Raw genomic sequence first — 72,089 nt, forward strand, 5'->3', positions numbered from 1 at the left:
AGTGAGTACACCCTTAAGTGAAAATGTCCAAATTGGACCCAATTAGCCATTTTCCCTCCCCGGTGTCATGTGACTCGTTAGGCTTTCAGTCAGCTTGAGAACGTGCATACAAGTGAGCTATACAAGGTGGGAAAATTAAATGTTTTGGTGTAATTGGAGGTAAAGAAGCACAATTCAAGTAAATAGGAGCAGCACTGTCATGCCACTTGTTTACGTAGCTGCCCGGGAGCGTTCCAAAGATGGCCGCCGAGTGACCTGACTTTGCTCAAAAAGACATTGATATACGACTGTGCTTTTTTTAAATTATTATTATTATTAGAACTTCTGCTGTATGAACACTTTAATTTTGATCAGTTTGAAAAGTGAAAACAGTCTGAAGGTCTGTGACAACTTAAGTTGATGTTTAGGGATTTTTGGAAAAACCTGAACCCAAGTCTGTAGAATGAAAGTATTTTGGCTTTGTCTAGCCAGCATAATTATGGAATGTGAAGTCGCAATTACAAGATAAAAATAAAAATTGATATGTTATCTCAACATTTCAGGCATCCCTGCGGAGGTTGGGGACATTGAACCGGAGTGGGCAATGTTCAAAGCTTCCATTGCCGAAGCCGCGGTGGAGAGCTGCGGCCTCAAGGTTTTAGGTGCCGCAAGGGGTGGTAACCCTCGAACACCGTGGTGGACACTGGTGGTCAGGGAAGCCGTCCGACTGAAGAAAGAGGCCTTCCGGGATTTGTTGTCCCGGAGGTCTCCGGAGGCAGTTGCAAGGTACCGACAGGCCCGAAGGGCTGCGGCCTCGGCCGTGAGGGAGGCAAAGCAGTGGGTGTGGGAAAAGTTCGGAGAAGCCATGGAGAAGGACTTTCGGTCCGCACCAAAGTGCTTCTGGAAAACCGTCCGCCACCTTAGGAGGGGGAAACGGGGAACCATTCAAGCTGTATACAGCAAAGATGGGACGCTGTTGACCTCAACCGAGGAGGTTATTGGGCGGTGGAAAGGAACACTTTGAAGAACTCCTAAATCCCAACACGCCCTCTATGGTAGAGGCAGAGCCAGAGGATGATGGGGGATCAGATTCTATTTCCCTGGGGGAGGTCACTGAGGTAGTCAAACAACTCCGCAGTGGCAAAGCCCCGGGGATTGATGAGATCCGACCAGAAATGCTGAAAGCTTTGGATGTGGAGGGGGTGTCATGGATGACATGCCTCTTCAACATTGCGTGGAAATCTGTGACAGTGCCTAAGGAGTGGCAGAACGGGGTGGTGGTTCCCCTCTTCAAAAAGGGGGATCAGAGAGTGTGTGCCAACTACAGGGGTATCATACTTCTCAGCCTCCCTGGTAAAGTTTACTCCAAGGTGCTGGAGAGGAGGGTTCGGCCGATTGTCGAACCTCGGATTGAAGAGGAACAATGCGGTTTTCGTCCTGGCCGTGGAATGACGGACCAGATCTTTACTCTCGCAAGGATCCTGGAGGGGGCCTGGGAGTATGCCCATCCGGTCTACATGTGTTTTGTGGATCTGGAGAAGGCGTATGACCGGGTCCCCCGGGAGAGACTGTGGGCAGTGCTGCGGGAGTACGGGGTGGGGGGGTCCCTTCTTAGGGCGATCCAATCCCTGTACGTCCAAAGCGAGAGCTGTGTCCGGGTCCTCGGCATGAAGTCGAGTTCATTCCATGTGGGGGTTGGTCTCCGCCAAGGCTGCGCTTTGTCACCAATCCTGTTTGTGATATTCATGGACAGGATATCGAGGCGTAGTCGGGGTGGGGAAGGTGTGCGGTTCGGTGGGCTGGGGATCTCATCGATGCTTTTTGCAGATGATGTTGTCTTCATGTCATCATCGGTCCGTGACCTTCAGCTCTCACTGGATCGCTTGGCAGTCGAGTGTGAAGCAGCTGGGATGAGGAATAGCACCTCTAAATCTGAGGCCATGGTTCTCAGCAGGAAATCGATGGAGTGCGTACTCCAGGTAGGGAATGAGGTTTTGCCCCAAGTGAAGGAGTTCAAGTACCTCTGGGTCTTGTTCACGAGTGAGGGGACAATGGAGCAGGAGGTGGCCGGAGAATCGGGGCAGTAGGGGCGGTATTGCACTCGCTCTATCGCACCGTTGTCACGAAAAGAGAGCTGAGCCGAAAGGCAAAGCTCTCGATCTACCGGTCAATTTTTGTTCCTACCCTCACCTATGGTCATGAAGGTTGGGTCATGACCGAAAGAACTAGGTCGCGAGTACAAGCGGCCGAAATGGGCTTCCTCAGAAGGGTGGCGGGCTTCTCCCTTAGAGATAGGGTGAGGAGCTCAGTCATCCGTGAGGAGCTCGGAGTAGAGCCGCTGCTCCTTTGCATTGAAAGGAGTCAGTTGAGGTGGTTTGGGCATCTGGTAAGGATGCCCCCGGCCACCTCCCTAGGGAGGTGTTTCAGGCACGTCCAGCTGGGAGGAGGCCTCGGGGAAGACCCAGGACTAGGTGGAGAGATTACATCTCCACACTGGCCTGGGAACGCCTCGGGGTCCCCCAGTCAGAGTTGGTTAATGTGGCTCGGGATAGGGAAGTTTGGGGCCCCCTGCTGGAGCAGCTGCCCCCGCGACCCGACTTCGGATAAGCGGTTGAAGATGGATGGATGGATGGATGGATATTATCTCCCTATGAAAACATTGTATGAGATGACAAGTGGAGACTTTAATAATCTGCCTTTGGTTCTGGCTTTAAAAGTTGCAATTGTAAGTGTACTTTCATCAACTGTTAACTAAGACCAAAGTCAAGTGAGTTAGTCAAAGGCATGCTTTAGAATGGTAAGACTCAAGCACATGTAAAAAGCGCATGGGAGTCTGGTTTCAGTCTTGCCAGAAGGGCTTATAGCAAGAATATACATTTATTAATAGCATGATAATAATGCAGCAAAGGAACCATAAATAAACATTTCTGAGGACCTAAAGAGAAGACATGGTTGTTCAAGATATTTTTTTTAATTAATCTGTTCATTGAATCAGTGCCTCATTGTTAATAAATGCCTCATAAACATTGCTGTATTTCTCTGTGTCTGGCAATTTTCTGAGGCTGTAAAACACCTGTATGAAGATGTACATTACAGTCTTGTGAGGCTTAATATAAAGGGTATAACCTGTGATTGCTCAGTGACAGCATTTGCTACAAGTGGGTTCCAGATCTTTCAAACAGAAGAGAGTTAATTTCTCAACATGCTTCTGGCATGCAAGTGGGTTATTTTTGTTATGCTCCATCAGAAAAACCTTGCAGGTCTTCTCCAGCATGGTGTTGACTATGAGCTCCCCCATAGATGACGGCTGACAGCACAGAGGGCATTCACATGTTCCACCACCATTCCAGAGGCTCTCCAGACAACGTTTACAGAAGCAATTTCTGCAGAACAGCACTACAGTTTTTTGTAGGATACTTCCACAGATAGGGCAGGAGAGGTCATCCTCAAGATGTGATTGCTTGGAAGCCATTGCTTCTTTGAGCCCCTCAATGCCCGGTGGGGGAGAACCTTGGGAGATCCGACTGGCCCCAGCATGTACAGTACATCAGCAAGCCTCCCATGAATCAAGACCGACAAATGATATCTTCTGATCTGATTCTGAAGTGTTGTGCATAAACATCACATTATGCAACATCAAGGTCTTGGTGAGTGATTTGACCTTAGCACTGATGTAAGAGATGGGAAAAAGTGTCAAGATATAATGTCATTCCAAAAACACACAACATTGATTTTGATGCATTTTTATTTTTTGTGCAGTCAGATAAAAAAAAAAAAAAAAAAAAACTCTGGGTCAAAAAACTGCCATAAAAATATTATATATTAATATTATCTTTCACTGACACTGACTTTTTTTAACCAACATCACATCCACACAATTTTAGCTGTATCGTTTATTCAATTGGCCTGCAGTGCTCTATAATACAGCAAACAGAAAATGGGAAAAAAGCATGCATTTGCTCCACAGGCTAAACTTGAGAGAAATGGCGCCTTCTGGTGGAAGATATAATTTTGTTTTTACTCAGATGAGTATGACTTTCTTTCTTCTGCAGAACACAAATTCCGATTTTTAAAAGATTATTTTAGCTCTGTAGGCCAAAATGTTTATGCTCCAAAAAGCACATAAAGTCACTATAAAAGTAATCCATAAGACTCCAGTGGTTTAATCCATGTCTTCAGAGGTAATATGATATGTGAGGGTGAGAAACAGATCAATATTTGTCATTTTTTGCTAGACAGTAGGGGACGATATGCAGAGAAGGATGTGAATCACCAAAAACACAAGAATGTGAAAGTGATCTGTTGCTCTGTTTCTCAACCACACCTGTCACATCGCTTCTGAATATACTGATTTAACCACTAGAGTCTTATGGATTACTTTTATGCTGACTTGTGTTTGTTTGTTTGTTTGTTTGTTTAACTTTAAAATGTTGCCACCCATTCAGTTGCATTGTATGGACCAACAGAGCTGAGAAATTCTTCTAAAAATCTTCATTTAAGTTCAGCACAAGAAAGAAAGTCATACACATCTGGGGTTGTATGAGGGTGAGTAAATAATGAGAATTGTAATTATTGGGTGAACTATCCCTTTAAGGGCTCTTGTCAGATCTGGATGAATTTGTCAATAAGAAGAGAGGTTTGGAATAATTTCTAGTAATTATTACAGTGAAAATGTCCCACAAGGACATTATATATAATGCTGAAATATAATACCATCTTTCGCTACTTCATAGCTTTTAAAGTCCTGTGTGGATTCTTATTTCAGTGTAGTTTCCATTTTCAGTGTTGTAAGTATTTAGATTGTTAGTTCTGTACAGCAGTACCCCCGCGAGAGCGCGGAGTAAATGCATAAATACTGCTTATGACATGCGGGACAAAGCACACTGATATATTGCTGCACTGCAGTGGGGATTTTTTTAAGACTGCAAGGGAAGCTCAGCTTCCCCTATAATGTCAAAAAAATTATGGTCAAATATGTACTATTGTGTAAACAATTTATTGACTAAAAATGCGTTAGAACACGTTCATCTCGAAGACGAGTTCGTTCAGAATCAGCTACATTACATATAGCAGGTCGGCTGACTCGATTTACTTCTCATACATTCCCGTAGCGTCAGTGCATTTCCCTGTTGAAGCCGAGCGTCCATTGACTTCAATGGGGCTGCTCTGAACAGTTTTTTTCAGTGCTCCGAAAATAGACGGTCATTGGATAAATGCTGCGATTATGTCCCGCCCACGGACGCTCAGCGTCTCTGGGGGTGAATGAGGAGTGGGCTGGCCCGGACTCCGGGCTTCCACGTGATGATTGGAGGATCTGTCGAAAGACTGCATCTCCTTTTGATTGACAGCGAATCTGTACTATAAGAAGTCACTGAAGCTATTTCGCGCTCAGCCTCAGTCCCATCGCGGATTTCTCAAGTGTAGTCGAAAGACAAACTGCTGCAACCTATTTCTTTATATTTGTTTGGCGAAATTGCTAGTCAATTTGCATAATACATTTCACACAATTATACACCACATTCCTTGTTTCAGTTTTACCAAGTTTAATATATTTTGTTTTAGAGCGTGCGTTCGTTCGTTCGTTCATTCATTCATTCATACAGTAGGCTAGGCTAGCGTCGTACGGGTGAAACTGCGCACGATGGCAGACGGTGCTAATATTGTCGACCTGATTTTGGCGAAGCCATTTGAAAGTCTTCCTTACGAGGAAAAAATTAGAATTAAACAGCAGGGCAGATCAACACCTAAGATTGATTTAGTGCAAAAAATAGGGTAAATAAGTTTATAATGTAGGCCGAAAATGAGCTTCCCCTCTTTGAAAGACCAGCAGCCGCCACTGCTGCACTGATTTAAAAATGTACACTTAAAAACGGATGTCATATGAGCCCAGTTACACAATCACCCTGAAAATGACCATCTCATTACACAGAAAAGCCCGCGTTAGAATTAGAGCCAAAACGTACGTCAGCGTGCTGCCTGAAGTTGGAGCTGTGACTTTAATCTTGAAATATCAGCTTGTCTTGGTTTGAAATGAAGGCATTGCATGACGGAACTATTATTTTTTTCACTGTGTGGATCGAAGAAAGTGTTTCACCTTGAAGAGTTTGATGCTGCAGCATTGATGACTTGAGTGACAGTCTCATCACTCAAGTGGGAGCATCTCATCGCACGCAGATGTGAACTTCCGCTCTCGTAAAAGTCACATTCAATAATCTCTCAATAAATTACACATTAATTCAAATTAAACCCAGTAATGTAACGAAGGTAACACCACACATTGTAAAGTAAAAATTTTTAAAAAATGACCGGTATGCCAGATTACCAATCCAGCCCTTAGTTTATTATAAATGTATTATAGGAACTGAGGTTGAAATATAAATAATCCCCCAAAAATACACACCGTTGTCATTAACACAGCCAAAATGATAAAAAAAAAATGTTCTGAAGGTCACACAATGTTTAAATGCTGTGCCCAAAACATGTTTTACAGCAAGTTTATAATGTCACAGAACTGTTATTGACATTTATTTTTGGCCTAGAACCCACCAGTCAATGGAAACAATTGTTACAGTGGTGAACTTCATGACCAAATTGTTTTAAATTCAGGAAGGCAATATTGCTCATATCAAACAAATTAAAGATTGTCACATATTGACCCGAGCATGTTTAAGTCCATTACATCATACAATAAACCATAGTGCCAGAAGTGCTTGTTTAGACATAAAACAAAAAGATTACCAGTTACTAGCTGGATGTGTTTCAACATCATAGGCCTCACACTCTTCCCACTGTTCAGAAACACTGGAATGAACTGCATCAATTAACTAATCTGTCCACCAAAGACAACAATCTTGACCTGAATGAACAAGGCAAATGTAATGTAGACACGGCAGTCCACATTCCTTAATAAAAAATGTTAACACTAACCTAACGTTTGAACTATAAACAGATATAACACAAGGAGGACATGATTGCCAGATCACCACTTCATAGCCTCAGACTGACCAGAAACAATGACCTAGTATCAGTAACACAGATATTTATACTTGAACACAAAATCCACGCATCTCTCCTTGCAAATTAACAACATCGTCACTTTGTAGTAAAAGTCGTCTGCTTGTTAGAGTTTCGATAGCCTCTATATCTTAATTCCATTGAAATCAAGTTTGTGAAATCCCTGTAAGTCGCTGATGCTTACACTTATATCAATTTTAGCACTTAATTACGCATTAGTTACGAGAACTTGAACGCATTGATGCAAAAATAAAATCTAGCCTATCAGATTGCGTGACTAAAGGTTCTGATTGACTTACCCATTTTAGTAAGCATGTTTACCTTGGTCATTTGTAGTAGCGGGCGTGATTGATTTTGAATGAATGTACAGAGTTGAATGAAATGGCAGTAGACAATGCTTTGAATCAGAGCAAGCATAACATTAAGTGCTTATACCTAAGGGTAGCACCAAAGTGAAAAAACTAATAACTGTCTGTGCTGCTCAACTGAGATGAAAGATGACGAATTTGAATGAAAACAGAGTTAAATTAACAATTAAATTTAAAATATTCCATAGTGTCATTTTTCTTTTCACCCTTCTGTTAGATAAGCGCTGCTTACCTTGCTTATATGAATGGTACGTCCCTGTTATAGAGCTTTCAAGCTACATTCACTAAACTCAGCACAAACCTTCAGACTGTTCTGGAATAGTGTGCAATGTCTTTCCTGACTGACCAGATTTAGAGTTTTTGGACAGCAAAAGATAAAAATTGCAAAAATAAATCCCATAGACTTACATTGACAGAATTTTAAAATGAGCCACAGAATGCTCGTTAATTCAAACTCCAACTGTAAAAAATTCAAATGTAAACAAACCATCAAAAGGCCTTTAATTTGCCCTCTCTCTCTCTCTCTCTCTCTATTAATCTATCTGAACGTTTATCCAACTACTGACTATCTATGTGACAGTCTGTCTGACTATCCAGCTAGCTAGTGGGCTGTTTTTTTCTTACTGTAATAATATAATATATGTCTGTATAATCATCAAATTTTAAAAATTCAAACAAGGCTTTTTCAAACCAACTTCAAAGTTTGTATTGACAAATTTACCCTATCTAGGTAGTTGATTATTTTCTTTACTGGATTGTTGGATTTGCTGTAGTTTGCCCAAAGTGTCTGTTATTTTAATGGACAATTTGTAGTTATGTTGTAATGAGCTCATTTTCTGTAACTATGTTTTGTAGTGGTTTGAAGAAAATTAGCATTTTTAAATGAATTCTGAGAACAATGCTCAATGCAGTGAATATTTATCTTACCTTTCAGTCCTCCGGCACCTCTTTCAGGGGTACACTCTGTGATTGCTGTGGCTTCCTGATGTGATGCAATAAGCACAGATGGGACATAGATCCCCAATGCAAAAGACAGTCAGCTTCTCCCCATGCCCCTCACACATACTTTGAGGAGAAGCAGATGTTTCTATTTTGCAAAGCAGAAAGCCTTGAGAGCTTTGTGTCTCCCAGAACTGTGAAAGGCAAGATTTGAAAAAGCCACAGCCACATGAGAGGCAACAAAGCACAGTTGGGACATCAGAAATCTTTTTGCATGCAGAGCACAATGGCTCATCATCCAGGAAAGTAGTTTCAGCCTCCATTTCCTTCACAAGCTCCGAACATCTCTATGTGTGCCAGACTGGTACTCTATGTCTTGTATGCACATATGTATGCATGTCATGGCAGATAAAATTACAAGAATCCAAACCACATTGAGCCTCGAATATGACTTTTGTCATACAGTCATGGAAGTCAAGTATAAAATAGAAATGAGCTGTCACCGTATAAAGTTATATTTGCCTGTAATATTGGTCCTTGGAAAAGACTCTTGGTGATATGATGTTATTTATGATATATTTTTGATTTAGTGGCAGTTTATATAAAAGAAAAGGACCTTGTTTCAAGTGCTTAGGATTCATATTTACGTATTTGATCAGGTAGAACAAAAATTAGCAGTACAATGTTTTGAAAAATATTAGGATGATGTTTAAGGGATAGTTCACCCAAAAATAAAAATTCTCCCTCATGTTTAAGTTGATTGTTCGAGGCCAGCTGTCCGCTAGGATGCACATGTAACCATTACTCTGGGTATTTTTATCCATACTGAAGTATGAATAAAAGAATGGTTTGCATTATTTCGCTAATTTTTTGTAAAGTTTTATTCAAGAACATCATGTTTGCCCATCTGTTTAACTGAATATGCACATCTTGATGCTTCTTAATAAATTGCATTTCTGTATAAAACATTACCAGACATTCATTAAAGGAATATTCTGGGTTTAATACAATTTAAGCTCAATCGGCAGCAATTTTGACAATGTTGAATACAAAAAAAGTTAATTTAGACTTTTCTTTAAAAACAAAATTGCACATATCTGTGTTACAGTGAGGCACTTACAATGGAAGTGAATGGGGGGCAATTCGTAAACATTAAAATATCGGTTTCAAAAGTATAGACACAATATGTAAACAAAATGCATGTTAACATGATTCATGTGTGGTAAAATCACTAACTTTCTCTGTGTTGTCATATCCAATGTAACTTTTCAACTTTTTGCCATGACAATGTAACAATTGGCCACATTCAGTGGTGGCTCAGCGGTTAAGGCTCTGGGTTACTGACCAGAAGTTCAGGGGTTCGAGCCCCGACAACACTGTTGGGCCCTTGAGCAAGGCCCTTGAACCTATCTGCTCCAGGGTTGCCGTATCATGGCTGACCCTGCACTCTGACCCCAGCTTAGCTGGGATATGTGAAAAATAAATAATTTCACAATGTATATGCAGAAATGTATGTATAATGTGTGACAATTGATCAATTTATTTTTATTTATTTTTTATTTACATTCACTTCCATTGCAAAGTGCCTCGATTTTTGCTTTTTGTTTAATTATTATTATTATTATAAAAGGAGAAACAAGTCCAAATTCATTTTTGTAGTATTCAACAGTATGTCACAAATGCTGTGCATTGAGGTTAACCTGTATTGAGCCCAGAATATTCCTTTTAAGGACTGTGAACCAACATAAAGAAACTTAAACGACATTAATCCAACATCAGCAATGTTTTTTTAAGGACTCGTGAAAAAATAACTACATTTCCATCAAAGGGTTTTTGGTGAAAAAAGTTTTAGTGCATCAAAATAAATCTGATGGAAATGCAAATTATTGCTAAAATCTCACAAGAGTCGACATAATATTTTTCTGTTTAACTCTAGCCCATAAACTGTATGTCGATACTTCAGATGTCGAGAAAAACTGGTTTGGAAAATTGGCATTAACGCAAAAATTTAGTGTCATGACAGAATTTACTCCAATCGTAATTATCCATTTATTTATTGAAGTTGCTTTTCCACACTATTCAAAATAATAGACGGCAGTCACGGAATTAAACCATAATACAAAAAACATATCATTTCTGTGCATAAAGATGTTTTATATTAAAAATAAATACACAATACCATAGAAGAAAAACATCAGTGTGCTTTGTTGGAACACTAACAGCCCAATTCTATTAAATTATTGTTTATACTTTGAAAAAATGTCAGCAAAATTCCCTATATTAAATTAAATACCAAATGAATTATTAAAATTATTTAATTATTAATTACCAAAAGAAAAACATTTATTTGTAGACCTTTTCTTTACACAAACTTAAATTAGCCTTATCCAGTTCTGTAGATGAAAAAATGCTTTAGATTAGATGATTGATCAAAATATTGAATATCATGAATGTATCATATGTAATCACTGATATTACAACACATCAGTTGTTCTTTAATAGCTGTGCACACAGCATATACACATCGATGGGTGGTCCTTATTCTGAGACCAAAAGATTCCCCCACTACTTAGTGCAGGTTGCCAGCTTGAACAGGGCCATGATGATTCACTTTCGGGTCAGAACCGGTGGCAACATCAGGACCGATATTACAGTCCTATCAGAAGGGCAACTGTTCCCTTTTAATTGCAATTCTTCCTCTTCTGATTGCTTTTATTTGTTCATTAAAATGACAGTAAGCTGTCTCATTTCAATGAATTGTCTCAATAATCTCCCATTTTACCAAAATTAAGCAGGGACATCTGTGAGGCGAATTAGCGATAAACACACATTTCAGTATGGAAACGGCTTCAGGGCAGATTTATTTTGCGATAAACCAAAACTTATGCAACAAAGTGTTTTTTTAGGCATGACATCATCACGCACACCATTTTTATCTATAAAAGGCCATTTGAATGGAAACAGGCAGAAGACGTCACATTTCCCAAACTTTTTCTTTACATATTTTCACTTTGTTGATAACAAAATAGCATGAAAAGTGGATGGAAACTAGGCTACTGTAACACACTTAGAAATAGTTCACACAAATATGAAAATTCTCTCATCATTTACTCACCCTCATGCCATCCCAGATGTGTCCGATTTTCTTTCTTCAGCAGAAGACAAATTAAGATTTTTAGAAGAATATTTCAGCTCTGTTGGTCCATACAATGCAAGTGAATGGGTGCCAAAATTTTTAAACTCCAAAAACTACTCAGCATAAAAGTTCTCCAAAGCAAGAGCTGTGTCCGGGTCCTCGGCACAAAGTCGAGTTCATTCCATGTGGGGGTTGGTCTCCGCCAAGGTTGCGCTTTGTCACCAATCCTGTTTGTGATATTTATGGACAGGATATCGAGGCATAGTCGGGGTGGGGAAGGTGTGCGGTTCGGTGGGCTGGGGATCTCATCGCTGCTTTTTGCAGATGATGTTGTCTTCATGTCATCATCGGTCCGTTACCTTCAGCTCTCACTGGATCGCTTGGCAGTCGAGTGTGAAGCAGCTGGGATGAGGATTAGCACCTCTAAATCTGAGGCCATGGTTCTCAGCAGGAAACCGATTGAGTGCGTACTCCAGGTAGGGAATGAGGTTTTGCCCCAAGTGAAGGAGTTCAAGTACCTGGGGGTCTTGTTCACGAGTGAGGGACAATGGAGCGGGAGGTTGGCCGGAGAATCGGGGCAGCGGGGCGGTATTGCACTCGCTCTATCGCACCGTTGTCACGAAAAGAGAGCTGAGCCGAAGGCAAAGCTCTCGATCTACCGGTCAATTTTTGTTCCTACCCTCACCTATGGTCATGAAGGTTGAGTCATGACCGAAAGAACTAGGTCGTGAGTACAAGCGGCCGAAATGGGCTTCCTCAGAAGGGTGGCGGGCTTCTCCCTTAGAGATAGGGTGAGGAGCTCAGTCATCCGTGAGGAGCTCGGAGTAGAGCCGCTGCTCCTTTGGCGTTGAAAGGAGTCAGTTGAGGTGGTTTGGGCATCTGGTAAGGATGCCCTGGCCTCCCCTAGGGAGGTGTTTCAGGCACGTCCAGCTGGGAGGAGGCCTCGGGAAGACCCAGGACTAGGTGGAGAGATTACATCTCCACACTGGCCTGGGAACGCCTCGGGTCCCCCAGTCAGAGTTGGTTAATGTGGCTCGGGATAGGGAAGTTTGGGGCCCCTGCTGGAGCAGCTGCCCCCGCGACCCGACTTCGGATAAGCGGTTGAAGATGGATGGATGGATGGATGGATGTAAATTCTCCTCCCTACTCAGTCAATCTCCACTTTAACTTAAAAAAAAAAAAAAAAAAAAAAAGGACATGTTTCTCACCCACATCATATTACTTCAGAATATATGGATTCAAGCACTGGAGTCTTATGGATTACGTTTATGTTTCCTTTTTGTGTTTATTGGAGCGTAAATATTTTGGCACCCATCCACCTGCATTGTAACTACCGAGCTGAGATATTCTTCTAAAACTCATAATTTGTGTTCTCCAGACAAAAGTCATACACGTCTGCGATGAGTAAATTATGAGAGAATTAAAATTTTTTGGTGAACTATCCCTTTAAATGTCCAAAGTTCAGTCATGAAGCTCTATGTGGCACAAGCTGATAGGTTCTTTGAGCTTGTTATCTGTTAGTAATTTGGCATCATGTCCACATGCTTAAATCAGTATGTCTGTGTTTGTTCTAGCAGTAGCAAGGCTCGGTTCTTGCTCTGCAGCAGCAGTAGTGTAGCAGATCTAGTTTGCCAAGACCAATATCCTTTCAATATATCATACCTGAGTTAACATGCTAAAATCTTTCATAGAGTTCATGACTGAACTTTGGTTTTTGAGTTTCAGAATACAAGATAAAACCCAGTAATAATTTACTTCAGTATGAATTAGTCTAACTAAAACACTGGTGAGAATTAAAACCATATTTGTACGCATAGCTTTTACCACATTCGACACAATTATAAGGCTTTTCTCCAGTGTGGCTTCGGAGATGTACATTAAGAGAACTCTTTTGAGAGAAACTCTTGCCACACTCCATGCACGTGTATGGCCTCTCACCAGAGTGAGTGCGCTGGTGTATTCTGAGGTATGTTTTCTGGGCAAATCGTTTACCACAAACTGAACAGACATATGGTTTTTCTCCAGAATGTATCCTCATGTGCACTTTCAGATAGCTTAATTTGTTGAAGGCTTTTGCACAGAATACGCACTCAAACTTTTTCTCGTGTGAAACTGTCTGGTTATGGGTAGTGTTGAGATGTAACTCTCTTGTACTGTCTCTATATGTGGAAGGTCTTCCATCGAGAGTTACTTTTTCAACTTGTCTCAGTTGTCTGTTCAGCTGCACTTGGTCACCTGAAGGTAGCCTGTATGTGATAAAATCATCAGAAGTCTTGGCAACACATCTGTCATTGCTGGCCGCAGCAGGTCCTGTAATGCAAAAAATAACACGTGTATATCAGAATATTTTCAAGAGTTAATACCAGCTGTTTGATTGCAAGCCTTTTTGAAGTTTAGTCATCTATAGGATATGAATTAGAGATATCAAGATTAAAATGTTCACAAAAAATTCATTGCATTTAAAATGTTACATTTATATTAAATTAATTCTTAATATCAGCAATGGAATTAGTACTAGTGAAAGTGCTAATTGTTTTATTAAATTTGCACTGATAAAAACATACATTCTTGATATAAATATGACATCATTACTCATGGGAATACCCATACTTGATATATTAAATGTAAATGTAATTTTTGATATCTGTAACTGTATTTTTACTAGTAGTAAAATATCATAATGATCTGTCATTCACTCCTATTCAAAACACAATTACAGATATCTGTAATGTTTTACTAGTTGTCATTTCAAACACATTCAGCTATGTACTTCATACTAGTAAAACTTTTTTTTGTTATATTAATAATTACTTCGTTACTAGTGCAAAAGTCCATTCTTGATATGTAACAAAATTGCCAGTTTTAAATTTTACACCCACATTGTCAAATTTAACATTGGGTTTTGTCTTCGTTCAACATTTTATTAGTAAAAGTTAACCCTATTCAACACTTAACATTGTTTTTTCACATTACATGGGTGTTAGTCTTGGAGTACAGAGTTAAAGTTAGTTTTTACTCCAACACCAGTATAGTTATAGTAATAAAACAATAATAAAATGCTGAAATACTGATAAATAAGTTTGGCACTTTTGGGTGTTAAAGGGATATTTCACCAGAAGACAGTTATACACATCTGGTGTGGCATGAGGGTGAGTAAATGATGAGATAATTTTCATTTTTGGCTGTCCCTTTAAAACCAATAACGTTGGAGTTGCTCCCTACCTTACTTGTATTTTATACTACAAATGGCAGAAAATGTTTAATTATAAACAGTTTTATTCACACCACATTTAATAATAACACAACAATTAACTTGCACATTTACAACTTTTCAGATTTTCAGATATTTGCACTTTGAAACAAAACTGCAATAAGGCACAATGTAGGTTCAATGTGAAAATCGCCTTTTATTAGGTCTATAATATATCAAATCAGCCCCACAAATGACAGTAAAAAAAAACAACAATCTACCTCCACAATACAGAGTTCATTCACACGCTGATCTAAATTCATTGTAATAACCTTACAAGTCAAAAGGAATACTTGCAAATCCTTCACAATAATCTTATTGAAAACAGGCATATTTTATTCAACAGTAGAGCAGAAATACATTGCAACTTAATAATCAGTTCCATTGTTTGTTTGTTTGTTTTTACCCTGGATGAAGTGGGGACAGTTGACACATTCAAAGTTTTGGTTAAAACCTCAATGCCCTTTAGTCTGCAATTTGAGACTTCCTTAACAAGACCAAACTGAAATCTAAAGTTTCCCGATGAAAAGCCAAATTGTTCTGATATTTCTTTACCAGTGCTTGGGTTACGTTTTTTTTTTTTTTTAATTATTCTTTATACATCTTGAAGAAGACCTCTTTTCCTAATACACCTAACATAATGAATCATCACGTAATGCTTCCGAATAAATGGATTGTCTTTCTGGAAACACCTGAATCTAAAGAGCATGTTCTTCGTGTGCAAACTATGCATGATTTTTGAAGTATGAACCATCATTAATGTCTTTGTAAATGTCATCTTGATTCATCTTTTCTTGCTGGAAACAGTCGCAAGGTTCAGAGTTGGTCAACATGGACTCAAGGGTTCCTAAAATGGGCACTTACATTTGTCATTGTCAGGAATTTGGCTGATATAACGTTAGTTTTATCTTAGCAGTGCAACAATTAACCATTTTTTCTTCAGTGTTTCTGCCTCTTAGTTTCAGTAATAAGGAATGCAAATGGATTTCCTTGAGTGTCACTTACAAGTTCAACCACTGAACCAACTAAACATCGAATAGTACTTTTTTAGACTCCTGGGTCTGGATTTACGAAATGTTCTTAAGAAATTTCTTCTTAACTAACATTTTATTCTTCATGTCTAACTTTATAAATGGAAGATTGTTCTTAAGAAAATATAAAAATCGTTGTAAATAACATCTTAAAGTTAGGATAACCTAACATTTGTCTTAAATTCTAAACGTGTTTAATGAATTAAATGGGGTTTTCATGTTTAGTCTCAGGTCGCAATGGGCTGTTTACGTAGAAATGTGATTTTAGACCAAAAAACTTTTGTTGACTGTTTTGTTAAATTATGATTTTATTTTCAGCTTTCAAACAATGTTCAAACAATAAATGTTGTTTTGAAGCTTATTAAAGTGGTGACCGATCATGCTAATGGACGCGTTGTATATAGCGCTCTCTCTCCACGATCTTTAGTTCATAGAAACATAATAATTATAACATTAGAAAGCTGAGACTTAATTTTTCACACCCCATCGACATCCCTATCGGAGTTGGGCACATCGGAGACAGCCTCCGCCACCCTTTCCCATTTACCCGCCTCTTACTTTCCGACGTGATATTATCAAGCTTCCCAAGGAGAACTTTTTCCATGTTAGCAGCAAGTAAATTCTCCTATGATGGGTAGTGTCGTTAAACTAACACATCTCATGCACTTTACATTCAAAAACATTGTGAAGTGCTTGCTACTTTAAAAATGGCAAAATGGTTTAAGGACATTAAACTCAAGGCATTGGAGTGGCCATCACAAAGCATTGACCTCAATCCGATAGGAAACTTGTGGGCAGAACTTGTGGAATGATAACCAAAACGCTTGACCCAAATTAAACAATTTAAAGGCAATGCTACCAAATACTAACAGAGTGTGTGTAAATGTCTGATCATTGTGGGAATGTGATGAAAGAAATAAAAGCTGAAATGTATTCTTAAAATACAGTAGTGATCCTATCTGATCTCAGACAGAGAATGTTTTCTACGATTAAATGTCAGGAATTTAAATGTATTTTGCTAAGGTGTATGGAAGCTTCTGACTTAAACTGTATCTAGTAGATGCCTAAATTGAGAGAAGGATCCTCAGTTGAAGAGTCAGAAACAGGAACAACATAACCGCTGCCCAAATTGTCAAAGGTACCTGAGGCTGCAACAGTTCACATGCAAACCTAAATGTTCCTGGAATCCGTAAATGTGTAAAATACTGATGGACACCCAAATTCACCACATTTTAAAAAGGCAAAAAAATGCCTTTGGTACAAACCAATATGAAACTTATATAACGCACACAACTTCTGTGGTGTAACTTGAAAATGTAACATGACTACGTGTATCCGCAAGACGGCAAAAAATATTGTGTCATGTGTTATGAAATCTCACTCTGATTTCCTTGACCCTTGGACTTTCCTTGGTAGTCCCCACATCAATTCCATACACGGTTGTTTGAATGAATGTGTAGAAGTTGCATAAGGCCTCATCGTAGGATACAGCAAAAACAAAGTGCACTTTAAAGAGTTCATCAAAGGCTGCAACAGCTGTCTGCGTCATGCAGGGGATGGCCTTCTGGTCCAGGATGATGTAAAACTTCTGGATATTACTCCTCTTTTCCCCAACACAGAGAAGGAAAGGCTGTGATGATCCAATTTGGTCAAGGAATGTCCCAATGCTCATTCCTACCTAAGAGATAAAGACAGGAAATATTTAAAACATGTCCACACTAAAACGGTTTTCGTTTGATTACACATCAAGTTTTCTCTGAGATAGCGTTTTTGTCTAGCGAAAATGTAGCTTTTCCAAAACGCACTTCCAAGTGTATAAATTTGAAAACACTGTATTCTCACTATTATGTGGACTGAAAAAATGGAGACATTGGAAAACGATGACTTATTTGTTGTCATGTGATCTATTCAACCAAAACAATCAAGATGGCAGGCCATGGTGTAGCGGCATTGTTGTGCGTGCTATCCATTTTGGTAGTGTTGTTAAAGATTTTTTATTTTTTTTTAAATAAAACTTTTAATGTGTCAACTGTCCCAACTACTTCCTGGGTAAAAAATAAGCTATTTTTTTTTTCCTTATACAACCTTCACATTGCATTCCTTTAGAGGTGATGGGAAGTTTACTCGGAATTGTTTTTCACACTGTACTTGGAATGACGATTTTGTCGTATCCCGATATAACCCAAAAGATCAATATTACATTTCCCATCCCTTCACAAATATTATTCTATTCCCCAGCTTCAAGGAGAGGAGGGGGGGGCACATGTACACGGTTGACTAAAGACAGCTCTGTCTGTTACATTGTTGAAATGGCCCATCCTGTGACACCAAAAATATCAGTGAACCAAACTAAGACCACTATGAGAGGTGAACTTAAGTTTGCTTTAAGCCTAGTGCACACAACTCAAGCTCAAAGTCGCAGATCTCATGACCAATGGTCGCTATAACAGATTTCAAACCAGCTTGCTATCTAGACATCTTTTCATCAGATGTGTGCACCTTCCTGACAAGCAAGAGAGCAACCGCCAGCCAAATTGCTTGAGGGGGGGGTCAGCAGTGGGAATTGGGAGCTCAAAAATAAATGGACAAGGCAAAATCATTTATCTATTGCTATTATATACCAGGAAAAAATGTGGACCCAAGAATCGGAGGGAGCACTAGTTCTGACAGAATGTTAAGCTCAAATATTAAAAATGACCAAACATGATTAAACCGCTGATCTCATCACTGAAACTGACAAAAAAAAGTTTGAGGTGTTGTTTGATTCTGCTAACGAAGCTGGGATCCTGAGGATAATTGAACACATTTAATACAAACATATTGTACGGAAATCTACAGAGAAATAAATAACACTGCAATATATTACCAATGTACCAAGAATGTTCATGGAGAAAAAAAATAAATTGTTGAATAAAACCTTGTTTGTTCAAACGATCCTATCATAATATTTTTAGGTGACCTGCGGGAGCTGAAAGAGCTGATCACTGGTAAATAAAGTGCTTTTTTTAATAACCTTTTTCAATAATCAGCTATATCGACAAAATACATTTTACATTGCAACTTACATCTGCACAGACAATGAAGCAAATGCACTGTGATGCAGGAGCCTAAAAAACGATTACAAAATAATACATCACGCACATCTCACGAAATGCCATCTTATTAATATTATTAGTATTTAATTTATGAAAGTATCGCCTGTTTTAGCCTTCAACCCTTATATCGGTATCCCGTGGAAACGCAGGCCTCAACTTCAGTACTCCGACTTGCATATTCTTGCAAGCGCTTCTAGACTAGACTTACTGTTGTCGGACAAGACATTCAAGCTAAAATAAGGTTAGAAGATTTCTAGGACATACCTTCATGAACTTGACCACACGGTCAGCAGCTTCAGTGACACTGATTTTCCCAGGCTTCCTCCCTTTGACAGTTGGAGGCAAGAGATGAATCAGCAAAAGGATAGCTGCCACGTCACTGTCCCATCCTAGTGGAAGACAATTTCAACACGCCCCATGAGTATACAGTTAAACATAAAAAAAAAAACACACACACACAAAACCATGTACAATTACCATAATCAGAGTCCTGCTGAGCAGACAGAAGGTCATCCACATGTGCACCAGGGCGTAGGTTTTTAGAGTCTGATATTATCCTAGGCTTGTAGAATGTTGGCCATTTTGTAATGAACTTGCTTGATATGTCCTCTCCAAAGAGTATTGTGAAGTCTTGGTCAATCTATCACACAGAGAAATCATGTCAATCACAATTACACAACTAGGGATGTGAATCGTAAGGAATTTAACATTTCCGGTTCTGATTCCAATTCCTGTTAATGATAAAAGTACCTTGATGGTTCCAGTAAAAATTATTTTTATATTTTTTACTTTAAATGGAAGACTTATTTGGAAATAAGAAATACACTTATTATTTGATTTAATGCCCTCAGCAACCTGTTGCTAAATTATGGGATAATTTCAGATGTACTTAATTCAATTCTTGTAAAAGGCCTATTTGCAGAATAAATGTGATCCAATAATTTATCCTAACTATCTATTAAATACATATTCTAAACAAACAAGAAATGTGATAATATATGTAATTTTTTAAAGCATTTTATCATATAATTACATCAAAACTTGTCTATCTTTATACATTGTAAATACACTGCCTAACTGAAGTCTCACAGGTCTGAAGATAGGGCTGAACAATTTGGACAAAAAAATCTTATTGGGGTTATTTAGAAATATTTAACCTTTTGGACGGCAATATTAGCTGGGATAGGCTCCAGCCCCCCGCGACCCTGTACACAGGATAAGCGGTTGACGATGGATGGATGGATGGATGGACGGCAATATTAAATATATATATATTTTTTAAATAGCAAGGGATTACCTTTGACCAAAATTGAGTCATGGGAAAGCATGCTCTACCTCCAATAAAAATACTGTTTAAGAAATGGTGTTCACAACTAAATCCATTTATGTCCACTTTGTGAAAGGGTCTCTTGCATTAATTCGGTAAAAAATTGAAAATATTTTAAGCTGTAAAGTTGTTTAAATTGTGTAGGTCATTTTAGTGTTTTAGGTTTACAGCACTACGTTGTTTTAGCAACGAAGTTGTACAATTGGATATAACGTTACACAGAAAATATTAGTAAGAGATTTTATCACATTAAAATCATGTTAACATGCATATGGTTTATGTCTTGTGGCTATACTTTTGAAACAGTGAATATTTTATATTAGAGCGCTGACAATGGCATTTTAATGCAGTGAAATGTTCTCATCCACTCTTAAGCCCACAAAACACAGTGTTATAGGGTTACATTAGATTTGCATAGTAACTTTTAGCAGCCAAGCATATTTGGAATTAAGCAAATGTGCAAGTAGTGAATCTAGATTGTTGTATAACCCGCTCTTCAAATGCAAGCACACCATAATAAGCTTGAGAATGTCTGAAAACACTATATCTCACGTCCTTTTAGTATTTGTGTAATACACTACAGAGAACAGAGCTGCACACATACACTGCATTCATGAAGTATTAGACACCTTCATATTTTAACATGTTATGTTGCAGCCTTATGCTAAAATGCTCTAAATTATTTATTTTTTCACATCAATCTACATTCCATACCCCATAATGACAAAGCAAAAAACGGATTTTTGATAACTTTGCAAATTTATCAGTACTGAGTGGAAAGCATCTTTGGCAGTGATTACAAAGTCTTTTTGGGTATGATGCGACAAGCTTTGCACACCTGGATTTGGGGATTTTCTGCCATTCATCTCTGCAGATCCTCTCAAGCTCTGTCAGGTTGAATTGGACAGTCAGTGGACAGCCATTTTCAGGTCTCTCCAGAGATGTTCTGTTGGGTTCTGGCTGGGCCACTCAAGGACATTCACAGAGTTGTCCCTAAGCCACTCTTGTGTTGTCTTGGCTGTGTGCTTAGAGTCATTGTCCTGATATAAGGTGAACCTTCAGCCCATTCTGAGGTCTTGAGCATTCTGGACCTGTGAACCCTGACCAGTCCCCCAGTGTCTGCTGCTGAAAAACACACCCAAAGCATGATGCTACCGCCACCGTGCTTCACCGTTGGGATGGTATTGTGCAGGTGATAAGCGATGCCTGGTTTCCTCCAGACATGATGCTTGGAGTTGAGGCTAAACAGTTCAATCTTCATTTCATAAGACCAAAAAATCTTGTTTTTCACAGTCTGAGAGTCCTTTAGGTGCTTTTTTGCCAATTCCAAGTGGGCTTTCATGTGTCTTGCACTGAGGAGAGGCTTCCGTCTGGCCACTCTGCCATAAAGCCCAGATCTGTGGAGTGTTGCAGTGATGGCTGTCCGTCTGCAAGTTTCTCCCATCTCTACACATGATCTCTGAAGCTCAACCAGAATAACCATCACCCTTCTACCCCGATTTCTCAGTTTGGCCGGGTGGCCAGCTATAGGAAGAGTCCTGGTTGTTCCAAATTCTTGCATTTAAGAATTACGGAGGCCACGGTGCTCTTAGGAAACTTCAATGCAGCCAAAATATTTTTGTAGCCTTCCCCAGATCTGTGCCTCAACACAATCCTGTCTCTGAGCTCTGCAGTTCCTTTGACCTCATGGCTTGGTTTGTGCTCTGATATGCATTTTCAGCTGTGAGACCTTATATAGACAGGTGTGTGCCTTTCCAAATCATCTCCAATCAATTAAAGAACCACATGTGGACTCCAATCACAGTGTAAAAACATCTTAAATTAATGTGATATTTCAGTTTTTTCTTTTTAATAAATTTGCAGTTATCAAAAACTGGTATTTGCCTTGCCATTATGGGGAATAGAGTGTAGATTTCAGTGTCGTGCACATTTTGGCTGATGCTTCACTATAGAGCTGTTCACTCTGGACGCGGATGTGCTTTGTGATGGAGGGATTTTGCAGCATGGTGCTTGTTATCATTGTGTGTTCCTGTTCGCCATTTGGTGTCCTGGAGTTTGTACTCGTCTTGGCTCTGTTGCATGGGAGATGCGGGTCAGCGCAGGTTGCTTGGTGCCATCCACTCCACAAGGGACATCTCTGGTTATGTAACTTTTCTTTTGAACTGTTGGATTGGACTTGTGCACATCCACATTTTCACTTTGGACTATACATTTTACTCCTGGATTGTTGTGTTGTGCTTTTGAGGACTGTATTGTTTTAGAGATTTGTGTTTGTTTGGATTATTGTTTTTGTGTTTTGATGTATTTAGGTTTGTTGTAGCATGTAAAGCACTTTGAGCTAGGGAAAAGTGCTATATAAATGAAACATTATAGATTGATGTGAAAGAAATTAAGAATTTAACACATTTTAGCATAAGGCTGCAACAGACAAGGGGTCTGAATACTTTATGAATGCAGTGTATAGCAAGCACAGCAGGTAGCACATGCAGACTATTTATTAATTAAATTAAATTGCAGTGCTTGCAGTTTGATAATTGAACTAGGTCATCGCGATTTCAATTTTATTTTGATTAATCGTTTAGCCCTATCTGAAGTACAACATTACATTACAGCAAAAGTTGCAGAAACAGTTTAGACTGTTATGTAGCCTAATATCGAACTTCAGGCTTGTGAGACATCTACTGTTCTTGTTTCATTTTGAGTTGGGCATTCATAACTTGCACATCATTATAAGATTAAATCAGTAACCGTTCCAACTTATGTACAAGTCTTTTGATTCACAATTCAAGAAGAAGATCATTAGAGTCATTCGTTTATAGATGGCACTGTTGGTGCTTTATGTTTTGATTCACTAAAAAAAGAACGTCTCATAAGAGTCATTTGTTCAGGCATCAGACTATACCAGAAGCACCATACTGTGCTTCTGGTATAGTCTGATGCCTGAACAAATGACTCACTGTAGTGCACTGTAAATTCAAAAGAACCAGATCATTAGAGTCATTTATCTGACTATACAGACTATAATAGTCTCTAACCAAGCCTGGAGTATCCAAGAACCGGGGAAAGTAATCCAGGATGAGTGAAGACTTGTCTGGATCATGTATCATGTTCCGTCTATACTTAAACGTTGCCTTCATTCTCTCCTTAACAATTGCTTGGTCTGTCGAATGTTTCATCACAGAAATAGCTTCTCTGCATTTGTCGTCAGATAGCTGCTCAGCTGTTAATGATGTCACACGCAGAGTCTTGGGGCCATCATGGTAAACTGACTTTGATGTCTTCTTCAAGCTATTTCCTGAGTTGCGCTGAACTGTTTTCAACCTGCAGGCAAGGTAACCTTTGCCACTGAGTGAATCATAGTACTGTTCCTGTCAAACAAAAGTTTTATTTGCTTCAGTAAGTCATCTCAGTGCAATGCATGACAAATATATGTGGCATTTATGCTGAATTAAATGGAACATGTACAGTGTATCAATTTACTTAATACTCACGTAACCAGTTGGTGAGCACTTATCCTTCAAATTGGGGAAAAGTGTCACAATTCCAAGAGCATATGTTATGCGCATATTAACTGGTGGGACCCTCCTTTATAACAGCAAGATAAATAATTGTTTTTTAGTCAGAATAGGATTTTGTCTGTAGCATTTCATAAGAATGGCTATTAGATATTTTACTATTCTTATTTATATTAATTGACAAAAAGTGGACATTTTGGACGTTTTCACATTTCTTTTATGAACTAGACTGTAGACTATTTTATTGGTCACTTACCCATGGCTCTCTACCATGTCCGCCACAAGTATGTTGACCAGCTTCCTTCGTGTTTGGTCAGACAGTCTCTTGGTTTGGTTGTACTCTTTCAATATATTTGAGCCTCCCGGTTTTGTGCGCAAAGCTGCATAAACCAACTGTAATATATATATATATATATATAATGCAAAGAAACCTTCTAATAGTATCCTAAAATTATTGACATCCTATGCACATATCTCTGAACAAGAGAGAAAAAATAACTTACATCTCTCGACCCGTTACTGTCAGGAGGTGCTTCTAACAGCTTTCTTCTGTGTGCCTTTGAAGACTGCGGAATTACTGTGGAGCTTGAACTTTCTGATTCCACTGATGAAAATGTCAACTCTCTTTCAGCTTAGAAAACATTACATTGAAATCAAACTATGTAGTGCACTATACAGCACATTTACATGGAACATTAAAACAAATGATCAAAATAATAAAACTCAGTAGACTGCATATTTTATAAGAAGATGCTATCATAAAGTGCATTGTAGTTATAAGTATTAAGAGAGTAAACGACCTTGAAAATACATTTAGCATAAAACACGACAGCAGGTCATTTGAGTTTCTTACCAGACTTATCACCACTGAAAACTTTGAAAGACAGATGATTAGATGATCTCACTAACTCATCAAAAATATCAGAATCAACTTCAACTTCTCCAGAGTCTTTCAGGACCAAATTAGTTCCATTTGGCAAGTTGAACTTTGTAGAAGCTAAGAGGTGGAAACAAACACAATTAAGTTCAAATGTATGAATGTGTATAAAATGATGTGAGATTACATTTACAGTAGCTCATGAATGATCCTGAGATCAGAGCAATAATAAAAAAAAATTGTTTTGGGAAAAGATCACTTGAAGATATTCTAGAGTGCATCTTTTAAATGGGGCTGATCACAAAAGTGTGGATTTAATCATCTGACATTACCCTAAAGATGTTAACTTACCTTCTTGAACGAACTGGTAGTAGTCATAGCAGTCGTTTTTCATTGGGATTTGGACCCATTTCAGGTTCCCCTCGTACTCCACTTGAACCTGCATTTCTTTGGAATGAAGCACACCCCTCTCACTGTTAGCCTTGGACAACCATGTGTCTCTAGCTAGCTCGTGTACCTTTTCGCCTAGTTTCATAAATGACATTCCCGACTTGCAGCAACCACGTCTGGCATACACGTTTTACACCAAGCTATTTTTTGGCATGTTAGATATCTAGCTCAGTGATCCCAAACCAGGGGTATGCGAAAATAACTGGTTTGCTTGGTATAACCTATAAAACAAAATCTATAAATTAAAATAAGAATAATAGGGATTAGGGCTGGATGAAAATATAGATTTGCTGATTAACTCACAATCTTCATTTGAACAATCTCGATACAGTATCTTACAATCCTTAGATCAGTCATTTAAGGACAACATGAAATCAAAGGTTTGCTGCTTATTGTCCATATTGATTATCTTTAAGGTCGTCTATATGCTAGTGTACTTGTAAACGTTGACAAAATATTATTTTCAGAAAATATTAGCATTCAAAATCTACAGTCACTCTTTCGGCTATACAAACGCAGGCAAATTCATAATGTCACAAATAGGTTGATAAATTGTTGAATCAAATGCTTTCTAGTACAAAAACGCACGCTCCCACTACATCACCTGTGCTGATGATGCCTTCGCAGGGCACTTAGCACAATCCATGCAACAGGGTCGTTCCAAACAGAATTTCCAATAAGAATCGCTTACAAAGTGAGTTCTGACTGACCATTATCTAAAGCTCTCACAGTGGAGGGTAAATGTCTTCGAAGGGAATGGGGCATTAGGATAATCACTTCTGAATGGGATGTGCCAACGCTGGTGCTGGATGCAAGGAAAGTGGCTGCAGCTCATTCATATGTTTAATGCAGGCAGTTTAGGGAGGTTTCTTGGGATGTACAGCACAAGTAAGTGTTCTTTATTCTTTATGTTTAAGTGTATTGTAATTCAAAACATTTATATATTGTGATGTTTTACTCACTTCTCATTCATGTGTACTGGACTTGAACAACAGCTCCAGCCTCATCTTAAGCAAAGACAAAAGGATGTGCTGTGTTTGTTTGTGGGCTGGTTATGTAGTAATGTGGTCAGTTACATCATTGTTCGGTTCTCAAGTTAGCAGAAAAGCAGATTTGGTAGATCGCCCTTTAATTTTCTCCACTAAACATGGGCATGAGATGCAGCATGGTGGATAGTGTGTATCTGTGTGGCTAAATCAAATCCAACCGGCAATTTTTTTAAAATGCATGAGCCATTCGACATGTCCCACACCCAACGTTATGTTTCATTAGGAAAGAAAGAAAAATGTGCTTGTCAAGGCACTTCAAATTGATTTTAATATGGAAAGTTAAAAGTTAAGCACAGAGATCCTTTCACTGCGTGTTGAGAGTAGAAGATTGGTTTCACAAATTCCATTAAATGAGTGTCCAAAAACAAGATCCACACAACTCATTTAAGTCATGACAACTCTCATGTTAACTGTGGGTATGCCATATTGATAGGATATTGGTCTTGGTGCACTAGACCTGCAGCAGAGCTAGTATGAACACTTGTAACTGCTAGAACATGCACAGACAAACTCTAACAATTAGACAAACACAAGACATGGGCTCTAACAACTAGTGACCTGACTTCTAATGTGTATCTGGACCAGGAAAGCACAGATTTTAACTAGTGAGTTAGCCTAGCTATGTGTGGATTTATTTAGACTAATGGCCTAAGGTTGCTAGTTGTGCTATTGCTCAATTTGGTTAAAATCACGCTTCTATGGTTCAGGGCCAAAAGCTAACCTTACTGTGCAAGCTGATAGAAGAAAACCCAGCAACCAACTGAGCCAATACCTTTTTTCCTTTATGATGACACTGATACTACTACAAAGAGGGTTATATAAAAGAAATACAGACTAATTAGAACTAAAACGAATTATTAAAAGGCATTATTTTCTTTGGGCAGATGTGTGAATGGCTTTCAATTACAGTTGGCACATGAGGGAAACAACATATCAAACAACAGAGTAAATAGGCACTTAAGAGTATTTGACTCCTTTTGTAGACTAATTTAAAAAAAAAAAATAAATAAAAATAATCATCACATGACATGTTCTAGGAAAAAGTCTCTACACGAACGATCCTACAGATGCAGGTTAGTTTGCACCAGCTCACTAATAACTGTGCACGCTAGGGGTTGCACAAATACTGATTGTTAATAGTCGATAAATCAAGTTTATTATTTGAGTCGAATTCGGCTAGTAGTGGCATCATTCCACCTCCAGAGCCTCCGCATTGCCAGGGGGCCTCCAAAAGACATGCAAACTTGGTAGCTAGCCAGGGCTGTACAATGTGACAGTTTTGCTAAGAATTGTTATTAAAAAGTTAAATCTAAGTTAAATATCTGCACATATGCTATTTGTTTAATTTCTAGCGCTTGGAAAATCCATAAATTATGCCAATTATCAGCGTCGCAAAAAAGAACATGTAAAATTAAATCTCGAGCACTCAGACTTTACCGCATGGTCATGAACGTGTTTTTGGGGTTGAGGCAATGTTCCCTCTATGTTGTGTGTGTGGCTGTGTTTAAAGGTGGCAGACCACAATTTTATGTGCTGCACTAAAAAAAAAACGAGCAGCAGAAACTGAGAGGCGATCAAATAAAAAGCAAGATATTCTGTTTGCCTGCAAGTCTGTGAGTATCTAGATACTTGTAAAACACTTAACAGTCTCAGACAGCATGCCCAAGGAATAACTACTTCAACAATGTAGAAATGAAGTAGAAATAAAAAAGGCTGTATTGATTATTTGGCTTACATACAACAACAAAAATGTAATCTAAGCTGATTTCATTTGTTTATTCACTTAATGTATTTTCTATTTGCATTTTGAAGATCAAGGTCTGAATGATCAGGCTCATTTTTGTGATTGGTTAGTGTACATAAAGGGAATGAAGATTTTTAGAAGAATATCTCAGCTCTGTAGGTCCATATAATATAAGTGAATGGGTGCAAAATCTATTTCAGTGGTTTTCAACTGGTTTTGATTCAGGACCCAGATTTTACAGGACATCAAGTGGTGATCCACGATAATACAAAACATAACCTGACTTAATGTATCCTGGTCACATTTTCTTTCATCTTACATAGTTTTGTTCATGGTTTACATGTAAAAATGCATGTATCAAGTGATATTATTTTTGTTGTTGATGTCAACAACAAAAATAATGCCCCCGCCCCTTTTTTAAAGTTGATGAGCAAATTTATTATAGATTATTTCTTAATATTAAACATCATTCTAACAGAACAGGAGGACAACTTTATTCATAACTTGTCCACAAGTCTTGGATGTCCAGACTTTAAAGCCCTTTAAAGTTGAAGTCAGAAGTTTACAATTTTTTAACCATTCCACAGATTTAATATTAGTAAACTATAGTTTTGTCGAGTTGTTTAGGACACCTACTTCATGCACGACACGAGTAATTTCCCCAACAATTGTTTACAGACAGATTGTTTCACTTTTAATTGACTATATCACTATTCCAGTTGGTCATACACCAAGTTAACTGTGCCTTTAAGCAGCTTGGAAAATTCCAGACAATGATGTCAAGCCTTTAGAGAATTAGCTTCTGATAGGAGGTGTACTTAATTGGAGATGTACCTGTGGATGTATTTTAAGGCCTACCTTCAAACTCAGTGCCTCTTTGCTTGACTTCATGGGAAAATAAAAATAAATCAGTCAAGATATCAGAAACAAATTGTGGACCTCCACAAGTCTGGTTCATCCTTGAGAGCAATTTCCAAATGCCTGAAGGTGCCATGTTCATCTCTTCAAACAATAGTACTCAAGTATAAACACCATGGGACCACGCAGCCATCATACCACTCAGGAAGGAGACGCATTTGGTCTCAGAGATGAATGTAGTTTGGTGCAAAATGTGCAAATCATTCCCAAAACAACAGCAAAGGACCTTGTGAAGATGCTGGAGGAAACAGGTAGACAAGTATCTATATCCACAGTAAAACAAGCCCTTTTTCTAACTAACCTGAAAGGCTGCTCAGTAAGGAAGAAGCCACTGCTCTAGAACCGCCATAAAAAAGCCAGACTACAGTTTGCAAGTGCACGTGGGGACAAAATTGTACTTTGAGAAATATCCTCTGGTCTGATGAAACAAAAATGGAACTCTTTGGTCATAATGGAAAAAGGGTGAGGCTTGCAAGCCGAAGACCACCATCCCAACCGTTAAGCATGGGGGTGGCAGCATCATGTTGTTGGGGTGCTTTGCTGCAGGAGGGACTAGTGCACTTGACAAAATAGATGGCATCATGAAGGAAAATTATGTGGATATATTGAAGCAACATCTCAAAACATCAGCCAGGAATTTAAAGCTTAGTTGAAAATGGGTATTCCAAATGGACAATGACCCCCAAGCATAAACATTTTAAAGGCAATGCTACCAAATACTAACAAAGTGCATGTAAACTTCTGGCTCACTGGAAGAAATAAAAAGCTGAAATAAATCATTCTCTCTACTATTATTCTGACATTTCACATAATTAATATAAAGAAGTGATCCTAACTGACCTAAGACAGGGAATGTGTTCTAAACTGTGTTTAAATATATTTGGCTACGGTGTATGTAAACTTCTGACTTCAACTGTATTTGCTCTTATATTTACAGTGTAATGACATAAGCACAGACAGGCATAAGACCAAGATGGCATTATAATGTCAGGGCTGCCTGTTTGAGAGGTTTGACTTCATCTATAGCGATTTAAACTATAAAAATTATAGTTGTTCCGTCACACTCGTGTGAATAAAACAAGCTTTAATCACACTGCGAAAATATCACATTGCGGATGAGAAGCCTTTTGTGTGGTTAAAGTGCTGAATGTGAGATTATCGTTAAATTTGCCTCAGCAGTCCTACATTTCCCTTAGGTGGCCGCCGAAGATTTTTTAAATGGGAGAACTATGACATGTTCTTTCCCTGCTGTCTTCGACCCAGTCCGAATAGACCTGCGACCCACCAGTTCAGAAACACTCAACTAGATGTATCTGGTGGTGAAATCAATTTCTTCTGAAGCAATATGATAGATGTGGGTGAGAAACCGATCAATATTTAAGTCCTTTTTCTTAAACTTTCACTTTCTCCTTCTATTTTTGATGATTCATATCCTTCGTGCATATCGCCTCCTACTGGGCAGAGAGGAGAATTTATGACAAAAATGACTTAAATATTGATCTGTTTCTCACCCACACCATCATCTTCTATCATTCAAAATTTTGGCACCCATTCACTTGCATTGTACAGTCCTACAGAGCTTAAATATTCTTCTAAAAATCTTAATTTGTGTTCTGGAGAAGAAAGAAAGTCATACACATCTGGCATACCAGCAGAGTGAGTAAATCATGGGAGAATTTTAATTTTTGGGTGAAGTATCTCTTTAAACATGTTATGACTTCTTACTTTTGACTTGTAGTTTCTAAATTTGCTGATTAAATAATTCATACAGAAATCTCTGTGATTTATGTCCCTTACTACACGGTGTTGCAATGAAGCAACAAAATAAATGGGGGGTCAAAAAATTGTAAACATTATCTTATTTCATCTTCATGTACAAGTAAATAGCAGTTAGACACAGGTGCATGATGGATCGGAGAAACGTGGAGGTGTGGCTTTTGATTTCAAGATATAATGTTTAACTTGAGCAAACCTAATTGAATAACTACTTGTAATTCCATTGCTGAATTAACATTTTAGCTAGTGAAAACTGAATTGTAGATATCTATAATCAACCCTTGTGCGTCAAGAGGTCCTTATAGCAGAGATTCCCAACCTTTTTCCTGCCACGGCACACTTTTTACTACTAGAAAATTCTACGGCACACCTCTATCCCACATGGTTAACAATCGTCAATATTTTTACTTTTCAAGAACTTGTTCATGTTTTCTGTCCATCTTAGTACGTCTTGTTTACAAGGCTATGCCTTGTGAGGTCACAGCTGGCAAGAGTGCTAAATGGGTAGTGAAAAAATAACAAATTTGCTTCTTTTCTAATTTGTAGATTTGTTCTTGCACTGCCACAACAAATTACAGGGATGCAAACTCATGAGGGGCAAAAAAAAAACAAGACAATCACTGGTCCACAAATGTTTTTTCTGGGGATATTTGTTTTAAAGAATAAGCTAAAAGCACCAATTCCAGCTATTTTAGTGATTCAAGTTTACAATTGTGCAGAATTAGCTGCAAAATAAAGAGTATTTTGGTGAGGCTTGCTTCTGTTTCACAAATTTGTTTATTTTATTATCTGATTAGTTCAGTGACCCCTTCTGGAAATGTCACTAGGTGTCAACAAATGAGCGTCTTATGTGCTGAGAGTGAGTCAGTGAATCATTTTGAGTCCTTCATGACCGAAATCTACCAAGAGACTTTATAGTGTTTAAGCATTAAAAGAACAAAGCAGATCTAAAGTCTTCCTTCAGTCGGAGAATTATTTTTCATCTAAAAAACACAACAATAATAGTGAGTTTCAATAACGTCGTCCTTCTCCTTTATTAAAACTTCCATGGCTACAAATCTACTGACTTCAGTATAAGAATTATAAACACAAACAGATCTATGGTATTATTTTCCTACAGTAGCCTATTTAAACTGCTGTGCATGACTTTTATCAGAAAAGACCACAATAACAGGCAAATAATAATCATTTTGAGTTTCAATAATGTTCTTTTGTCATTGTAAAGTGCATTTCACATGAGTTGAGCTCAGCATCGCCCGACAAGAGGAGCAGAAAGTGTCACAGAGGGGTGATTTTATGAGTTTGCCACATAAAAAAGTGGGAGGTGTGCACAATAAACATTGAAAACATGAATTTGGAAGAGAAAAAAAGCTTGCAGTTGCTTTGACAGCAGAAAGTAATACAATGACTCGTTTATGTTTAGGTCGAAGAGTTTTCTTGGTGAATTTAAATGAGTTCAATAACTGGGGTCTCTGATATTCATAAATGATAAGGTAATATTTTAATAAAATAAAGACATTATTGGTGAAGCAAAAACGTGTGTGAAAACACCGGTGTAAAGTCACTTCATAGAATTCAATGTGTTCTGCAGTGCTGGCGCGAGTCGTGTGAAAGACCCTTAAACGCATATAAATATCACTCACTTCTGCACATTAATCATTGCTCTTCACGATCACAAAAGTGACCGATTATGGTTTCAAAACAGCGAATTTCTCTGAAAGGTGAGGAGTTTGGCTAACTGAATAATCTTTTTTTTTGGAAACTGATAGTTTTCCACGGCACACTAGTGTGTCATGGCACAGTGGTTGGGAAACACTACCTTAGAGGACAAACATGTCCACATCAAAAACTACCATAATAATAATATATATTAATATTACTTTCCACTTGCAATTAGTTTTTTAACCAACATCAGTCCTGATAATATCTACCAAATATTCATTAATTTTCAGGATTTTAGCCCTTTAAATGCCAGTTTGTTTAAATAATGCCACTGTTGTTTTTTACACACACACAAATTTCTCAATACACACATATAAAACACTCTGACATCCATACCAGCACACCCACACAATTTTAGCTGCATCATTTACTCAATTGGCCTGCAGTGCTATATAATGCGGCAAACACAAAATAGGAAAAAACCATGTATTTTCTCCATAGGCTAAACATGAGAAAAATTGCACCATCTGGTGGAAAATATAAAAAATTACAAAAAAATCTAGCCAGAGCTCCGGAATGAAAGCATAATATCATAGAATTCATGATTTTATGCTTTAATGGCACTGGAATTAATATTTCAGTTTTAATGGGTTTCAATGGAGACATTTGAGTGTAACTATTTTGTGTACACAGTGTATTATAGATGTATTATAGGAACTGAGGTTGAAATATCAAAATTCCCCCAAAAATACACACCTTTGGCTATATTAACTCTTTCCTCGCCAAACACGGAATTTTCCGTGTTTTATGAAAAAACGCTTCCCCGCCAAACACGGAATTTTCCGGGTTTCCGTGTTTTAGGTGTTATACGGTAAGGAAGACCCCCTCTGCATGTTTTGAAAGAGTACGCAACTCTTTGATCAAAGAAACAGACTGCGATCGTCTCAAACATGAAGAAGTGGAGTATGAGAAGCTCAAAATATCAGACATAAACATGCCTTTTTATCAGCTTTTTGTCTGAAATGTTGTTTTTTGACAAAACCGACCTCTATTCAAGTCGCAATAAAAAAAGAACAAATGAAGATAAAATAAAATCGTTTTTTTTGCCTAAAAGCAGAGGCTCAGATCTTTATTGTGATATATAGCATCTTCATATATTCATGGAAGAAAATATTCTGCGGGCCATTAAATTTTAGCGAAAATCGTCAAAAACCCTGGCGGTGGCTGGCAACTTTTTTTTTTAAAACGCTGGCGGGGAAAGAGTTAATGCCGCTGGAATTAACACAGCCAAAATGATCGAAAAGACAATAATGTTCCAAAGGTAACACAAGGATTAAAATTCTGCACATAATTAAATGTCAAAAGGGCTTGTGATGCAATCCAGCTCTATTCATGTTCTCTCTCCACATACCTCTCAAACTGTTACTTTGATGCTCCTCAGTTATATCTTTCACAGAGCAATCCTCAAATGCTTCCGCCTTAATCGTGATCATGCCTAGTTCGTCATCCATGAAATTTGGTGACTAAAGAATGCAAAGCAAAAGAGAGAACTTGTAAGCTGTATTGTAACATTGATATTGATAATAAGAGAACTTCATGTACATCAACAACAGTATGTGAGACCAACCTCTCCAGTGATGACTGAAGAATCTACATGTTTCTCCTCCTTCTGACCAACATCTGACTCCTCGTGCCTCCACATATTCATGCACCATTCCTTACCGAAGACATTGTTGATCGCAGGATGATGTCCAGTTTCTACAGAACATTTAAGTATTAGGTTTGCATAATTCAAATGGCTGTCATTCACAAAATATGGCAAGCCAAATTAACTTTTAATCATCATGTCTGGGATATGAATATCTACCATTCAAGTTTCCAAGTTAAAATGCTGATTCTTGTTTTGATATTAATAAATAATTGTATTTGCACTAGAACAAAACACTTGATTATAGATATGTTTGAGATATGAAGCATTCTTTTTTTGGGCTGTGTGATGTCACTCTCCACCCCATCTCACTCAAATCGATCCAAACCGGTGCTGGTCGTTTGTGCTCGGTTTGTGCCGTTAAAGCAGCACAATGGAGCTCACGTCATAAGCCTCTTGTTAGATCCCGGTGTCGATAGCAGGCAAGACAAAGAAGTATAATTTTGTGAGGCATTTCACCATTCAGTATAATTTGTCTGCAACCACATGCATGATATAATAACATCGATGTGTGGAAACAGACACATCATTCTGAGGGGGTTTGATTCATATTTTGATAGATCATTCATCTTGTTAATGATGTGAGCACTGCTGTAGGTTGGATAAAACACTTTCCCCTGCAGAATGTTCATTTTAAGAGGGAAGAAAACTGATTCTTTGTTAAATTACTGGCAGTATCATCTCATCTGTAATCAGATTTTTGAAAGCTATGACTAGACGTGAAGTCCACTGATAACATTTATAACGAGATTAGGGACAGGACATCCAGAAACAATGTTGCTGGTGATGTGAATGGGGCTTCAGAAAGAATCAGCTAAATCTCTCCAAAGCACCACATAACTTTACACCCAGCAGAGGATATTTAACCTCTGACAGTGATCGTCTTGTAATGTATTGTTGATGTTGCAGCCGGTGCTGCTAATCGACCACCATGCCATATCACAATTTGTGCAAAGAGCAAAGGTGTATCCCTGAAAACAACAATTGAATGATATCTGTGATTCGGTTTTCACAAGTGGCAATGTATTTGAAATCTGTAGTTTGGTTTGAACTAGCAATAAACCATTTTATCATATCTTTAACCTAATTACTTTCCAATTTATTGATATATGAAATAACAAAACTAGCACGTTACACTCACACGGATATAAAAAAAAATGCAAATTTTACCGGTGAAAATTGAATAGCTGTTTTTTATAGGATAATTAATATCCTGCACACAACTAAAAGTCAATATGGCTTGCCATATACAACATTATTCACATCTCCAATAGTTTTTTCCTCATGATTTTATTTTTTAAAGAGTTATTGTCTCTGACTATGATCAAATCAAAAGTAAAATGGGAAAATGCTACATAAATAACGCTTCAATCGCTTTCTGCACTGCTTCTCATTTTGACGTAATAAATCATTTTTACATCAATAAATGATTTCACATATGAATCATATATAAATGAAGCGAAAGTGTAGAGTTTAATATTTGACCTGTGAGTGTTGAATGTGTGAATGCATCATCTGTCCCGTTCATCATCTTCTCAGATGCGGTTTTTCGCGCTGATTGAAGTTCACTCTCCAGTAAATTACATTTCTGTTGCAGAGTCTCGATTTGATTTGTACATCGTGATATCTCTAATCGCACAAAAGACGAATTCTCCTCGAAAAGTTTGCCTATTTCAACAATCGCTGTCTTTGTCAGCATTTCCATTATGGATGTTAACTGTGTCTGAAAATCAACAGTATTCATGACGTCCATCATTCACGGGAGTTTTTAACAGTGTTGTAGATGATCAATACTCGTCCTTTCAGCCAGCGCGATGGTCTCTTATAAAAGCCTTCTTTTCTATCCTCAACAACAAATGACTCAGTGATCAGCGACTCTCTTGTAAAATCAAAGAACACATAGCATTTGGCAGAACAGGAGGAATTCTTCTTCTCCTTGTTGTTGTTAATGTCCGTACAGCCTTTAGGAGTATTACCGCCACCTACTGTATAGTTTAAATGGGTGATGCATCTGTATATTAATGGGAGGAATTACCGTAAACAGCCGTATAGAAAGCTCAAATTAAACCCAACCATATATATTATAAACCCCCTAGAACGTTTTTGCTGGGGCACTTATAATATTTGTAGTATTTTTAAATATTCGTTGTACATTATATATGTACAAGTATGTGGCTTTATATTTCAGTGAAAACCATATATGAACATATATTTAATGTTCGTGTTTTGCATATATTGCCGTATTTCTTCAGCAATAACTCTTCAAGCACAAATACAAATAAATCTGTATTGTTCATTGTGTGAGAAAATGTAGTTTTTTGTCTCAGACTAAAACTAAATACTGAACATATTCATTTATCGTTTTAATGAATGTGTAAATCTACATAAATCATGAAATTCTTCATTATGTGGTGCACCCTTAAAAAATATTCTTGGTTCAATGCATATAAAGCAATCAATAGTATATGTGTAATAATATTGATGACCACAAAAAATCATGTTGACTCGTCCCTCCTTTTCTTTAAAAAAAGCAAAAATCGAGGTTACAGTGAGGCACTATATGGCAATATATTCAATGGAAGTGAATGGGGGCCAATTTTTGTAAAAAGCAGAAATGCAGAAATGTGACGCTTATAATCCTATAAAAACACTTATATTAATTCTTCTGTTAAAACTTGTGTATTATTTGAGCTGTGAAGTTGTTTAAATTTTCATTTTTACAGTCATTTTAGCGATTTAGGTTTTATTGACCTATCGTCATGGTAACGAAGACATAAAATTGGCTAACTTTGCATAGAAAAGGTTAATAAGCAATTTTAGCACACTAAAATCATATCAAGATGCTTATTGATGACTTCTTGTTGCTATACTTTTGAAACAGTATTTAACATAAAAAAATGGCCCCCATTCACTTCCTTTGTAAGTGCTCCACTGTAACCCAGATTGTTATTTTATTTTTAAAGAGAGGCAAGTCAAAAAAACGTTTACAAAAGGCCGTTGATTGAGCTGAACTTGTACTGAACCCAAAATATTCTTTTAAAATTAACATTGCTGGAACAAAATTCAACAAATTCATTAACTTCAGATTTGAGTCTTTTGTACTCACATCTTTAGACTTGGATGCAGCATTAATCAAACTCAATTGTTTTCAGTTACCGATGCCATTTTAGAAATTCACAACATACAGTCAGCCATAATTATATTAAACAATGAGAGAAAGTGTCCAAAAACAGTACAGTTACTGAGATCAGTTGAGTAGTATTCGGCTGGTCATGTGATCCTGTGGCCGCACACATGAGGTCTCCACTGCCCCATGTAGAGTAAAACAGCTTTTATAAGGTTACTGATATGACTGAAGTCTTCATCTCATGTGAGTGCTCATGATTTTATACATATGTTTCAAAATTATAAATAATTTCTTAAGGAGTAAATCTTTTTTAATGGAGAAAAAATTACTGAGTGCACCTTTAAGAGTTAAGTTACTGTAATCACAGAATTGTGTAGTTTATTTCACAGCAGTCTACCATTATCCTATAATAATAATACAAAATATTATTATTAAACTACTTTATTGCAGTCTCATTTTTATTATTTTATTATTGTTGATGTTCATGTTATTTCTTCATGAAAGCACAAAAGATGTGAATTTTTTTTTATTATTATTGTTGCATGAATGACTTGAACTTAAAATAATAATTAATCATAAAAATAATGATGACATAAACATTGCAGTAACATTTCAATAGAATAGTACAAGTAACAAGGTAATAAAAGGCAGGGTGACAATGTGAAAAAAAGAAAGAAAAACAATCACAGATGAAGTAGTCCATTGTGGAAGTACTAGCAGTGATCCATCAGTGGTTAATGAAGAGCTAGGATGAAGACAACACTGAAAGAACAGAATATTAGATTGATAGATCCCTGCGTTCGGATTTGCACTCCATCAAGCTGTGTTTGAATGCAAGAACATGTTCACATCTTCTGGTCTGCCCTTGGTAAGTGCGGTTTGTTCTCTGTCTGTTTTTTAGTGATGGGTCGTTCACAGACGAGTCGGCTCTAAGAGGTGAACATTTGGAGCTGGCTCGCATATCAGAAGAGCCAAATCAATTTATAAAAATAGAAAATAATTAAGATGTGAATAATCAAAAGATTTAAATGAATAGAATTAACTAATTCAAAGAATTAATAAAAAATAAAAAATAAAATAATATAGGCCTAAATGCTCAAGCGCACACACATTCATCTGACTGTCTGCTCAGACTAACAACCTCACCTGTTGTTCCTGTCAACCAATGAACCAAAGATGCGCGAGGGAAGGTGGAGCCAACTTATTATGTTGTTCAGGTTGTATTCGTTTTGAATTGTTACATTTATATGCACTTTGTTTATATACATAAAAAAGTTATAATTTAAATGCACATGTGCAATAGCATCCTTTTTTTTTTTTACATTTATTTCAATTTGTGGGATGCTGCAGTTTTGCAGTTTCAGTACTGCCGCTCCCTACACGCATACTACGCAGTCTGCGTAGGGCCCCAACTCCCTAGGGGGGCACCAGAAAGTCCACCGGCTGCCCTTACTTGCAAGTTATACGTTATTCGAGTAATTCAAAACAGGCGATCACTTCACGCTCATATCACGCAATATTTCTTTTTTTTTAAGAGCCGTTTGGGAGCCAAAAGAGCCGGCTCATTTTGGTGAGCTGGGCTGAATGAGCAGGCTAACTGAAAAGAGCCGTAATGGCCATCACTACTGCTTTAACTGCACATTACCTATACAGTGGTTTATGCTTACTGCCCCCTGGAGAAAACAGGTGGTACTCCAAGATATAATTAATTGCTCAGATATAAGGAATATTCCTTATTTCTGTAATATGGTTGGGGGACATGACAATTTATTACATACATTTTTTTAACACGTTATTTTTTATAAAATTAAACACTGCGTTAAATCGACAGCCCTAATTATGTTACTATGCTATTTACATTGATATGTAGGACAAGTACATAAACTGCCCTGTCTCTTTAAGGATGGTGGCAGTTCAGCGAGCGTCTCACAAAAGTGTTACGGTTGAGTGCATATTATCGAGAGTGGAGTCACACTGCTTCTTTAGTACATCTGTGCTATGTGATTAGAATTAAATGTTTCTTTTTTGTTGTTTTTGATCATCTATTGACTGTAAAGAACAGAAAGGATATTAAAAGAGGCATTATTCAAAGACAAATGGATTACGTGGATCTCGTTTTGGACACACACAGAACAAGTGAAACTAAACTTTTACTCTCAACATCTTTTATTGCTAGGCACTGCAGGTCTTGTGATCCAATAAATGGCACTAAGTAGGTTGCACCATAAGTGCAGCCGAAGTAAAAACGATACTGAGTTTAAACCAGCTCTTCTCATGTTCTCTCTCAACTTACCTATCAAGCTGTTATTCTGATCTTTCTCATGTTTTTCTGAAGAGCAATCGCCAAATATATCCTCCTTGATCATGTCTGGTTCTTGATCCAGCAAATTAACTGGCTAAAGGATGGAAAAAAGAGAAAATTAGTAAGCTGTATTGTAACATTGCTTTCAAGAGAACTCAATGCACATAGACTGACCTCTGCTATTATGACTGCAGAGCTTAGACGTGTGTCCTCCTTTTGACCAACATTTGACTCCTCGTGTTTCCACAGATTCAGGCAACATTCTTTCCCGAAGACATTGTCGATTGCGGGACAATGTCCAGTGTCTGTAAAACATGCAGGTATCATTTAATTATACACTCACCTAAAGGATTATTATGAACACCATACTAATACTGTGTTTGACCCCCTTTCGCCTTCAGAACTGCCTTAATTCTACGTGGCATTGATTCAACAAGGTGCTGAAAGCATTCTTTAGAAATGTTGGCCCATATTGATAGGATAGCATCTTGCAGTTGATGGAGATTTGTGGGATGCACATCCAGGGCACGAAGCTCCCGTTCCACCACATCCCAAAGATGCTCTATTGGGTTGAGATCTGGTGACTGTGGGGGCCATTTTAGTACAGTGAACTCATTGTCATGTTCAAGAAACCAATTTGAAATGATTCGAGCTTTGTGACATGGTGCATTATCCTGCTGGAAGTAGCCATCAGAGGATGGGTACATGGTGGCCATAAAGGGATGGACATGGTCAGAAACAATGCTCAGGTAGGCTGTGGCATTTAAGCGATGCCCTATTGGCACTAAGGGGCCTAAAGTGTGCCAAGAAAACATCCCCCACACCATTACACCACCACCAGCAGCCTGCACAGTGGCAACAAGGCATGATGGATCCATGTTCTCATTCTGTTTACGCCAAATTCTGACTCTACCATCTGAATGTCTCAACAGAAATCGAGACTCATCAGACCAGGCAACATTTTTCCAGTCTTCAACTGTCCAATTTTGGTGAGCTCTTGCAAATTGTAGCCTCTGTTTCCTATTTGTAGTGGAGATGAGTGGTACCCGGTGGGGTCTTCTGCTGTTGTAGCCCATCCGCCTCAAGGTTGTGCGTGTTGTGGCTTCACAAATGCTTTGCTGCATACCTCGGTTGTAACGAGTGGTTATTTCAGTCAAAGTTGCTCTTCTATCAGCTTAAATCAGTCGGCCCATTCTAATCTGAACTCTAGCATCAACAAGGCATTTTTGCCCACAGGACTGCCGCACACTGGATGTTTTTCCCTTTTCACACCATTCTTTGTAAACCCTAGAAATGGTTGTGCGTGAAAATTCCAGTAACTGAGCAGATTGTGAAATACTCAGACCGGGCCGTCTGGCACCAACAACCATGCCACACTCAAAATTGCTTAAATCACCTTTCTTTCCCATTCTGACATTCAGTTTGGAGTTCAGGAGATTGTCTTGACCAGGACCACACCCCTAAATGCATTGAAGCAACTGCCATGTGATTGGTTGATTAGATAATTGCATTATTGAGAAATTGAACAGGTGTTCCTAATAATCCTTTAGGTGAGTGTATAACGCTTTGATCAATTATTTACCTTTTTTAGTGTTTTACCTTGGTGCAGTGAGATGGAAAATGACTTCAATAAATCAGATGATTTGTAGAAGGAATAACACATTTTATTTTACAGAAATTAATAAAATGAATAAAAATATGAAATAATGAGAATAAATGCAATAATACAGAAAGATTTATTATTGATTATAAAATGTTATGTAGATATATCTTAAGGATATATCCAAGGACTAAGTCCTGGAATTAACTTAATGCTTTGTCTCTATCTAATGAACTAAGTAAGTAAATGAAAGAAGCTTAAGTTAAAGTACGGCTAGTAAGATGAGGCCTGAAAGCTGGAAGTCAGATGTGGAGAGCCAGAGAGCTGAGCTGTTAGTCAATGAAGACCTAACATTGCAGTTAAGGTCTTTATACCTTCTTGAGACTGTGCCAAGCAAGACTTCCTTTCTTGGTACATCGAGTTCTGCACAATTGACGCAGTTGTCAAGTCATATTGTTATGACCTATTGAAAAGTGTGAAAGCTGCGGCTAGATGGATTGCAAAATTTGTGCATACATTCTAGGCAAAGCGCTCGTAAATATCATGCTCAGCAAGGTAGGCACACACAGATGTCTAACAGGCATCCTATGTGTGCAGACTGTCTGAACGAATAACAATTATAAATTTAGCTCTCACTGCAGCCTGTTCTGAGCTCTCATCAGGTCAAAAGTGCAACTTATCCATATACTAAGAATCCAAAAATATATACATTGCTGCACGTAACATCTCAAACTTCAAACTTTTAAGGATAGAGAAGAAACATGGAACAGTCATCTAACGCACATATTGAACATGTGAGGCTTCAGCCTGTAAAATATACATTTATGCATATACATGCATAAATACAGAAATACAAGGATAGACATATGCATTGATAATGCCATACAAGTATACGATTATATTCTTACTACAGTTGAGTACATAAATATGAATACATGGATATGCTAGTATAATATCAATAAGCAAAATAATAAACTATAGAAATGACTCTAGCTACTTGCATTATACTTAAAAAAAATTCAGTTACACATTTTGCATTTGAGTAAAACAGGCACTGTGACACTGATAGTGTAGACTTTAATATTTGGCCTGTGAGTGTTGAATGTGTGAATGCAGCATCTGTCCTGTTCATCATCTTGTATATATTCTACACCCAATATGGCAGATGTAGAAATAGTAGTCCCGCCTCACATGTAAAAGATATAATCACATTTTAGATAGTCAACTCAAAAACATGCATGTGCATTAGCTAGACCAGCATGAAAATAATTTTTGTTTTGTGTGATCTGAGAAAAAGAAGCACAATTTATGATACAATTGTTGTCAGATTTAACTGCTGATTTGAAATATGTTCTTTGTAACCATGTACCAACCATTTTGAATATTTCGGCCCTATTCAAGTAGATAAGAGCTATACTTTCATGCCGCTTGTTTCCATAGAAAATTGCTGGATGGTACTTCTCTTTGGTCAGTGTAGATGATCTTGGTAAAGTCACCAATTCCAAAATCACCACACCTGAAATTTAGGTTTGGGGTTTCAGTTTATAAAATATGTATTCCTCTTCACTGTATTAAAGCCTGTACAAATGAAAACAGTTCGCGTTTGGTGTCCCTCTGTGGACATTTCACATGGAAAATGGAGCTCACATGTCCACATATGCCCAACAACACTTACTGCTTTGGCCACTGGAGGCAGTGTTTCACATTTCAGTAAGCACAGACCGATTTCAGCTAAAGAAAATCAAGTCAAAGTCACGATTTCACTGTGAGATCAGCCTGTTTTAGTAGTGGGGATGTACCTGCTTCAACAGACTTGAATTGTGTATGTAAATCCTTTTCTGTAATCATTTTAGCATTATATACTGTTCTTCTGATGGTTTGGTTACTTTAGATTTACCTGGTCTAGCTGTATGAAAACTATCTGGTTACCGAAATTGCTTTTAGCATTCATTATACTGCCCTCAGAAATCTTCTCCATAGCTGCAATTTTGCGCTATGCTTTTTCAGTCCTCAAACTGCTTCACCAAGCTCCTTTTGACATGCTTAAAATACGTTTTTATCTATTATGTCCTTCTTCAAATGCCTTAATTGGAGCTCTAGTAGAAGCACCAACAGGACCATACCAAAATAATTAATATCAGGTGTTATTCTTTTAAAGACAAATACAACTCAAATGTGCGTTACGATATTAATTTTTGTATGAAATATTTTGTCACAACAGTTTTCTAATTTATTAGCAAAAGGTGTGTTACATACAGTTTATCCCTTAAAGATTGAACAATAAACAATACATGTAAAATAAAAAGAATGTAATAAATCACCAAATGTGTTGGTGTTAAATTATATTTTCTTGAATAATGAGTATCAACCGACTACCATATTTGGCTGTTTCTGGTGGTTCACTCAGACATTTGAACCCTAAAATCAAATATAAACAGCATTAAAGATTAACAGTATGTCATTATAATTTACATTGAAATTAAAACATTGGCAACAAATTGTAATTCACATTAGCATTAAAATGTAGCATTAAATAAGAGCATTTTACAATGAAATATAAACAATATAACAAAATATAACAACATACCTAATGTAGCATTGCATAACAATAACTTACTATGACAGGTGGTTGTACATTTTGAGAACTCGGACAGACAATTTTTTGTGGCCACTGGAAAGTTTAAACAGATAGTGCTCAATGAAATTCATTGTGTGAGTGATGGGTTTTGGATACTCAATGCTAAATATAAAATAGACAGCATAGAGACACTCCAGAGATTCTGTCACCCCCATGTCATCAGTGAGAATAATGACATCATCCATACTGCCTCTTTTCACATCTAGGGGGTTTGATGCTCATGAAAAATGATTGTTGGGGTTAGACTTGCTGATCCCTGTACAGAAACCCTGACACTGTGAAAACAAAGGAATTTAAATGTTTTGCATAAAAACACAGAGGAAAATGACACATTGAAACCTACATTTTCAAGGCAGAAGAGAAACTTGGCATTTTCTCAGAATAATGATGGCAAAATGAGTAACGCACCATTCTTCTCCAGATCTTCTCCAGATTTTCAGTAAAAATTTGTCAGCAAAATGTTTAATTTTGGCTCAAAGTTTTTATTATCTGGCAGTGAGGAAAACTATGTAAGAATACTGTACACTATGTGGCCAAAAGTATGTGAACACCCAAATATTGTTGAATTATGATGGTCAACCTGAAGCTTCAATGATTGGTTTATTCTCACTTGATCAGTTATACTTATTTTTAGATTGTGTAAACATGTGGGGGAATTAACATAACTTACAAGTGAAATCAGTCACAGTAAAAACAGTTGCATTTTAATGCATAAAATGTGACTAGAAGAACTGTGAGCATGTAAAATACACAGTACAATGGCACATACATGACCAGATGGACTGCAGTGCTTCAAGAAAGGAAACTTTGTAATCAGACTCACCAGAACATCAGAAAATGTTTTGTTTTATATATATATGACCATATATGACCGTAAACATGATTTGTTTTTTTCTTCTAGGACAGATCCTTCCTCAGCGGTGCCTCTTGAAGCAGTTCAGGAAAAGCAGGAAAGCTACATACTGCCAGGGATGGTTTGTTGGATCTTTGCCTGTGCAGAAAATAAGTGTTACTCTTTTACCTAGTACTTTTCAAAAACATCCATAAGAAGTTTCATTTCATTTCAAGTCATGCTACTTACTGACTGAACTGAATTTGCAACCCTGAGGATGTTTCCGCATCATGTCTGTATGGACATTAGTAAAGGATATAAACTTAATTCACCATTTTGGTTACTTATATACACACATTTATTCAAAAATGAGCAGGTCTTGCTTACTCAGGATTGTAACTGGCTGTTTCGTTGAGGGGAATAGATTGTCCACCATCTGCTCTGTTAAACCCAGCAGGGTTCCCCTAGTCATTTGTTTAATGATTAATCTGCATTTATTGATTAAAAATTAAGCTTTTAATCTACTCATATTATGCATGTGAAGGCCTGTATGCCACAAGCTTAATTTTTAATCAATAAATGCAGATTAATCACTAAACAAATGACAGAGCAGATGGTGGACAATAAATACAATAAAATACAAGCAACAATGTTAAAGACGCTAGTAGGGTATGTTAGCTGTTCTGGAACTTCTACTGACTTAGCCGCTGATATAAATCAATTAAATAAATGTGCAATTTTATAACAGCAAACCCAAACAGTTACACTGACATTGCATAGGTACTATGACTTAGCACTCAAAATAAATGTAGCAAAATAGCATTCTCACTCAACAAACTGACTGCTGTCAAACTGTAGCTCTCAGCTTCTTGCTGCCCAGCTGGCTAAACAAAGAATCTAGATGCAGCCTGTATTTTTTTTTTTTTTATTTTTTGCAGCTGTTAACAAAGCCTAGGGCTGTCACTTATACAGATGTGATATTTCAGGCAGATAAAATAAATAAATAAATCCCCACAATTTAAAAAACTAAAATCACATTCAGCTCTTAAAATAAATTTAAAAGCAAAGTAAATCTAAAGTGTAATCTAAAAATCAATTACAAAATATTTTATAATAATGAAAACACTAGTATGGCTGTCAATCGGCTTTTTTTTTTTATCAAAGTAATTACATTAATTGTGATTAATTAATTAATTAATTAATTGGCACATAATTGCATATACTGCAGCAATATTTGCTGTGACCCCCAAATAAAGATAATTAAATATATCAAATAAAAATGATACTTATATTTTAATAAATTGAAATGAAAAATATCTTTCATAAATATAATGAAAAACACCACAATATTGTTGCAGACAAGTAACGCATTGATTAGACAATACAAAAAATGGCTGTAGTGGACAATATATTGTTTGTTTTATTTTTATATCATTGAACTTATAGTCCATAGTGATCCATTTTATATTTGAGTGCATAATTCTGTCAGATGTAGGCTACAGAGCTGTTCTCACATCGTTTTTGCGTTCCATCAGTGCTATTTTTGTTGGTACACATTTGTCAGACAGATGCTTTTGGAGTGGCTAACTTAGTTTTTTAAATTGTGGGGATTTATTTATTTATTTTATCTGCTATTCATCTCATTGCTATTCATTGTCTCGCACCATAGCTCTGCATTTTTTAGGATGCTGTGTCAAGTTAAACGTAGTTAGTAACTTTGAAAAAGGCGTCTCAAACCCCTGAATTCAGTTACGCTCTAGCTATCTTTGAAAGCAAGAGCGCATCCTGCCGTGTGAGTTTCCTCATTTTGTGCTGCCTGCTATCTGTAATTGTGCCTGTAGAGGCGGAGTTGTGCTGATTATCTCATGCTAACTGCTACTCACAAAAAACATGATAGTTGTACTTCAAGTATGAATTGCTCCATTGGAAGAAAAATTAATTATCATGGAATTTATGCAAGGGGACATGATTAATTGCATTCATTTTTGAACACATTATTTTTAGATAATTAATCGCACTAAACTTAACGCATTAAACTAATTTAACGCATTAAAATGACAGCCTTAGGCCACATCCATGCTAATCTAAGTTTGAAAGCTTCATCCAGTTTCTGAATGTCATCGTTTCCAAAGGATGTGGTGGCTATGGAGAGCGCTTTAAAAAGCCTGTTTTCGGTGGAGGTGCTGTATGCGATTTTGCCATTCTGAAGCTTTCACGTGACGGAGTCGTTGAATTAGCCACGCCCCTTATTCCAAACCCCCGCCCTCCAAAGATCATTTTAAGAACAAACCCGAGCAAAAGAGCAGCATTGTTTGTTCCTGTGGCGGTCAAATTCAACAGTGGCACAATACCGCCCTCTTCTGACTAACATGAATCATAGCCTCAATGAACCCACTATGAGAACACTATGAGAATGAGCAAAATGACTGACAGGTGAAAAGAGTCAATGTCAGTGGTCTGTGGACACAATTTTGTTTGATGTTTACAAGAGAATACAGCTGTCACAGAGACCGGTGGGATATCTCAGGACACTTATTTCATTAATATCTTTAAGGGAGTAGGAACATTTTTTGCATAATTTTCTATGAAAAAAATCGCTTACAGCATCTTTAAAGACTAGCATATATAATTTTCATCTCAAAAGGTTGATTGTTTTTATATACACTCACCTAAAGGATTATTAGGAACACCTGTTCAATTTCTCATTAATGCAATTATCTAATCAACCAATCACATGGCAGTTGCTTCAATGCATTTAGGGGTGTGGTCCTGGTCAAGACAATCTCCTGAACTCCAAACTGAATGTCAGAATGGGAAAGAAAGGTGATTTAAGCAATTTTGAGCGTGGCATGGTTGTTGGTGCCAGACGGGCCGGTCTGAGTATTTCACAATCTGCTCAGTTACTGGGATTTTCACGCACAACCATTTCTAGGGTTTACAAAGAATGGTGTGAAAAGGGAAAAACATCCAGTATGCGGCAGTCCTGTGGGACCCCACCGGGTACCACTCATCTCCACTACAAATAGGAAAAAGAGGCTACAATTTGCAAGAGCTCACCAAAATTGGACAGTTGAAGACTGGAAAAATGTTGCCTGGTCTGATGAGTCTCGATTTCTGTTGAGACATTCAGATGGTAGAGTCAGAATTTGGCGTAAACAGAATGAGAACATGGATCCATCATGCCTTGTTACCACTGTGCAGGCTGCTGGTGGTGGTGTAATGGTGTGGGGGATGTTTTCTTGGCACACTTTAGGCCCCTTAGTGCCAATTGGGCATCGTTTAAATGCCACGGCCTACCTGAGCATTGTTTCTGACCATGTCCATCCCTTTATGGCCACCATGTACCCATCCTCTGATGGCTACTTCCAGCAGGATAATGCCCCATGTCACAAAGCTCGAATCATTTCAAATTGGTTTCTTGAACATGACAATGAGTTCACTGTACTAAAATGGCCCCCACAGTCACCAGATCTCAACCCAATAGAGCATCTTTGGGATGTGGTGGAACGGGAGCTTCGTGCCCTGGATGTGCATCCCACAAATCTCCATCAACTACAAGATGCTATCCTATCAATATGGGCCAACATTTCTAAAGAATGCTTTCAGCACCTTGTTGAATCAATGCCACGTAGAATTAAGGCAGTTCTGAAGGCGAAAGGGGGTCAAACACAGTATTAGTATGTGTTCATAATAATCCTTTAGGTGAGTGTAGATTTTCTGTTGAGGAAAAAAACTCTTGAACATTCTGTTCTAAGAGTGCAGTTTGTACAATTTTTTTATCATTACAGTAGCTTTTAAAAAATATAATTGTGTGACATGACAAAAGTGACAAAATTTTCAAGTGAATTTCATTGAGAAAGGCAATTACTGTATATGAAATGTTTTCTAGATGAAACACTTATTAGGTGTGGTTAAAGTTTCTTTATGATTTTGTATACTGTTAATTGAAAATATGCTTAAACATGAAAAAAAAAAATGCATCTCTGATTATCAGTTGCTGCAAATTTAAAACAAAGTGTAATATTTTATTTAGAAAATCAGTTGAGTGGATCATAACAACAACAATGGTTTTAAAATGATTTAAAACGATTTAAAATCAAAGCAGATTTCAAATGTCCAATTAGTCATTGCTTGTAATCAATGGATATTAAAAAAAGTTGTTCTCTTTTGTGTTGGTAAGTGTTATATAATAGTCCATTTACTACACATGTAAGCAAACAACAGTTTTCAATTACAATATAAAAGCTGTTTCCATGGTTACATTTATTTCATGTCAGGTAAAATATTATTCAAGAGCATTTTGAATAAATTCCCTGTTCAACAGCCTTACATTCTATAATGTCCTGATAGCTGTGAATCTTCATAAACATATTTTCACTTATTAAGTCTCCAGTAACCTTTCAGGAGAGACTTCTCTTTTGAATACATCATGGGGCAACATGTTTTGTTTCAGACTAAAAACATTTTTTTAAAGTAATAATTTCATTCCACATATTCTAATCTAACAAGCGCACTGGTGAGTATTAAAACCATATTTGTACGCATAGCTTTTACCACATTCGACACAATTATAAGGCTTTTCTCCAGTGTGGCTTCGGAGATGTACATTAAGAGAACTCTTTTGAGAGAAACTCTTGCCACACTCCATGCACGTGTATGGCCTCTCACCAGAGTGAGTGCGCTGGTGTATTCTGAGGTATGTTTTCTGGGCAAATCGTTTACCACAAACTGAACAGACATATGGTTTTTCTCCAGAATGTATCCTCATGTGCACTTTCAGATAGCTTAAATAGCTGAAGGTTTTCCCACATAATATACAGTCAAACTTCTTCTCTTCTAAAACAGACGTCTGGTTTTGCGTACTATTGAAATTCACATTGCTAGGAAAAAATTTAACAAATTCATCATGGTTCAAATTGGACCCTGATGCATTATCTCCATGTGTAGAATGTCGACTGTCAAGAATTTTCTTTTTGGGTTGTCTTTGCTGTACATTAGATTTCACTTGGTCACCTGAAGGTAGCCTGTATGTGATAAAATCATCAGAAGTCTTGGCAACACATCTGTCATTGCTGGCCGCAGCAGGTCCTGTAATGCAATAAAACCAGTGCATCAGAATACAATAAAGATTATAATATTATAATATGTTAAAAATAGCTCTTCTCAAATTCTCCCTCCACAAACCTCTCAACATGTTACTCTGATCTTCTTCTGTTTTATTTTTAATAGAACACTCCTCCAAAGTCTCCTCCTTGATCATGATCATGTCTGGTTCATCATCAATTAAATTGACTGGCTAAAAGATGGAAAAAAGAGAGATCTGGTAAGCTGCATTCAAACAGATAGGGCTTGACATCATTTTTGTGGCTCTCCGGCAACTGTGGCTAGTGGTATTCCAAAGTCACTAGCCACTCAGCATTTTCACTGGCCAAAATCCCCCGCCAAACAAAAAGTGATAAAGTAACTGGAAACTGTAACTAAGAAACATGCATTTCTTTAGAAATTTGTATTTGGAGTTTAGCAGGACACAGGCCTGATTATAAAAGTCATCACTTAGAATATATATCTGAAGGCAACATGAGCAGTTAGAAAAGGAGTAGGATAAAACAGGAGGAAAACAAACCATTTGTCCATGGAAATCCAGATTTTAACACCTTTTAATCCCTTTAACCACTCTAAACTGCACTTGCCTTTATGAAAGTTAATCATTGTTCTTCTATTAGTTTTCTGTGGCATTTTTAATATTAAGGCCATTAACACAGGAAATATTCTTCTAAAAATCTACATTTGTGTTCTGCAGAAAAAAGAAAGGCATACACATCTGTACCCACATTGGGTGGGATGGTGGGTGTTAATGTCAAGCCCTGCAAACATTGATTATAAGAGAAGTTCATGTACATGTGAGACCAACCTCTCCAGTGATGACTGAAGAATCTACATGTTTCTCCTCCTTCTGACCAACATCTGACTCCTCGTGCCTCCACATATTCATGCACCATTCCTTACCGAAGACATTGTTGATCGCAGGACGATGTCCAGTTTCTGCAAAACATGTAGCCATTAGTTACTGTATTTGTTACATGAATTAATTCAATTTAAATGCAAATGTTAATAACTGTTTCAGCTAATCCAAACTAAATCACTCTTGCAGTAAACTTATTACAGGGGCAGTTTCCCTGAAACAACATGCAATTTTGTAACTTGCTGAAGGGCATGATAACTCATGGATCACCCTTTGAAGTTTGAAGCAACAATATTTATGTTGTCAGTCCTTTATCCATTAGGATGTACCCATATACTGTAGGTATACAGGTCATTCTCAGGAAACTGTGCCCACACATTTCAGGTTTTTTTTTTCTTTTCATCATTTCATTTGAAAAGATTACAGCTAAGAAATTACTACCCTTTGTGGTCATCAAATAAGGGGGTTTTCTAATGGTTAAAACTATTACCTCCAATCCCAAATATGTGGTTGAAATGTACCTGTAGTACTGACTAATCCTAAAATGCAACATTATTTCAACCCTGTTACAGTAAATCTGAAATTCATTTATTTATAATATGAACAGATAGCATTTAAAAGGGGGGGGGGGGGTCCCTCGCAATAGCTTTATCCATCCCTTATGAAAATAAACCACTGTTTTGCTACATATATCAACTATGGTATTTGTAGTAAAACCTTAACCACAAAATGAACCATGGTTTTTACTAAAGGAAGCATATTTTAAACATGATATTAGTGGTAAAACCACAGTAATAATTAGGGACTAAAACTAACGTTTTGGTTCGTTCTGAGCAGAAACTGTATTTTTTAGTTCCGTTTCCTGCGTTCTGCTGCCTCCTTTTCGCACAATCGGTGAATATCGCAATTCTAGTTTACATACACCTTAGCCAAATACATTTAAAGACTATTATTGACAATTCCTGACATTTAATTGTAGAAAACATTCCCTGTCTTAAGGTCAGTTAGGATCACTACTTCATATTAAGAATGTGAAATGTCTGAATTATAGTAGAGAGAATTATTTATTTCAGCTTTTTATTTCTTCCAGTGGGCCAGAAGTTTACATGCACTTTGTTAGTATTTGGTGTCATTGCCTTTAAATTATTTAAAATGGGTCAATATTTTGAGTAGCCTTCCACAAGCTTCTCACAATAAGTTGCTGGAATTTTGGCCCATTCCTCCAGTCAGGTTTGTAGGCCTCCTTGCTCGCACATGCTTTTTCAGTTCTGCCTGCAAATTTTCAGATTGAGGTCAGGGCTTTGTGATGGCCACTCCAATATCTTGACTTTGATGTCTTTAAGCCATTTTGCCACAATTTGGAGGTATGCTTGGGGTCATTGTCCATTTGCGAATGAGCTTTAACTTCCTGAATGATGTCTTGAGATGTTGCTTCAATATATCCACATCATTTTCCTTCCTCATGATGCCATCTATTTTGTGAAGTGCACCAGTCCCTCCTCAGCAAAGTACCCCCATAACATGATCCTCCCCCAAATGTGTCACAGTAGGGATGGTGTTCTTCGGCTTGCAAAGGCTCCAAATATAATGATGGTCATTATGGCCAAACAGTTAAATTTTTGTTTCATCAGATCAGAGGACATTTCTCCAAAAAGTAAGATCTTTGACCCCATGTGCACTTGCAAACTGTAGTCTGGCTTTTTATGGTGGTTTTGGGAGCAATGGCTTCTTCCTTGCAGAGCAGCCTTTCAGGTTATGTCGATATAAGACTTGTTTTACTGTGGATATAGATACTTGTCTACCTTTTTCCTCCAGCATCTTCACAAGGTCCATTGCTGTTGATCTGGGATTGATTTGCACTTTTTGCATCCCTAGGAGACAGAATGCATCTTCAACCTGAGTGATATGATGGCTGTGTGGTCCCATAGTGTTTATACTTGCGTACTATTGTTTGTACAGATGAACGTGGCACCTTCAGGCATTTGGAAATTGCTCCCAAAGATGAAGCAGACTTGTGGAGATCCAAAAATGTTTTCAAGATTTATATAAAATATTTCAAAAATTCATCTTGCCATCTAAAATAAATTAATAGCCAAAATCTCTCTCTCCTGCATGCATAAACTGTGTGTAGGATACGTGTTTGGACTAAAATGCAGCAATTTCCTTCAAGATCAAAGAGCATGCTTATCATGTTCATCTAAAAAGAAAGAAGACTCATATTTTGGGCAACAGCAAGTGTTGTAATTCTGAAAATTACTGAGAAAACCATTTAGACTTTAGTTTCTTGGAACTAAATAAACTGGTTAATAGCAGTTACCAACATTTAAAATACAGGAAAACCAAAACCATGGTAATAAAAATCATAATCATTCTGCCAAGAAAACACAAATACTTTTACTATAGTAACACCATAGTTTTTAAAATGGTTCTTACCAAAAAAATGGTTGCTACAGTCATGGTCACTGCAGGTTTACTATGTTGAAACCATGGTTATTTTTCATAAGGGCATGGTTTTGTTTTTTGTTGGAAACCATGGTTTAAAAAAAACTATGGTTTACAATTCTTCTATCAAGCTCATTTTGGTGGTAAAAACTGTAGTAACCATTTTATTTTATTGTTATTTTTACAAATAATTATGTTTATTTCATTTTTTTACCATAGTTATGGTTTTACTACAAATACCATAGTTCAACTACAGCAACTGTAGTAAAACAATTGTTTATTTTTATAAGGGATGGATAAAGCTACTGTGAGGGAACTTTGTGCAATATATTTCTGTATAAGATTGATCATATTATCATATTTGCCTATGACAGAGTTGAACTAATGAATGATAAAGAGTATAAGAGGAACTTACCTTTGTTTGTACCATGTGGTCAAAAACAAGTTTATGATGACACTCCCTTAAAAAGAATGTCTGAAAGTTCAAGCCATTATTTGTAAAGAGGATAAATAAACAGCATGACTCAGAAAGTGAGGAATAAAAAAAAAAAAAATTCTTCATTTGCTCAAAAAATTACAGTAAGGCCCAATTATTTTTTGTAATTCTCCCCATTAAATCTAATGGTGAATAATCGGGACATCTAAATGTTATTGCATTTGTGAATTAGTAACTCACAACTGGTCACAAATAGCACCGTTTCCTGAGAATGACCCAGTCCACATGAGGGCATGTCAATCATGTCTCACTTTTTGTGGGCTTTAAACCTGAAAAATACGCTACACCACCACATGTAGCCACCCGTTTCTCTATTTAACTTTGTTAAACCCGCGGGTCTCGATCACAACATTAGCCTGCTATTTTCTACATGCATCGCGCATTGAGAGCTAAATATAGAGCTGTTTAATATTTGACCTGTGAGTGTTGAATGTGTGAATGCATCATCTGTCCCGTTCATCATCTTCTCAGATGCGGTTTTTCGCGCTGATTGAAGTTCACTCTCCAGTAAATTACATTTCTGTTGCAGAGTCTCGATTTGATTTGTACATCGTGATATCTCTAATCGCACAAAAGACGAATTCTCCTCGAAAAGTTTGCCTATTTCAACAATCGCTGTCTTTGCCAGCATTTCCATTATGGATGTTAACTGTGTCTGAAAATCAACAGTATTCATGACGTCCATCATTCACGGGAGTTTTTAACAGTGTCAGAAATGGTCAATTTCGATCCGACAGCTTTATAAATTCCTTAAGAAAGCTGCTTCTTGCTACTCCTGACTAACAATGGCACTGTTTGTATACGATGGTCATGCAACATAAACAGCGCTTGACAGAAAAGGATCATGGGAGGAGTACCGTAAACCACCTTATAGAAATGACCTCATAGAGAAAACACTGAAATGTAATATTTCTTCATTGAGTCCCGGGAATTTTATATATATAAATATACAGGGTTGGGAGGGTTACTGTTGAAATGTATCCCACTACAGATTACATGCTGTAAAATGTCATTTGTAATGTATTCCGTTAGATTACTCTAAAAGTTTTCTAAATGCTTTGGATTACTTCTTCTGCACTGGTAGATTTTTTTTCACTTGTTTTGACTATAAACTCTGTCAGTTCAGTAAGAAAAAATACACGTTAAAAATACATTCTCTGAAAAACCTTAATATCTTATGCAGTGTTGTTTCTAAAACAAGATCAATCAAACTGGTCTTGTTTTAAGGATTTTCAGATATTTTTACAGGAAAACAATACAAAAATTAGTATAAAGAATATGATTTTTGTCCTAATATCAAAGGTCTTACTATAAATTATGATCCAGTGTGAATTTTCTTGATAAAAAAAATATGATCGTGTCTGGTAACGTTCATGTAAAATGTCTACAAATAGCATTTTAGCTTAACGTAAAGCTGACAATTTACACCAGGTTTATTTCTATTTCTTCTGCTCCAAACTTACTTCTCTGTCTGCTCGTATGAATGTAACACATCATAAGAAAGTGTTTCACTGATGTTCAAATGCACTTTGGATCACATCATTCATATGTATAAATGTTTTCCATCTGAAAGGACTAAATATGAAATGAAACAAATGACAATAAAATGCAAATTAATCTGTTCAGTAATCAAAATACTTTTTAAACGGAAATGTATCAATGATTTAAATTGTAACTGTAGTGGAATAGTTACTTATAGTTTGTATTTTAAATACGTAATTCTGTTACATGTATTCTGTTACTCCCAACACTGTCTGTATATATTAGAGAGAGAGAGAGAGAGAGAGAGAACAAGAAGGCAGATTAAAAGCAATCCACAATTAATCCAGTGGTTTAAACCATGTCTTCAGAAGAGACTTGATAGGTGTGTGTGTGAGAAACAGATCAATATTGAAGTCTTTTTTTAAGTGCAAATCAGCACTTTCACATTCAGCCACCTACTGGTTTGGGCAAGTTAAACGTGGAGATTAATAGTAAAAAAGGATATTGATCTGTTTCTCACAGACACCTATTATATCACCTCTGAAGATATGGATTTAACACTGGAGTCTTATGGATACATTTATGCTGCCTTTATGTGATTTTTGGAGCTTCTGAGATCTGGTCACCATTCACTTGAATTGTGAGGACCAACAGAGGTGAAATATTCCTAAATAAAAAAAATTGTGTTCTGCAGAAGAAAATCAAGACACATCTGGGATGGCATGAGGGCGAGTAAATGATGAGAGAATTTTCATTTTTGAACTATCACTTAAATGTTAAATCTATTGTATAAACCAGAAGAGTAACTTCTTTTTTCATTACTTCACTATTTTAATATATATAAATATACAACTTCCTCATTTGGCATGTAATGCCAGAAATCAGTTACGTTTTACATTAGGAATATAAGGTCAAATATGCCTAGGGTGTTGTCTGCTGTAAAAGAAAATCTAAAACGTAACAGATGACTTACAATATTTCGGAGCATGTTTTGAATTTAATACGGAGTCTGATGTACACAACATAATACATTACCACAAGAAATATATCAAACTGTGTGTGAGACAAATAATAAAACACAAATGAAGAGCACAAATCAAATGCAATGTCTGTCTATTGTCATTCATTAGTTGATGCTGTTGCAAGACTGACAAGCTAGGTGTTTATTAAGATTGCATTTTTTGGTGAAGCCTTTGCCACATTTTGTACAGGTGAATGGTTTTTCTCCAGTGTGACTTAGCAGATGCATGTCTAGAGTACATTTTTGAATGAAGCCTTTTCCACAGAGCATACAGCGATATGGCTTCTCTCCGGTATGGGTGCGCTGATGGGTGTACAGGTGTCCTTTTTGAATATACCTCTTTCCACAGATAGTGCACCTATATGGTTTCTCACCCGTGTGACTCCGCTGATGTATCTCAAGTTGACTAAAACACCTGAACCTCTTGGAACAGTAGGTGCAAACAAAATGCTTGTCCCCTAAAAAAGTATTGTTGCTGCAAGTTCTTACAAACTTTGACACGGTTAAACTCAATGGGTGACTAAAATTATTTCCAGTTTCGGACGTACATTCCTTAGATGGCATTTTTCCAGGTGAGATGTTTCTATTCAATTCTGGTGATTCTGCTGTAGCTAGGACCCTTGCAGTTTCGCTTTCTTGAATTCCTTTGTCAACATAAGGAACCATATTAAGAACATCCTTAATGGGTGACTGGCTCACAGCTTCTCCACAGTGGGCGACACAGGTGCCTGTGGTCAAGAGAAAGTAATGTAAAACTACAAGTGGCAATTTCATTTTCAAATGAAAACATTAGTGTGGACGTGGCCTACTGCATATAACATATAACTTCTATATCTATGGCCAGGTCCATACTACTCCGGTGAAAAACGGTGAATGGTTAATGCTTCTATAACGACGCCACGTGCACACTACTCCATTTTCACTTTCTAACACAATCGTTTTTCAAAGTATACGGTAATGGGGAGCATTTTTGAAAAACTCAGTTTTTGGAGGAAAACGCCGTACTAGTGTGAACACGAGGTTTAACCGTAGCTATGTCCACTTGCACTTTATTTCATTTTCCTAACAAAATCACTTTCCATATGCAGTAATGGAGATTTTTTTTTAAACGCTCCGATTTCGGTGGAGGAAAATGCCATTCTTGTGTGGATAAGAGGCGTAAATTTAGTGAAATTCATGCATTTTTTTAAACGACAACATGTTAGTGTGAATGTGGCTTATATAATACTATTTACTTCTATAATGATGGCCACGTGCAAGCTACGTTTTCACTTTCTAATGCAATTTTTTTTTCAAAGTATACATTAATGGAGAGCGTTTCCAAAATGCTATGTTTTTGGTGGAGGACAACAATGTACTAGTTTGAATACGAGGTTTAAACGTATCAAAAACAATGCATTTTCAAATGGAAACGTATTAGGGACATGGCCTATATAATATAGAATAGTTAATACTTCTATAACTATGGCCACTTGTTTGGCCACCGAATTTGAAAATGGAATAGAGTGATTCCATTTTCAAATTCGGTGGAGGAAAATGACATTCTTGTGTGGATAAGAGGTGTAAATATAGCTAAATGTATGTGTTTTTTTTTTTTTTTATAAACAAAAACATATTAGTGTGGATGTGGCTTATAATGCAATGGTTATACTTCTTTATTGACAACTACTCCATTTTCACTGTCTAACGTAATCGATTTGCAAGATATGTGGTAACGGAGAACGTTTTCGAAACGCTTCATTTTCGGTGGAGGAAAACGGTGTTCTAGTGTGAATGAGAAGCGTACGCGTAGCTAAATTAATGCACTTTCAAATGAAAATGTATTAGTGTGGACATGGCCTCCTATGTAATACTTTATACTTCCATTGTATATATTTAAATATTGATTGTCACACATTTATAATATACCTAGAAGTAATTTATTTATTTTTATTGTTGTTGTTCCAAAATTCTCTAGATAAAGACAATGAATAAAAGGGGATACTCGCCATCTTCACCGTTGTCCTGACTTTTGATTTCACCAGTCCCTAAGTCCACTTCATGTTCCTCCTTCTTGTTTATCTCCAACACAGCTGTTCGTACCAGTGTATCCATGATGGACGCTAACTGAGACTGAAAAGAGTAAAGAGTGGACACCATTTTCTAATGTTTCAATAAAACTGAATGGAAACAAGCGGAATTAACTGATTGTACAAATAAAAACAATATTAATTAGTAATATACTTTAACGAAAGAATCATAAATAAAAGTTATCTACGTGAACACCATGTTCACACCAAGTGTTTTCTTGCTGGCGCATTTGTGAGTTGATTTAGTTCATATAAATAACGCGCACTAGCGCCATCTAGTGAAATGGAGCAGCTTGAGTGAGAGCCTTGCGTACAAGCTTTTTTAATAATACAAAAAAAAGGCTTTGTCATTTTAGAAAATCTTAAAAATCAGTGCATACATTATTGTATTTATATTGATTGCGATGACTAAAAACAATAGGCTTTAGTTTAGTTAATGAAAATGAGGGAAGTATATGGAATATTTTCGTTTTATAAGTTACATTAGTATGTCTAGCCTAATGATCTAACCAAAAGCCTGTTGTGAATATGTATATATGTTCTAGAGTACGTTCAATATGTTCACGTCAGGGCTGTGATTCACTAAATATTAAATATACGATTAATATTACATTTAAATATTATATTATATTTTTATATCTTTAGATATAAATAGGCTCCTAACAGTTCAATTTATGAACGAGAACTTATCATGTGGTTTAAAAGATCTCATTTTCAGACCAAATTATGCTTGCAATGGAGTGGTTTACGTCCAAATAGTGAAAACTACATTACCCTGAATGCAACCTTTTTCCGATGATTGGATGTTTGCTTGATCGAGCAACAGAGGGTTGGTGTAATGCACTGATCAGTGGTGTAAAGGCAATTTCACTCCTGATCTGAATCAGAAAACACTTTGAGTGACAGCAAATTTGCCGTCAGTTTATTGTAGTTTCCTGTAGTTGGTTTTGATATGTGCTTTAAATGCCTGTGTTTTATAGCCTAGCCTCTCAGTGCTCTGACACTACGACTCATATTCTGATTCAATACTCATCGATTAATTTGATTAATTAAACCTTCCTTGCCCAGTCAAACAAACATAACGTGCAAATTGTTCAGAACACAAATTTCCCTTGTTGCACAGGCAAACTTAATTTCATTAGGACAGTTAACTAGTTAATTTATCCAGTCTGTCAATCGCACCACCTGACTTTTAATATTAAAGGGTTAATTCACCCAAAAATTAAAACGCTCTCATCATTTACTCACCCTCAAACATCCCAGGTGTGTATGACATTCTTTCCTCTGCAGAACACAAACGAAGATTTTTAGAAGAATATTTCAGCTCTGTTGGTTCATACAACGCAAGTGAATGGTGACCAGAACTTTGAAGCTCAAAAAAGGACATAAAGGAAACATAAAAGTAATCCAACGACTCCAGTGGTTTAATCCATGTCTTCAGAAGTGGTAGGTGTGGGTGAGAAACTGATCAATATTTATGTCCTTTTTTAAACTGTAAATCTACACTTTCACTATCACATTATTAACTGTGTGACAATCTTGTAGAGTGGTAGTTCTCAGCCAAAAGGTCACCCAAAAATCGGTCATTATTTATTCACCCTCATGTTCCAAACCCATTTGACTTTCTTGTTTTCTCTGTGGAACACAAAAGGAGATGTGTAGCAGAATGTTATGGAATGCTCCCATTCACGTTCAACGTATGTGAAAAAGAGCAGCATCAACATTCTTCAATATTTCTCATCTCTTGTGTTCCACTGAAGAAATAAGATCATACAGATTTTATTACAAGACCTGTAGCAATCTTTCAATAATGCAATAATAGTGAACTGTACTGATTGCATTTTGTGTCTTACATAATCATATGTTTAATAAAATCAACATTCCAGAAGATAGGATCTAGGCAATAGATCCTTCTTTACCAGTGCAAGAATGTGCTGATAATTATGCTGCCAAACTCAATAATTTTTTTTTTTATTTTTTTTTTTAAGAAATTGCATACAAATCATATGGTCTTTTTTATATTAAATGTGACTGAAATGTTGTTGTTGTAGGCTTTTAGTACAAAGCAAATTCCAGATTTTGACATGCTGTTGCTGGGCATGGGACCAGATGGACACACCTGCTCACTTTTCCAGATCATCTTTATTACAGGTATTAGACAAATATATACAGTTGAAGTCAGAAGTTTACATACACTTAGGTTGAAGTCATTAAAACAAATTTTGGGGAAAATTTGTGGGCAGAACTGAAAAAGCATGTGCGAGCAAGGAGGCCTACAAACCTGACTCAGTTACACCAGTTCTGACTGGAAGAATGGGCCAAAATTCCAGCAACTTATTGTAAGAAGCTTGTGTAATACCCAAAACATTTGAATCAATTAGTGATCCTAACTGACCAAAGACAGGGAATGTTTTCTACGATTAAATGTCAGGAATGGTGAAAAACTGAGTTTAAATGTATTTGGCTAAGGTGTATGTAAACTTATGACTTCAACTCTAATAAAGTAGCATCAGAAATCATCAGTTGATTATTGTTACAATCACATTGAATTACGTTTATTCCATGGGAAACCCAGAGGACAGTGGCCCCTGTAAACAGAAGGGGTACAGCCAAACCTACTGGTCCGATGTCGGATTCCAATAGAATGGCCCCTGAAGGTTTCTGCGTTGTTCTGTCTTTTCTGAGCGCTGAACCAAAAACACTTATTAATTTGCACTTTATCAATTGACTCTGTTATTAATTTTATCAGTCTCCAATTTTATATTAATCTCACTCCAATTTAAGTTGACCTCTAATTTAGATTACAGCTCTAATTAATTTCTGATCATTCTTTTAATTTGATCTTTTTAAGTTATTGATTACTCTGAATCATCTTAATTTTTATTATCCTTTCATTCAGGTCCCGATTGTCACTCAGTGTCATATGCCAGGCGATTAATTACATAGACTCACATACACACAATCGTCAGTCCTGTTCATAGTCAGCGGTTGCAGGGTTTACAAATATAGTCTGATTCGGCCGCCTACTGCTTGGTCATAACCAGATGATAGTTTTATTTAGATATTTAGTTTCATACAACTTGCTAAGACAGTGATAAGCAGTGACTGGTAGTCTTACGTGGATTTCTCCTATTCATAAGCTCCAGTAATGATCATTATCCTGGACATAAGTTTGTGGTATTATCCTTTGAACAATGAGAATTTGGGAGTGACTGGGTTCTTGGCTCCCTGGGGTTTAACCTTATTAACATACAGGAGATCATTTAAATTGTAGGAGGATAGACCTCCAGAAATATGCAGTATTTGCAGTTGCATTCTTTGTTTTACATATAAATCGTGTGTCTTTGTATCGGTCCTGAGCGGTTGAATGTGAGAAGGGGGAGAAAGGGAGAGAGAGAGAAGAGGGGGCAGCAAGGTGATTTGTAATTTATCACTCCTGGTGATATTCAGGTGTATAGTTCAGCTTTTGTGTGTCTGTGTGCAGGACGTCATCTCTGTAAAATATATAAAAAATAAAAACATAATTTGTTTTCTGAATACACATGTATTTAGGAGATTGAAATCCAGTTTGTAGTGTTCCACTTTGACTGCATTTCATGTTTTGTGTGAATACCGGACACAGAAGGTGGCAAGAATCACATTCCCTGACCATTAAGTTTTGACATCCTGCATTCATTTGTATGCATGTTTGAAATAATAAAAATACTGCAATTATTTCTATGATTTTGTATATAAAAATAAGTGTATTTGCTTTCAGTGTTGCAGACTTGGTTTTGCAAAGTTAACTGGTGCAGTAATGGTTAACTTTATAATAACCTTCCTTAATAACATTAATTATTATTAATTAGACAATGCTTAAGAGATCAATGCTGATTTGTGTGTGTGTGTGTGTGTGTGTGTGTGTGTGTGTGTGTGCGTGCGTGCGTGTGTGTGTGTGTGTGTGTGTGTTTTTGCCCGTTACCTGACAGAATCACACTGTCTTTGTATATACACTCACTGGGCACTTTATGTGATTATCAAATCAGCCAATCATGTGGCAGCAGTGATATACATATATATATATATGTATATATATATATATATATATATACACACACAAATATAATTATTATACTAAGAATTAAATTGTGACACGGTGGAGGGTGGGGTCGGGTTGTGATTTTACACACCCGATCCCTTATCAGGTTAATTAAAAGTGTTAAAAATTCCTGTAACAGTGTAGTACCCCCCCAAAAAAACACTGTAAAATTTAAAAGAGAGGGAAAAGGCCAACGCAGAGTGGCAGTGGGAGAGAGAGAGGAAAAAAAAGGCACTTACTCGCCGGTTCTCCGATACGCCGTAGCTTGGTCCTCGGCCACTCCTCCACCCTCTAGTGGACAACAGCCGTGCCTCCCCGGGCGGATCGGAGGCAGTTCTCCAGCCCTTGGTGGACGGAACACCCTGCCGCATTCTCGGGAACAGAAGGGGTCTCCCCCGCCCCTGGCAGCGTTTCTCCCGCTCCAGGCTGTTGGCAGTGAGCCCCTCCCCGCTTGCGTTCAGCAAACAATTCCAACGCGGCCGAGCTCCGCATCCCCAGGAAGACTGCCGCTGCTGCTCCGTTGGGGTGGATGGTAGCACCGAGAACTACTACGGTCAGCTGCCCGTAAACAATCTCTCTCTCTATCGCACCACCATCCGCAGTCGGCCTGTATCCCTCTCAGAGGCTTAATTAGCCTAATAAGGGACTGGGTGTGTAAAATCACAACCCGGCCCCGCCCTCTGCCCTGTCACATTAATATAGATTTATAAATATAATGGATATATTAAGACTTTGTAACACTATTTGGTCGGTTAATGGAGGAGTCAGGAGACAGCAAAGCAGCTGGAGGTCAGTTATAATTCTCTTTGTAATAAACTCGACGGTAACCGTCGATCACAGGTACACATAAACAACAGGTATCAACGTTAGTAATGTCCGCCTTCAGGTTTCTCTCTCTCTCTCTCTCTCTCTCTCTCTCTCTCTGGACACTTGGCGTTCTTTTATGTCTCCCTCCGCATCACTATAACAAGACATAGGTTTTAGGGTTAATTATAAACCAGGTGACAAGCCTTACCGCTCTCTCTCTCTCCCGCAGACCGACACACAACCACGTCCCCATGCCACAGACTTATATATATATATATACACTCACCTAAAGGATTATTAGGAACACCATACTAATACTGTTTGACCCCCTTTCGCCTTCAGAACTGCCTTAATTCTATGTGGCATTGATTCAACAAGGTGCTGAAAGCATTCTTTAGAAATGTTGGCCCATATTGATAGGATAGCATCTTGCAGTTGATGGAGATTTGTGGGATGCACATCCAGGGCACGAAGCTCCCATTCCACCACATCCCAAAGATGCTCTATTGGGTTGAGATCTGGTGACTGTGGGGGCCATTTTAGTACAGTGAACTCATTGTCATGTTCAAGAAACCAATTTGAAAGGATTCGAGCTTTGTGACATGGTGCATTATCCTGGTGGAAGTAGCCATCAGAGGATGGGTACATGGTGGCCATAAAGGGATGGACATGGTCAGAAACAATGCTCAGGTAGGCCGTGACATTTAAACGATGCCCAATTGGCACTAAGGGGCCTAAAGTGTGCCAAGAAAACATCCCCCACACCATTACACAACCACCAGCAGCCTGCACAGTGGTAACAAGGCATGATGGATCCATGTTCTCATTCTGTTTACGCCAAATTCTGACTCTACCATCTGAATGTCTCAACAGAAATCGATACTCATCAGACCAGGCAACATTTTTCCAGTCTTCATCTGTCCAATTTTGGTGAGCTCTTGCAAATTGTAGCCTCTTTTTCCTATTTGTAGTGGAGATGAGTGGTACCCGGTGGGGTCTTCTGCTGTTGTAGCCCATCCGCCTCAAGGTTGTGTGTGTTGTGGCTTCACAAATGCTTTGCTGCATACCTCGGTTGTAACGAGTGGTTATTTCAGGCAAAGTTGCTCTTCTATCAGCTTGAATCAGTCGGCCCATTCTCCTCTGACCTCTAGCATCAACAAGGCATTTTTGCCCACAGGATACTGGATGTTTTTCCCTTTTCACACCATTCTTTGTAAACCCTAGAAATGGTTGTGCATGAAAATCCCAGTACCTGAGCAGATTGTGAAATACTCAGACCGGCCCGTCTGGCACCAACAATCATGCCACGCTCAAAATTGCTTAAATCACCTTTCTTTCCCATTCTGACATTCAGTTTGCAGTTCAGGAGATTGTCTTGACCAGGACCACACCCCTAAATGCATTGAAGCAACTGCCATGTGATTGGTTGATTAGATAATTGCATTAATGAGAAATTGAACAGGTGTTCCTAATAATCCTTTAGGTGAGTGTATATATACAGGGTTGGGAGGGTTACTTTTGAAAGTATTCTACTACAGATTACAGAATACATGCTGTAAAATGTAATTTGTAACATATTCCGTTAGATTACTCAAGGTCAGTAAAATATTCTAAATACTTTGGATTACTTCTTCAACACTGAAAGATTGTTTCACTTGTTTTGACTATAGTCTGTCAGCACAGTAAGACGAAATACACATGTTAAAAATACATTCTCTGAAAAACCTAAATATCTTATGCAGTGTTGTTTCTAAAACAAGATCAATCAAACTGGTCTTGTTTTAAGGATTTTTAGATATTTTTTACAAGAAAACAATACTAAAATTAGTAGAAAGAATATGATTTTTGCCCTAATATCAAAAAAAAAAATTATGATCCAGTGTGAATTTTCTTGATAAAAAATATGATCGTGTCTGGTAACGTTCATGTGAAATGGCTAGAAATAGCATTTTAGCTTAACGTAAAGCTGACAATTTACACCAGGTTTATTTCTATTTCTTCTGCTCCAAACTTACTCCTCTATCTGCTCGTATGAATGTAACACATCATAAGAAAGTGTTTCACTGATGTTCAAATGCACTTTAAATCGCATCATTTATATGTATAAATGTTTTCCATCTGAAAGGACTAAATATTAAATGAAACAAGTGACAATAAAATGCAAATTAATCTGTTCAGTAGTAAAAATACTTTTTGAATGTAACTCTATTCTAATTACCAATTATTTAAATGTAACTGTAGTGGAATACAGTTATCCCGTTACATGTATTTCGTTACATGTATTTCCCTGTATATTATATGACCACAGCCCGTGTGTGTTAGCCGTGTGTGTCCTAAACTAGGAACCATAGATTAGGATATATATATATATATATATATATATATATATATATATATATATATATATATATAGTTATTATTACGTTTGGTGTAGGTAGTGGCGCCGAAATAGCTTACAGCCGTTTTAATCATTCATGACAAACTGATTCATAAGTTTTCGTATTCATACAGTAAATGTAGAAGAACTGGTAATCTGTTTTATAATGTTATAAAGCATTTTGTAATGTTATTGTATGATGTTTTGTAAAGAATAATTTATGAAATAGTCATTATAAAATGTTGCCCAAATAAAGCTCTCCGTTTGCAGATTTTCGTTAAGCGTAATAATCTAGGTGTTCCTCCCCTTTAAACGACATCGTAACTTCCCCTTTAATTCCATCACTCAACTCTGGATGAAACAGTAAAACATTAGCCTATATGTGATATCTGATTTTATAGCCTATGAAAAATCACACAAGTAGATAAACTGTTTTATTGGTAAAAATGTGTCAGCCATGGGCTTCTTGGTCTAGTGGTGATGAGCTGTTAAACTAATAGTTCTCCCAAAATGAAAGTTCTCTCATTATATGCACCCTCATGACATCCAAGAGGTGTATGACTTTCATTCTTCACTGAACACAAACAAAGATTTTTAGAAGTATTTCTCAGCTATGCAGGTCCATGCAGTGCAATTGAATGGTGATCCAAATTTGAAGCTCAATAAAGGCAGCATAAAAGTAATCCATAAAGACTCCAGTGGTTGAATCCATGTCTTCAGAAGTGATATGATAGGTGTGGTTAAGATCACATTCTTCTTCTTTTTTTGACAATTCACATTCTTTGTGCATATCGCCACCTACTGGTAGGGACTGGTCAAGGGTGGAGATTTATTGTAAAAGAAAAGGGCTAAAATATTGATTTGTTTCTCACCCTCACTTATCATATAGCTTCTGAAGACATGTATTAAGCCACTGGAGTCATATGGATTACTTTATGGTGCCTTTATGGGTTTTTAGGAGTTTCAAATTTCTGGCCACCATTCAATTGCATTGTATGAACCAACCGAGCTGAAATATTCTTCTAAAAATCTTCATTTGTGTTCTGCAGAAGATAGTCATACACATCTGGAATGGCATGAAGGTGAGTAAATGATGAGAGAATTTTTATTTTTGGGTGCACTATCCTTTTAAGTGGTCAGGAAAAATATGTATTGTAATTGACTGCATTTATCTGCATAAGTTGTCATTGTTAGATTAGGAAGAAATAGCTCTTTAAGATAACAACTGCACTTTTTACTATGGAGGCCCAAACCTACAAAAATAATAAATATATATATGTAATAATAAGAAAAAAATAAAGGAATAAATGTCTTGATAAAACAAATATACTTAGTTTTTAATAAAATGTATTCCTGAATTTATTATTGTATCACTTTATTCCTTTAACTTTATTTTTATTTATTCATTTATTTTGCATTGTTTTTTTATTTTTTATTTATGTGTTCATTCATTTTTTATATTTATTTATTCCCACATATATTTATTTACATATTTATATATTCCCATATATATTTATTTATTTATACATGTATTTATTTGTACTTTTCTGTGTGCAATATGGAAATGAGGGAGGCGGTCCTTGCGTAGCTCCAGTGCATCATTGGTTGAGAGCTCAATAGTACTTATCGAAAGCAAATAAGATAGACGTTCCACCTTAGCACCCTTTGACTCGCACAGATTTAGAATATGCAGGGAAACGTTTTGCAGAGAGTTTAACAATCCAGGATGTGCTTCAACATTCATACCAGCATACAGCTCTCCTAAACCATCAATAAGCACCTCTACTCTAAATGAAACAGTCATTTGATGTGTGGTTATCGACTTTCGCTTCATTCGCAAGTTGCGCAACTCTCTAGATATATGTGGAGTCAACTATAGATTTTTAAATTTTTTTATTGCAGATGTATACATTAACGATCAGGGAAATGAAGCATGGTTGTATCTTTTACAGTGAACAATCATAACAACAGAAAACAATATTATGGATTTGCAGACATCAAAATATGAAGTTATATATGCAGAAAAAAAAGAAAAGGACAAGGTTAAATCATATCATTTATGAAACTTGCTAATTTTGTGGTTTTGTTGAAGAAATAGCTCCCCATTTATTTTGTGATTGTAGTATAACCAATAAATCTTGGATTGACTTAAGCTCTTATGTTTTTAGCCCCACAAATATCTATATATATATATATATATATATATATATATATATAGATATATATATATATATATATATATATATATATTATTTATTTTTATTATTAAGCTTCAAACAAACAAACAAAGTCAATGTACAGTCAAAACTACAATAATACATATAAAGAGAGAAAAATAAACATCATGTAAATATATTGAAGGACTCACATATAGAAACAGTTTTAATTGCTTTCTTATTATGTGAATGAAAAATAGTCTTTATATATATTTGAATTTCTTTTTCAAGAACCAAAAACAAAGGTTGGGATTTACTGTACTTTATGTATATGTAATGTAGCCAACATTAAAATTAAATTTATAATATAGTACTCTTTCCTTTTATTTGAGGGGATATTAGTAAAACCAAATATAATGTTTTCTAAACATAAAGAAAAAGTGGGTTCAGTGTTATCAATTATAAATCCAGTCAAAACTTTCCAAAATGTCCTTACATGAGCACAATGCCAAAATAAACGAAACAAGGTCTCAGCCAATATATTGCACAAAGAACAGTTCATATCAATATCCTTTTTAAATTTAACAAGAAAAATATGAACCGGGTAGTATCGGTGTAAGATTTTGAAAGTTATTTCCTTAACTTTATTTACTAATAAATATTTGTTTGGTAAAGCCCAGATGGCCTTCCATAATAAACCTTCCACCAGTCTATTCCAATATACAGTACAGTTTGGCATAGTGACAATGTCTTTTTGTAGTAAGGAACGAATAGTTTTATTAATATTTAAAACTCAAGAGGCAAAACAAAGTATCCCAATTGCAGTATCAAATAAATCATAAGCAGGAGGGGGCGCAATACTGTTTTGAGTATTAGCTCTGAATAGTACCAAGACCCCTGTGGGAATTGCATCCATGACAATAGAAAATTCCCTTGGTGTCACTGGGATTTTATGGACATCTAGAAACTCAGAATAAGTGAGCAACATGCCTTCTTGATTTAATAATTGATAGACTTTATCTATCATGTTATGCCTGCTAAAAACCATCTTTCAAAAAATAAAGATTTGTTTTTAAATAATATATTGTAATTGTTCCAAATTAAATATCTATGGGGTGAAAAGTTATGCTTATATAACAGGGACCAGGCCAGCAACATTTGTTTATGAAAGGAAGATAAATTTAGAGGGATTTTGTCAATTTTGTAATAAACTTTGTTTAGTTTTCTGAAGAATGAGTTCACAATCCCCAAATATGTAATTGATGCCTTCACTTGGATATTAGCAGTCTTTAATAGATGATAGTTCACATTTACTGATGTTTAAACTAAGGCCGGAAGCTTTAGAAAAGGCATCTACTACTTTAAGAGCAGCTGAGACCTGATGCTGATCTTTCAGGAACAGCGCAGTGTCGTCTCCTAACTGGGATATGACAATATCCCTGCCAGCAATAGATATACCTGTGGTGGCTTGATTTAACATAAATATTCATAACCTGAGTACAGAACAAAAAAAGATAAGGGGAGATTCGACAACCTTGTCTAATACCGCGTTTAGATCAAATCTAGAGGATGAACCACCTTTAAGTTTAATAGAACAGTTTGCATTCCTATACATTGTTAGTATAGCTTTACAGAAAAAGTCTCCAAACCCAAATTTTTGTAATGACCTAAAAATAAAAGCATGCTCTACAGTATCGAACGCTTTATAGAAATCTAAGAAAATAATAAATCCGTTATCAGTACATAACGACTCGGTTACTAACGTAACCTCGGTTCCCTGAGAGGAGGGAACGAGTATTGCGTAAGTAGCTTACGCTATGGGAAAACTCCGTTTCTCGAGAAATATTGAAGTCTTTATGTAAAACGCATTGCAGCTGCACAGCAGACAGCAATGAGCGAGGCAGCTCGGTCATTGGCTGTGCTGCGCAACTTGCTCGAACCAATGGCGGGCGACTCTGAACGCTGCGACCAATGGGCGCTAGGCAGCTTAGAGCCCGCCAAGATGGGCGTGGCTAGGGCTATATATTAGGCGCTCGCCATGAGAGTTCTTTAGGTTCAATCGACTGAAGCTGAACTGACCAAGCACAAGCACGGCAGCTTACGCAATACTTGTTCCCTCCTCTCAGGGAACCGAGGTTACGTTAGTAACCGAAGTCGCTCCTCTCGAGAGGTCTCTCCTATTGCGTAAGTAGCTTACGCTATGGGAACACCATGCAAAACGCCATGCGTGCTGACTTCAGCTTATAAAGCCAGAGACAGATGCCTGAGCCTTAAAGCAAAGTGATTATTCAACGAGCCGCCAACGGCGAGCTATATAATGGGATAATACAGAGCCTTTGCCCCAAGGTGGCCCATGGTGGGCGCTCATTGTAAAAACATAAGCACATATCTTATGTCCTGATTTTTTACTTACTGATATGCATAAAAACCCTCTAAGTCAGTCAGAGACGGACCTTATAAGGGAGGAGATAATGCTCAGCAAATACATACTCCAGTTCATACTACAGTCAGTCTGATAGAATGTTGGAATGCCATGAGGGGACCTGTAGGTTATAAAACCTGATAAATGTCGAAGGCGAGGCCCAGCCTGCCGCCGACAAATATCTTCAATGGGTATCCCACTCGACCACGCCCACGAGGAGGCCATGCTCCTCGTAGAGTGAGCTCTGACGCCTAAGGGGCATTGACTTGGCTTCATAAGCCAGCTTATAGCATCCACTATCCAGCGCGATATTCTTTGCTTTGAAACTGCGAGACCTTTAGTGCGGCCGCCAAAGCATACTGAATAATTGTTCCGCCTGTCTGAACGGGCAGAACGCTCCAAATATACTCTGAGCGCCCTGACCGGGCAGAGTAAATTAGCGTCGCTTGCCTGCTGGAGACGATACGCTGCCAAAGATATAACCTGTACTCTGAAGGGTGTGGAGAGCACTTTAGGAATATACCCGTGCTTTGGCCTAAGGACAACTCTGCAGTCGTTAGGTCCAAATTCCAGGCAAGCAGCTTGATGACAGCGCTGCAGGTCGCCCACTCTCTTGACTGAGGCGAAGCCAGCAAGAGCGCAGTTTTGAGCGCAGAGCTGTTTAAGGTGCACGGTTCGGAGAGGTTCGAACGGGCACTCTTGAGTCGCCCAGGACTGTGGCCAGGTCCCAGATCGGCACCGAGGGGGCGAGGAGGGTTCATCCTCCTAGCCTCTTAGGAAACGTAATGATTAGGTCGCTTTTCCCTAATGAGCGCCCCTTGTCAGGATTGTGTGACCGCTATGGCAGCCACATAGACTTTGAGCGTGGAGCGTGTGCGCCCGCCTCCAGCAGCTCTTGCAAGAAGGCGAGTACACTTGGTATCTCGCGACGATTTGGGGTTCAAGCTCTTGGTATCACACCAGTCACTGAACACTTTCCACTTTTGGGCATATAAGCCTCATAGAGGGCGCCAACCAGTGATGGTTCTCAACACTCCACTGGGGAGGTTCTCGGAACCCGCTGAGGGGCCATGCATGAAGGGCCCACAGATCGGGGTGGGGATGAAGAATCATCCCGTTGGCCTGCCTGAGGAGGTCCAGCCTCAACGGAATCGGCCATGGGGCAGATTGCATCATCTGCATCAGTTCTGGAAACCACGTCTGGTTCTTCCAGAGTGGGGCTACCAGGAGCACTGCACATTTCACTTCCCTGATCCGACTGATGACCCGAGGTAGCATCGCGATCGGGGGAAAAGCATAAAAGGGGCGGTTCGGCCAGACTTGGGCGAAGCGTCCGTGCTTTTTGAGAAGAAAAGAGGGCAGTGCGCATTTTCCCTGGAGGCTAAGAGGTCGACCTCTGCCTCGCCAAAGGTTTGCCATAACCACTGAGCCGTCAGGGGTGGAGAGACCATTCCCTGGGAGAACTTTGTCTCTGGACAGCATGTCCGCTCCCTGGTTCAGGACGCCTGGCACATGCGCTGCTCTCAGCGAGCGCAGGTTGTGCTGTGACCATAAGATGAGCTCCCTGGCCATAGAGTGCAGGGAGCTCGACCTGAGTCCACCCTGGCGATTTATATACGATACTACCGGTCATGTTGTCCGCTCGGACCGGACGTGTTCGCTTTTCAGGTACGGAAGCAGGGCTCTGAGAGCCAAGGTGACCGCTTTCATTTCCAGACAGTTTATATGTAGGCACTTTTCCGGGTTTGACCAAAAGCCGGAGACAGGCCTGCCCTCGTAAAGGGCCCCCCATCCTATGTTTGATCATTTTTCTCCATGTGTTCACGGCCAGACTCACGCCGGTTTGATACCAGTCGACGGCTTTCCAGGGCATCAGGGCTTTTATACAGCCGTGATTCGCTCTGATTAAAAAGTGGCCCGAGCGCCACGCGTGAGTGGGGACACGGCTCTTGAGCCAGCGTTGGAGAGGACGCATGTGCAACAATCCTAGCTGGAGTACAGCTGATGCCGAGGCCATGAGACCGAGCATCCTTTGAAATCGTTTGACGGGGCGTGCGTGCTGATGTTGCAAGGCGCCGAATAGCGAGCGCGCGCTCAGATGAGAGTCTAGCACTATTCCCAGAAAAGAGATATTTTGGCTGGGGGATAGCACGCTCTTTGCAAATTTGATTCTCAGACCCAGGCATTCTAGATGGCTGATAATTCAAGACCTGTGCGTTGTTAACTGACTCTCTGATTGTGCTATGATTAGCCAATCGTCAAGGTAATTCAGTATTCGCACTCCCCGCTGTCTCAGGGGGGAAAGTGCTGCGTCCATACATTTCGTGAATGTACGGGGGGCCAATGATAGGCCGAATGTACGGGGGGCCAATGATAGGCAAGAAAAGGCCTGTGATGAGGCGCTATCGGGATGTGAAAGTAAGCATCTTTCAAATCCACT

The 72,089-nt window shown here is 37.7% G+C and overlaps 2 protein-coding genes across 2 annotated transcripts; both read right to left on the reverse strand.

Annotated features, from left to right (window-relative positions):
* Nucleotides 1-12,580: 12,580 nt before the first annotated feature.
* On the reverse strand, nucleotides 12,581-54,071 carry LOC127648415 (uncharacterized). The gene is made up of 13 exons (XM_052133084.1): nucleotides 53,655-54,071; nucleotides 50,249-50,379; nucleotides 33,542-33,653; nucleotides 24,883-24,978; nucleotides 24,508-24,651; nucleotides 24,158-24,285; nucleotides 23,911-24,047; nucleotides 23,631-23,724; nucleotides 23,175-23,507; nucleotides 19,290-19,452; nucleotides 19,077-19,201; nucleotides 17,099-17,395; nucleotides 12,581-13,746 (listed from the first exon to the last, which is right to left on the reverse strand). The coding sequence occupies exons 1-13, from the start codon at nucleotides 53,923-53,925 to the stop codon at nucleotides 13,654-13,656; spliced, it is 2,124 nt and encodes a 707-aa protein (XP_051989044.1). The 5' UTR covers nucleotides 53,926-54,071; the 3' UTR covers nucleotides 12,581-13,653.
* Nucleotides 54,072-55,703: 1,632 nt separating this feature from the next.
* Nucleotides 55,704-58,046, reverse strand: LOC127648421 (gastrula zinc finger protein XlCGF64.1-like). The gene is made up of 2 exons (XM_052133096.1): nucleotides 57,729-58,046; nucleotides 55,704-56,468 (listed from the first exon to the last, which is right to left on the reverse strand). The coding sequence occupies exons 1-2, from the start codon at nucleotides 57,877-57,879 to the stop codon at nucleotides 55,846-55,848; spliced, it is 774 nt and encodes a 257-aa protein (XP_051989056.1). The 5' UTR covers nucleotides 57,880-58,046; the 3' UTR covers nucleotides 55,704-55,845.
* Nucleotides 58,047-72,089: the final 14,043 nt, after the last annotated feature.

Source organism: Xyrauchen texanus, chromosome 8, assembly GCF_025860055.1.
Source record: "Xyrauchen texanus isolate HMW12.3.18 chromosome 8, RBS_HiC_50CHRs, whole genome shotgun sequence".
In the NCBI taxonomy this organism is placed as follows: Eukaryota; Metazoa; Chordata; class Actinopteri; order Cypriniformes; family Catostomidae; genus Xyrauchen; species Xyrauchen texanus.

What these genes read in the sequence shown, in the direction of transcription:
- LOC127648415 (XM_052133084.1), bottom strand. Translation starts at nt 53,925, where the DNA reads ATGATGGACGTCATGAATACTGTTGATTTTCAGACACAGTTAACATCC. An exon ending in ACAGTAACGGGTCGAGAGAT is followed by an intron (nt 24,048 to 24,157) that starts GTAAGTTATTTT and finishes TATATATTACAG; the next exon opens with TTGGTTTATGCAGCTTTGCG. An exon ending in GACATGGTAGAGAGCCATGG is followed by an intron (nt 23,725 to 23,910) that starts GTAAGTGACCAA and finishes GCTGTTATAAAG; the next exon opens with GAGGGTCCCACCAGTTAATA.
- LOC127648421 (XM_052133096.1), bottom strand. Translation starts at nt 57,879, where the DNA reads ATGGTGTCCACTCTTTACTCTTTTCAGTCTCAGTTAGCGTCCATCATG. An exon ending in TCAGGACAACGGTGAAGATG is followed by an intron (nt 56,469 to 57,728) that starts GCGAGTATCCCC and finishes TCTTGACCACAG; the next exon opens with GCACCTGTGTCGCCCACTGT.